The following is a 72089-nucleotide window of genomic DNA, read 5'->3' on the forward strand; positions in this document are numbered from 1 at the left end:
TTCATTCACATTTCATTTGTATTCTAACTATGTTGTTGCTTTATTACCTAGTTGTTTCTTGTTGCCATTCGTGCTCCATTATTTTCACTGTTGATTGTAATTTGTGATCCTTCTGCTATTGGTCATTCATTGATGTTCTTTCCATTGTTAGCTTTATGTTATATCCTGCAAAGGTTTACATGTCTGGTAGGTGTCTTGACCTGGCCTCGTCACTACTCAACCGAGGTTATGCTTGATTGTCATGACCTAAAATTTAACCTGTCATGATGGCGCCTATCATGATACTAGGAAAGCCGACATCTCATACATACCACCCCTTTCAAATTCAAAACATACTAAAAAAGATTTAAATTAGTGAAAATCTCATAAAAATCGGATGAAAATGTCATAACTCAATACTGAAGTTTCCCAAAACCAGGGTGTCACTGAATACATGAGCATCTGTACAAAAAGACAAAGTATGATACACTATCTAAGAAAGCAGAAACTAAATAAGTAAAACTGAGGGATAGGGGAGGAGAGTCAAGGTATGCGGACGCTAGGGCAGCTACCTCGATAATCTCCGAATGGCTGGAAACTGTGAGATCAACAACCACTTTGCCCGAAAACACCTGGATCTACACACGAAGTGCGGGGTGTAGCCTGAGTACAACAAAAACATCTAACCTTTGGACTTAATGTAGTGACGAGCTTCAACATTACAACCCACATACAGAATTAACAATACGAACATTTACGGAAATTATGACAGTAATATCTCAGAAATTCATAATCTGAAGGTAATGGTACAAGAATTTAGACATGCTTCAAGGTTTAGCAATTAAACTCAGAACAGATAAAATATGTCAAGTTTGAATGATATGAGGGATATGACATCTCTATATCTACATGCCACCAATCATATCGTATGTGATGCAACACAATGAAAGCCTCGCGTACTCACACTCTTGGAGTACTCAACCTGACTGGCTCAATTCTTACTCATAACACTCAATCACTCAGCACTGTACAGGACCGATCCAGCCCAGGGCAAATCCAGCCCTAATGCAAATAAATCTAGGGTAGATCCAGCCTAATGCAAATACATCCAGGGCAGATCCTACCTAATGCAAATGAATCAATAGCAATTGCGCTCACTATGGGTGTGAGGACTCCGGAGGGGCAGATCCAGCCCAAGCGCTATAATAAGAAAAATCTTGGCCTGAATCAATAAAGTATGTTGTGGCGTGCAGTTCGGATCCCATAAATGTATCTCACAAATAGGCCCTCTGCCTCACTCAATCATCAATCTCTCCAGTCTCTCGGGCTCACAACACTCATGCTAAGCAGCCCAAATCAATGATAAAAGATGTGACAATATACGGTAACAGAGACTAAGATATGATATGCAATGATGAGTGTGACTGAGTACATAACATCAATTAAGCAAATAACTCAACTACAAAGATCGACCACTGTGTGTCCCAATAGTACCGGCACAAAGCCTAAACATGATTTCTAGCATAGATCACATCTCAAGTGCTCTAACACATACATTACACTAATAATATTCAGATAAGATAGCTACACAATTCCATGGAATCGACTAAATCACAATTTCTACGGTGCACACTCACACGCCGGTCACCTAGCATGTGCATCACCTCGACACCAATCACATACACGAAATTCAGGGTTTCATACCCTCAGAACTAAGTTTAGAAGTGTTACTTACCTCAAACCATGCAAATCTCTATTCCAATAAGATCTTGCCTCGCGAATCGGCCTCCGAATGCCTCGAATCTAGCCACAAATAATTCGATACAATCAACACGAGCTAAAGGAATCAGTTCCATATGAAAATACTAAGCTCTTAATCAAAAGTCAAAAAGTCAACTCAAAAGTTGACCCCCGAGCCCATGTCTCGGAATCAAATAAATATTACAAAATCCGGAAGCTCATTCAACTACGAGTCCAACCATACCAAATGTACCAAATCCCGATACCAAATCGTCACTCAAATCCCCAAATTAAACTCTCCAAATACCTAGCCTTAAACTCCCAAAATTCCACCTAATTATTGAATAAAAGTGATCACAAGTGACTTACCTAAAGAAACCCTTTGAAATACCTCTCAAAACGCTCCTTAGCCCGAGCTTGAAATGTCCAAAAATGATTAAAACCTCGTAACCCTTCGAATTTAAACACTGCCCAGAGATCCCGCTTCTGCCGTCCAAAAATCAGCTTCTGCGATCAAAAATCTGCTTCTGCGGATAACGCTCAACTCCCGACCTCGCGCACCTGCGATGAATCTTCCACATCTGCGGGTGTGCTTCTACGAGGTATCTACCATTTTTGCGGACCTAGCCTTGCCTCCTAAAATCCGCATCTGCGAGCTCGCAGATGTGGAAAAGCCTTCGCACCTGCAACCACTAGCCAACCTCTTCCAGCCCGTACCTGCCATCCCCTGCTCGTATCTGCGAGCTCGCACCTGCAATCAAAACTCTCCAAGTGTGATCACACCAGAACTGGTGCACTTCAACAATCCTTCAATTCCAAACTTTGATCCTTTAATCATCCGAACTCCACCCGAGGCCCCGGGATCTCAACCAAACATACCAACAAGTCCTAAAATACGATACGAACTTAGTCGAGGCCTCAAATCACATCAAACAACATAAAAAACATGAATCGCACCTCAATTCAACCCTAAAAGAAACTAGAAAATTCTAACTTCTACAATCGATGCCGAAACCTATCAAATCAGATCCGATTGACCTCAAATTTGTACACAAGACATAAATGATACAACAAACCTGCTCCAACTCTCGGAATCAAAATCCAAGCCCAATAACCACAAAGTCAACTCTCGTTCAAACTTCATAATTTCCAAAACTTCTAATTTTCCAACTTTCGCCATTCCAAGCCTAAATCAACTACGGACCTCCAAATCACTATCTGGAAACACTCCTAAGTCCAAAATCACCCAACGGACCTATCAGAACTATCAAAACTCCATTCCGGAGCCATTTACACATAAGTCAACACCCACTCAACCTTTTCAAATTAAGCTTTATACCTTGAGACTAAGTGTCTCAACTCATTCCGAAACATCTCCGGAATCGAACCTAATACCCAGCAAGTCACATAGCAAAAATTAAGCATGGAATGAGTAGTAAATGGGGGAACGGGGTTACAACACTCAAAATGACTGGCCGGGTCGTCACATCCTCCCCCTCTTAAACAAACGTTCATCCTCGAACGGCTCTAGAAACATACATGGAGTCGAAAATAGGTGTGGATATATGCTCCGCATCTCCCGCTCGATTTTCTAAGTAGCCTCCTCAACTGGCTAACCTCTCCTCTACACCTTCACTGAAGCTATGTTCTTTGATCTCGACTTCCGAACTTGCCGATCCAAAATGGCCACCGGCTCAACATCATAAGTCAAATCACCATCTAACTGAACCGTGTTGAAGTCCAAAACATGAGATGGATCACCAACATACTTCCGGAGCATAGAAACATGAAGTACTGGATGAACACTTGATAGACTAGGTGGCAAGGCAAGCTTGTAAGCCACCTCTCCAATCCTCTGAAGCACCTCAAACGGCCCAATATACCGAGGGATAAACTTTTCCTTCTTCCTGAACCTCATAACACCCTTCATGGGTGAGACCTTGAGAAGTACCTTCTCTTCAACCATGTAAGCAACATCATGAACCTTCCGATCGGTGTAGCTCTTCTGTCTAGATTGCGCCATGCGAAGTCGATACTGAATCAATTTAACCTTGTCCAAAAAATCCTGAACTAAATCAGTACCCAACAGCCTAGCCTTAACCGACTCAAACCATCCCACCGGAGACCGACACCGTATCCCATACAAAGCCTCATACGGAACTATCTGAATGCTCGATTGGTAGTTGTTGTTATAGGAAAACGCTGTAAGTGGTAGAAACTGATCCCATGAACCCCCGAAATCTATGACACGAGCACATATCATATCCTCTAATATCTGAATAGTGCGATTGGACTGTCCGTTTGTCTGAGGGTGGAATGCCGTACTCAACTCAACCTGGGTGCCCAACTCTCGCTGCACTGCTCTCCAAAACTATGATGTAAACTGCGTGCCCCAATCTGAAATGATGGACACCGGCACACGGTAAAGGCAAACAATCTCGCGGATGTAGATCTCAGCCAACCGCTCCAAAGAATAAGTAGTCCAAACTGCAATTAAATGTGCAGACTTGGTCAACCAATCCAAAATCACCCAAATAGCATCAAACTTCCTCAAAGTCCGTGGGAGCCTAACTACAAAATCCATGGTGATACGCTCCCATTTCCACTCCGGAATCTCAAGCCTCTGAAGTAATCCGCCCGGTCTCTGATGCTCTTACTTCATATGCTGACAATTTAGGCACTGGGCTACAAACCCCACTATATCCTTCTTCATCCTCCTCCACCAATAGTGCTGCCTCAAGTCCTGATATATCTTTGCGGCACCCGGATGAATGGAATACCGCGAATTGTGGGCTTCCTCAAGAATCAACTCACATAACCCATCAACATTAGGCACACAAATCTGACCTTGCATCCTCAACACCCCATCATTCCTAATAGTAACATCCTCGGCATCACCATGTTGAACCGCATCCTTAAGGACAAGCAAATGCGGATCATCATACTAGCGCTCTCTGATACGATCATATAAGGAAGACCGAGAAACCACACAAGCTAGAACCTGGCTGGGCTCCGAAATATCTAATCTCATGAACTGGTTGGCGAAGGCCTGAACATCAATTGCAAGCAGTCTCTCACCAATAGGAATAAATGCAAGGCTACCTATACTCACCGCCTTTCTACTAAAGGCATCGGCCACCACATTGGCCTTCCCCGAATGATTTAAAATGGTAATATCATAGTCCTTTAGCAACTACAACCATCTCTACTGCCTCAAATTTAGATACTTATATTTGAACAAGTGCTGGAGACTTCGATGATCCGTAAATAGCTCACAAGACACACCATAAAGATAATGCCTCCAAATAAGCTGTAATACAATCCTCAAATATTGAGCATGCTCCTCTTGGCTACGTGAGTACACCAAGATATATTCAATGAATACTATGATAAACGAGTCGAGATATGGTTGAAATATACTGTTCATCAAATGCATGAATGCTGCTGAGGCGTTGGTCACCCCAAAAGACATCATATTGAACTCATAGAGACTCTAACGGGTCCTGAATGCCGTCTTTAGAATATACGAGTCCCAAATCTTTAACTGGTGATACCCAGACCTAAAATCAATCTCAGAGAACACCCTAGCGCTCTGAAGCTGGTGAAATAGATCATCAATACGCGACAAAGGATACTTGTTCTTGATTGTAACTTTATTCAACTGCCTATAGTCGATGAACATCCGCATAGTATCATCCTTCTTCTTCACAAACTAAACCGGTGCACCCCAAGGCGACAAACTAGGCCTAATAAACCCCTTATCAGGAAGTTCCTAAAGCTGCTCTATCAATTCCTTCAACTCAACTAGTGCCATACGATATAGAGGAATAGAAATGGGTTGGGTGCCTGGCACCAAGTCAATATCCTTGTCGGGTGGCATGCCCGGCAAGTCTGCAGGAAACACATCCAAAAATTCTCACACCACCGGAATAAAATCAATAGTAGGGGTATCAACACCAACATCCCTCACAAAGGCCAAATATGACAGACACCCCTTTCCAACCATCCGTTGGGTCTTCAAATATGAAATCACCCTGCTGGGAACATAATCTAGAGAACCTCTCCACTCGATCTTTGGCAACCTCGGCATCGCCAACGTCACAGTCTTAGCGTGACAATCCAAAATAGCATGACATGGAGATAACCAATTCATACCCAAGATTACATTGAAATCAACCATACTAATCAATAAAAGATCAATTCTAGTCTCTAATCCCGTAATAGTCACTACACACTATCGATATACACGGTCCACAACAATAGTATTACCCACTGGCATAGATACATGAACACATGAAGTTGAGGACTCACGGGGCATATCCAGATAACGAGTAAAATATGATGATACATACAAATAAGTGCAACTAGTGTCAAATAATATTGAAGCATCCCGGTGGCATACTATGACAATACTTGTGATCACTATGTATGAAGCAACGACATCTGGCCTGGCAGGAATAACATAGAATCGAGCCTGACCGCCACCTTATCGGTCTCCCCCTCTAGGGCGTCCCCTAGCTGCCTGATCCCCACCCCGAGCTGGCTGGGCGGGTGGTGATGTAACTGGTGCTGAAGGCGCAGCTTGAATCCTCTGATGAACTGGACCTCCCGTAAGGCAGGTACAATACTTCTTCACATGACCCAACTCTCCACACTCAAAACAAACCCTCTCGAAAAAGATGGCAAGTACTGAGGCGGACCCTAAGAACTGGAATAACTACCAAAAGAACCTGGGGCAGGTGAACCCTGAACTGAAGGTGCTCGAGCTGAACTCTGAGCTGGGAGTGCACTAAGAGATGACTGACCTGGTCTAGCACTGTATGATCCATGGTTAGCAGATGCGCCATGATGATCTGGACGAGCCATCTGAGAGGGCCTATAAGGAGGACCTCTACTGTGGTGGAACTGACCCAGAAGGAACACCACTGAAACCACCCAAACGACGAGGCCTCTTGTCCTCCCTCTCCTCATGCTCCTGACTATAGACCATCTCTAGCCGCTGAGCAATATCAACCACCTCGTCAAACCTAGCATCAAATACACTCTCCCGAGGCATAACAAAATGCAACTGATAGTGGAGACCATCAATAAACCTCCTAATCCTTTCCCTCTTAGTGGAACCAACCAAACTGTGTGATGAGCCAACTCTGAAAACCTCATCCCAATTAGAAACCGCTATATCTCTTTCCTTGGTACTTCATGACTTTTCTCTATTAAATAATGAAGGATAATATAAGATTTTAAGTTAGTTGACGGAGAGGACCGTTATAATTACAACTTTGTTGCCGCATACATACAATTATATGTATGTAAAATAAATTCAGTTGTTATGTCCCATATTTATTGTTTGAAAAGAAAAAAAAAACAGTGAATTCACTTGCATCTGTTACAAACCTTGCATTCGTCCAAGTTAACTAATCCCTCCATTTCAAAAAAAAAATATATATTTAGGGGTTCTGTTTGAAAAAACACTTGGGGTAAAATATACATTGTTAGAGAGAGTGATTTGAAAAATTCATATCCAAGAAAGTTATTTGACTCAATGGTAGAGTATTATTGATCAGTAGTTGTGACAAGTTGCTCTTCTCCATGACTATAAGTCTATAACAGCTACAAAAAAAAACCTAATAACTCCAAAATGTTTTTCCAGACAAAAGGCAAATGGGCATTTATCCAAGATTTTGGTGGCTTTGTGTAATGACCCGATCAGTCTTTTTGTGTATTTGAACATCGTTTCCCCTTTTAAAGATTTTTGTATATGTATTTATGATTTTATGACTTGCGGGGATAGTTAGTTTTGACTCGAAAAAGTTTTAGAATGACTTGGACCCTTTGGTTTAGAAGCTTAAGTTGGAAATGTTAACCTACATTTGACTTTTGTGAAAACAATCCCGGAACGGTATTTTGATGTCTCTGATAGGTTCGAATCATAATTTTGGACTTGAGTGTATGCCCGAAAATGAATTCGGAAGTCCCTAGGTTGATTTGACTTATTTTGCCAAAAGTTGGCAATTTGAGGTTTAGGAATTTCATTAAGTTTGACCGTAGGTTGACTTTGTGACTATCGGGTTTTGATTTTGATTTTAATTTTGGAATAGGTCCATTTTGCTATTTGGAACTTGTCTGCACAATTTGGTGTCATTCGTAGTTGGTTTGATAGGATTCAAATGCTTGGTTGTGATTTTAGAGGTTTTTGAGTTTTCTTTTGAATTTCATACGTTTTGGTATCTGATTCGCAGTTCCGGATATTATTTTGATGTTTTGATCGTGTAAAAGTTCGTATGATATTTTTAGACCTGTGTGGATGTTTGGTGTCTAGTCCCGAGGGCTCAGATGAGTTTCAGACGTGTTTCAAAATGGTTTGAGTTGGTTTCAGGTTGCTGGTGTGTTAGTGCTCCAGTTATCGCAATTGTGAGCGCCAGCATCACAATTGCGATCACAGCAGAGGGGTCTCAGGTACCGCATTTGTGATACCTTGATCGCATTTGCGACGTTTAGGCTAAGATAGGTAGGTTCGCAATTGCAATCAATTGGTCACATTTGCAAGAGTGACAGATTTCGCAAATGCGGTGTCAATTTCATATTTGTGACATTCCTCTAGGTTGTCAGTTGCAATTGCGACTTCTACACCTGAACAATATGGCTGGAAAGATGGGATTAAGTCTCATTTTTATATTTTTGAATCCTAGACTCGGTAGGAGGCGATTTGGAGAGGGGATTTTCACATACAACCATTGGGTATGTGGTTTTGATCAATTTTCAATTATATTACATGATTATATATGAGATTTAACATCAAATTCATGAGAATCTAAGAAAAATTTGAGGATTTTTGCCTATGTTTTGAAAGCAAAAGTTGCGACTTGAGAGTCGAATTTGACTCGAATTTGAAAACAAATCACATATATGGACTCATGGGGTTATGGATAGTCGAGATCTACCCTTAGACTCGGGTTTTGACCGGACTAATTCGAGATTGACTTTTGTTGACTTTTAGAAAATTGTGTAAAGATCATAGCTTTATTAATCGTAATTATTTTTTCTTGCATTGTTTGATGATATTAAGTCGTTGGTTAGATTTGAGCCGTCCGGAGGCGAATTTTAAGGAAAAAGCTATCTTTGAGTGCTGATTTGGCCTAGTTGAGGTAAATATGCCCAACTTTGTGTAAGGGGAACTACCCCTTAGGATTTGGATTGATTGTACTATTTGAATTATGTGGAAGACGTGTGCATGAGGTGACGAGTGTGTACACGGGCTTATATGCGAAATTTGATCGGTTTAGATTGTTAGGTTACTTATATGCATTTAATTGAAGTTGTTATTATTCATTTTATCTTTCATTTTCAAGTTTATTATTACATGCTTTATTTGAAGTTGTTATTACATGTTCTAGTTCCATTGTCGAGGTTACTCTTATATGCATTTATTATTAGTAGTTGTTACATGTTATTCTTTCCATTGTTGAGTTATTCTCATGCATTTAGTCATAGTTGCTATTTCATGCTAACTCTTTTATTGTTAAGCTTATGTTACACACCTGAATTTGAAATTGCCATTTCATGGAAATACCTTCATTGTTAAGTCATTAAAATTGTAGTTATGAGTGCTATTAACACATTTTGGTTGAAGTTGTTGTTTACTGTGATATCTTTCCTTGTTGAGTTATCTTTCACTTCTTTGTTATTGAGATTCTTATATATATTATGGTTGAGCCGTAGGTTATGTGTTGTGGTGACATTGGTATTATTGATTTTGGCAATGTTGTGGCATATGGGCACGCGTGGTGCGAGGTTATTATTGTATGGTGATATTGATGCGTATGCGGCTAGATAAGGTGGGATTTATACACGTGTTTCTAGTAAGGGAGTTACTTGAAGCCACACGGTGAGATAAGGGGGCTAAAGCGTATGTAGCTATTTCAGAAAAAAATATTTTTAAAATAAATGCAAGGCTCACCCTTCAATATAAGGAAAATTGTGATTGTGTATTGTGAGAAGTGAATATGAGGTGTGGTACCTCGGTCGTGATTCTTTTTGCATATTCTATGTTGAAAAGGCTTGTTGATTTGAACGGTTATTGTTATTCCTTCATTCGTTTTACTTGCATTTTGACTGTACTTGATATCTTGTTGTTCTTATCATATGTTTATTCTTTGTTGTCCTTTATTGCCTAATTTTTTGTTGTTAGGCTTATATCATCGTACTGTTTATTTGTCATTTATTTCTTTTTTTTTTCATTATTAGATTATATTAATATTATGTTCGGGTTTCTTTTGACCTGGCCTCGTTACTACTCTACTGAGGTTAGGCTTGATACTTATTGAGTACTATTATGGTATACTTATGCTACACTTCTGCACATTTTTGTGCAGATCCAACTACTTCTGCTCGTGCTGGACGTCAGTGAGTTGACCCATATATTTTGGAGATTTCAAGGTATACCTGTTTAACGCTCGCAGGCCTCAGAGTCACCTTCTACTTTTGTCTCTACTACTAATTATCTTCATATAAAAACAGTATTGTATTTAGATATTCTTAGTGTACTTCTTTATAGCTTGTGACTCTGTACCACCGGTTTTGGAAATTTTATGACTGATGTTCCATTTTGATTTTTATGACAATTATCAATTTAATTTAATATCTTAGTTGTTATTTCTGCTAAATTCTCAATATTTGTTAGGCTTACCTAGTCTTAGAGACTACGTGTCATCATGACTATCTAAGGTAGGATTCTGGAGTCGTGATAAATTGGTATCAGAGCTCTAGGCTCATAGATGCTACGAGTCATAAGCAAGTTTAGTAGAGTCTTGTGGATCGGTACAGAGACGTCTGTACTTTTCTTCGAGACACTACAGAACTATTAGAAAAATTCCACTTCTTTGATTCGTTATCGTGCGGATGTGTTGATTTTGAAATCCGAGCCTTTGTCTTTATATTCTATCATAGATGGTGAGGACACACACTGATAGATCAGATAATCAGACACCTGCACCCCCTACTAGAGCCGCGAGAGGCCAAGGCCGAGGTAGAGGCTGAGAGGGGCACATGCTGCATCTAGAGCACCTGCCCGAGTAGCGATTGAGGAGCCACCAGTAGCTCCAGTTAAGGGACAGGTAACTGAGGTGCCTGTCGTTACCTCTGGACTCTAAGAGACCCTAGCACACTTCCTGAGCATGTTCAGTACTTTAGCTCAGGCGGGATTGATCCTGGTTGCACCAGCTACATCTCAGGCTGGGGGAGGAGCTAAGTCTCCCACGACCAGTACTCCAGAGCAGTGGATCTATGTTGATCAGGTTCCGAGAGTTATGCCAGCACAACCCGTTATTCCGGTTCAGCTTGAAGTTAGGCCAGAGGCATCTGCGTAAGAGCAGAGGAGACTTAAGAGGTTCAATAAGTATGAACCTCATACTTACAGTTTTGCAGTTACTGAGGATGTACAGGGTTTTCTAGACAAGTGACATTGTATTATCCGCATCATGGGTATTGTGGAGGTGAGCGGAGTTGCATTTACTACATTTCAGCTGTCAGGAGCAGCATATAGGTAGTGGTAGGCTTACGAGGAGGGTAGGCCAGCTGATGCAGCCTCACTCACTTGGGCTTAGTTTTCGGATATATTTTAGAGGGAGTTTATTCCCTAGACCTTTCGGGATGCATGGCTCACAGAGTTTGAGCAATTGCGTTGTGGGACTATGTCAGTGTCAATATATGCCATCAAGTTCAGTGAGTTGTCCCGTCATGCACCAACTTTGGTTTCTACAGTTAGAGAGAAAGTTCACAGATTCATCGAGGGCCTCAGTTATGGTCTTATATTCAGCATGGCTCGGGAGTTGGAGACGGATACTCCATTTCAGTAGGTTGTAGAGATCGTTCGGAGGATGGAGCGCATACGGGGCCAGGAGAGGGAGGATAGGGAGGCCAAGAGGCCTCGAGATTCTAAAGGATTTAGTGATGCCCGTGTTGCCATTTTATCTCGTCATGGTAGAGGTTATGTGAGTCGACCAGTTCATTCAGCACTTCCAGCTACTCATAGTGCTCCAGGTATACCAAGGTCTCAGATCGCCCATTATGCACAGCCACTTTCCAGTTCACCTCTTGCAGAGGGTGACTTACGGTTAGTCTAGCCGACCGAATCACATTCAGTTTCAGCAGACATGCCTGCCGAGAGGTTGTTTCGAGTATGGTGATGCCAGGCATATGGTGAGGGACTATCCCAGACTTAGGAGGGGTGCACCTCCATAGGCTACACAAGCTTTACGGATTTCACAGGGTCCACAGGGTTCCCAGGCCATGGTTGGTGCTCTAGTTAACACTCCACCTAGACCGCCAAGGTCAGACGGGTAGAGGTCGCCCTATAGGGGGAGGCCTGGCTCGTTGCTATGCTTTTACATATAGGATCAAGGTTGTTGCATCGGATGTTGTCATCACAAGTATTGTTCCGGTCTGTCATAGGGATACATCAATTTTATCTGATCCGGGTTTCACTTATTCATATGTGTCATCTTACTTTACTCCATATTTGGATATATCTCGTGATTCTTTGAGTGCTCATGTATATGCGTCTATGCATGTGGGAGATTCTATTATTGTAGATCGTGTTTATCAGTCATGTTTAGTCACTATCGGGGGTTATGAGACCAAATTTGACCTTCTGCTACTCAGTATGGAGGGTTTTGACATGATATTGTCCATGGATTGGTTATTACCCTATCATGCTATTCTGGATTGTCACGCCAAAACTGTGACATTGGCTATGCCAGGGTTGCCACGGATGGAGTAGAGAGGTACATTGGATTATATTCCTAGCAGGGTAGTGCCCTTTCTAAAGGCACAGGGGTGCGAGGCATATCTAGCCTTTGTGATGGATGTCAGTGCTGATACTCCTACCATTGAGTCAGTTCCGGCAGTGAGATATTTTTCAGATATGTTCCCAGCAAACCTACCGGGCATGCCGCACGATAGGGATATCGATTTTGGTAGACTTGGTGTCGGACACCTAGCCCATTTCTATTACACCATATCATATGGCACCAGTAGAGTTGAAGGAATTAAAGGAACAACTTCAAGAGTTGCTTGATAAGGGTTTCATCCGACAGAGTGTCTCGCCTTGGGGTGCTCCAGTTTTATTTGTGAAGAAGAAAGACGGCTCTGTGAGGATGTGTATTGATTACAGGCAGCTGAACAAGGTTACAGTCAAGAACAAGTACCTAATACCACGTATTGATGATTTGTTCGACCAACTTAAGGGTGCTCGGGTATTCTCAAATATTGACTTGAGGTTAGGTTATTATTAGCTGAACATTCGGGATTTACATATTTCGAAGACTGCCTTCACGACTCGCTATGGTCACTATGAGTTTTTGGTGATGTCATTTGGGCTAACTAATGTCCCATCAGCATTTATCCACTTGATGAACAGTGTGTTCCAGCCATATCTTGATTCTTTCATCATCGTGTTCATTGACGACATATTGGTGCATTCTCGCAGCCAGGAGGATCATGAGCAACACTTGAGGATCGTGCTCCATACCTTGAGTGAGAAGAAATTATATGCAAAATTCTCCAAGTGTGAGTTTTGGCTTGATTTGGTGGCATTTTTGGGCCATGTGATGTCTAGTGATGGGATTAAGGTGGATCCGAAGAAAGTGGATGTAGTTCATAGTTGGCCCAAATCGTCTTCTGCTACTGACATTTGGAGTTTTCAAGGCTTGGCGGGCTATTATTATCGTTTCTTTGAGTGTTTTTCATCCACCGTAACTCCTTTGACCAAATTGACTCAGAAGGGTGCTCTATCCAGGTGGTCCGATGAGTGTGAGGAGAGCTTTCATAAGCTCACGACTGCCTTGACCACAACTCCAGCTCTGGTTTTGCCTTCAGCATTGGGTTTATATGTAGTTTATTGTGATGCTTCACAGATCAGCATTGGATGTGTATTGATGCAGGATGGTAGAGTGATTGTTTATGCATCATGTCAGTTGAAGACCCATGAGAAGAACTACCTCATTCATGATTTAGAGTTGGCATCCATTGTTGACGCATTGAAGATTTGGAGGCACTATCTCTATGGCATGTCTTATGAGGTATTCATAGACCATATGAGTAAACAACACTTGTTTAAGCAAAAGGATCTAAACTTGAGGCAACGGAGGTGGTTAAAGATATCAAAGGACTATGATATCACTATTCTTTATCATCTCGGGAAGGCCAATGTGGTGGTCGATGCCTTGAGTAGGAATGCTGAGAGAATGGGTAGCCTTGCTTATATTCCAATTGGAGAGAGACCGTTAGCATTGGATGTTCAGGCTTTGGCCAATCGGTTCATGAGTTTGGATGTTTCGGAGCCTAGCCGGTTTCTTGCTTGTGTGATTTCTCGGTCTTCTTTGTATGAGCGCATCAAGGCACGTCAGTATGATGACCCTCATTTGCTTGTCCTTAAGGACACGGTGCATCACAGTGATGCCAAGGAGGTTTCTAGTGGAGATGATGGGGTGTTGAGGATGTAGGGTCGGATTTGTGTGCCCAATGTGGATGGGTTGCGTAAGTTGATTCTTGAGGAGGCCTACAGTTCGTGGTACTCCATTCATCCGGGTGTCGCTAAGATGTACCAGAATTTGAGGCAGCACTATTGGTGGAGAAGAATGAAGAAAGATATTGTGGAGTATGTGGCTCGGTATTTGAATTGTTAGCAGGTGAAGTACGAGCATCAGAGATCAGGCGGTTTGCTTCAGAGACTTGATATTCCCGAGTGGAAGTGGTAGCGTATCACCATGGATTTTATAGTTGGACTAAAACGTACCTTGCGAAAATTTGATGCAGTGTGGGTCATTGAGGATAGATTAACCAAGTCTGGACACTTCATTCCGATTGTGACTACCTACTCTTCAGAGCTGCTGGCTCAGATCTATATTCGTGAGACTTTTCATCTTCATGGTGTGGCGGTGTCTATTATCTCCGATCGAGGCACGTAGTTCACATTGCATTTTCAAAGAGTTGTGCAACATAGGTTAGGTACATAGGTTGAGCTGAGCATGACATTTCATCCCCAGACGGACGGGCATTCCAATCACACCATTCGGATCTTGGAGGATATGCTACGCGCATGTGTTATGGATTTTGGGGATTCATGGGATCAGTTTCTACCACTCACAGAGTTTGCCTACAACAATAGCTACCAATTGAGTATTCAGATGGATCTTTATGAGGCCTTATATGAGAGGCAGTGTCATTCTCCAGTTGGTTGGTTTGAGCCGGGGGAGCCTAGGTTGTTGGGCACTAATTTGGTTCTGGATGCCTTGGAGAAATTAAAGTTGATTCAGAATCGTCTTCGTACAACACAATCTAGGCAGAAGAGTTATGTTGATCGGAAAGCTCGTGATGTAATATTCATGGTGGGAGAGAGGGTTCTACTCAGAGTTTTACCCATGCAGGGTGTAATGAGGTTCAGGAAGAAGGCCAAGTTGAGCCCTAGGTATATTGGTCCTTTTAAGATCCTTGAGAGAGTTAATAAGGTGGCCTACAAACTTGCATTACCACCCAGCTTATCAAGATCTCATTCGGTGTTCCATGTTTCCATGCTCCGAAAGTATTATAGCGATCCGTCACATGTATCAAATTTCAGCTTAGTCCAATTGTACAAGGATTTAACTTATGTTGAGGAGCCGGTGGCTATCTTGGACAGGCAAGTCCGGAAGTTGAGGTCAAAGAATATTGCTTCAGCGAAGGTTCAATGGTGGGGTCAACCGATCGAGGAGGCGACCTGGGAGACCGAGCACGACATGCGGAGTTGTTATCCTCACCTTTTTGGCACTTCAAGTATATTTTTATGCACGTTAGAGGATGAACATTTGTTTTAAGTGAGGGAGAATGTAACGACCCGATTGGTCGTTTTGTGTATTTGAGCCTCGTTTTCCCTTTTAAAGCTTCATGGTTGTGTATTTGCAGTTTTATGACTTGCGGAGACGGTTGTTTTCATTTCGAAAAAGTTTTGGAATGATTTGGACCCTTTGGTTCTTGGTTTAGAAGCTTAAGTTGGTTGCCTAAAGTTGGCAATTTGAGGTTTATGAATTTTCTTAAGCTTGACCGTAGGTTGACTTTGTGGCTATCATGTTCAAATTTTAGTTTTGGGACTTGAAATAGGTCTGTTTAGCTATTTGAAACTTGTCTGCACAATTTGGTGTCATTCGGAGATGGTTTGATAGGATTCATATGCTTGGTTGTGATTCTAGAGGTTTCTTGAGTTTTCTTTTGAATTTCATGTGCTTTGGTGTCTGATTCGTGGTTCCGGATATTATTTTGATATTTTGATCGCGCGAGCGAGTTCATATGATATTTTTAGACTTGTGTGGATATTTGGCGTGGAGCCCCGAGAGCTCTGGTGAGTTTCAGACATGTTTTAGAATGGTTTGAGCTGGTTTCGGGTTTGCTGGTATGCTAGTGCTCCAGTTATCACAATTGCGAGCTATAGCATCGCAATTGCAATCATAGTAGAGGGGTATCAGGTATTGCATTTACAATACCTTGATCGCATTTGTGACGTTTAGGCTAGGCTGGGTAGGTTCACAATTGCGACCAATTGGTCGCATTTGCGAGAGGGGTAGACTTCGCTAATGCAAAGTCAGTGTCGCATTTACGACATTCCTCTAGGCTATCAGGCATCGCATTTGCGAGTCCAGAGGGTTCGCAATTGCGACCTTGCAATTGCGAACCTAAGGTCACAATTGCGACTTTTTCACTTGAATAAAAGGGTTGGGAAGGCGGGATTAAGTCTCATTTTCATATTTTTGAACCCTGGATTCGGTAGGAGGCAATTTGAAATGGGGATTTTCACATACAACCATTGGGTAAGTGAATTTGATTAATCTTCAATTATATTACATAATTATATATGAGATTTAATATCAAATTCATGAGAATCTAAGAGAAATTTTGGGAATTTTTGTATATGTTTTAAAAAATAAAAATTTAAGATTTGAGAGTCGAATTGGACTCGGATTTGAAATAAATCACATATATGGACTCGTGGGGTTATGGGTAGTCAAGATCTACCTTGGACTCGGGTTTTGACCGGGCGAGCTCGGGGTTGACTTTTATTGATTTTTTGGGAATGTGTAAAGATCATAGCTTTATTAATCGTAATTGATTTTTCTTGCATTGTTTGACGATATTAAGTCGTTTTTGTTAGATATGAGCCGTGTGGAGGCGAATTTGAAAGGAAAAGCTATCTTTGAGTGTTGATTTGGCCTATTTAAGGTAAGTATCTTGTCTAACTTTGTATGGGGGAACTACCCATTGTTTGACGATATTAAGTCGTTTTTGTTAGATATGAGCCGTGTGGAGGCGAATTTGAAAGGAAAAGCTATCTTTGAGTGTTGATTTGGCCTATTTAAGGTAAGTATCTTGTCTAACTTTGTATGGGGGAACTACCCATTTGGATTTGGGTTGATTGTACTATTTGAATTATGTGAAAGACGTGTACATGGGGTGACGAGTGTGCATACAGTCTTATATATAAAATTTGACCGATTTAGACTTTTAGGTTACTTATAAGCATATAATTGAAGTTGTTATTGTTCATTCTATCTTTCGTTGTCAAGTTTATTCTTACATGCTTTAATTGAAGTTGTTATTACATGTTCTAGTTTCCATTGTCGAGGTTACTCTTATATGCATTTATTAGTAGTTGTTGTTACATGCTATTCTTTCCATTGTTGAGTTATTCTCATGCATTTAGTCGTAATTGCTATTTTATGCTAACTCTTTCATTGTTAAGCTTATGTTACGCACTTGAATTTGAAGTTGCCATTTCATGGAAATACCTTCATTATTGAGTCATTGAAGTTGTAGTTGTGAGAGCTATTAACATATTGTGGTTGAAGTTGTTGACTATTGGGATATCATTCCTTGTTGAGTTATCTCCTATTCACTTTGTTGGTATTGGGATTCTTGTACGTATTATGGTTTAGCCGTTTGCAAGGTGTTGTGGTGATATTGGTATTATTGATTTTGGCAATGTTATGGCATATGGGCACGCGTGGTGTGAGTTGATTATTGTGTGGTGATATTGATGTGCATGCGGTGGTATATGGATGGGTATTGATGTGCATGTGGCGAGATAAAGTGGGATTTATACGCGTGTTGCTAGTAAGGGAATTATTCGAAGCCACGCGGTGAGATAAGGGGGCTAAAGCGCGTGTAGCTATTTTGGAAAAAATATTTTTAAAATAAATGCAAGGCTCACGCGGCGATATAAGGAAAATTGTGATTGTGAATTGTGAAAAGTGAATATGAGATATGATACCTCGATTGTAATTCTTGTTGCACATTCTATGTTGAAAAGGGTTGTTGATTTGAACGGTTATTGTTATTCTTTCATTCGTTTTACTTGCATTTTGACTGTACCTGATCACTTGTTGTTCTTATCATATGTTTATTTTTTGTTGTCCTTTATTGCCTTAATTTTCATTGTTAGCCTTATATAATCGTACTGTTTTGTTGTCGTTTATTTCTTTGCTTTTTCTTATTAGATTATATTAATATTATGATCGAGTTTCTATGTCTAGTAGATATCATAACCTGGCCTCGTCACGACTCTACTGAGTTTAGGCTTGATACTTACTGGGTACCGTTGTGGTGTACTCATTCTATGCTTCTGCATATTTTTGTGCAGATCCAGGTACTTCTACTCGTGCCGGACACTAGTTGGTTGACCCAGATATTTTGGAGATTTCAAGGTATAACTGCTTGACGCTCGCAGGCCTCGGAATCACCTTCTGATTTTGTCTTATAACGACCCGATCGGTCGTTTTGAGAATTAATATCTCGTTCGGCGGCATAAGGTCTCGAGCAGCTTCGTATTTTGTGTTATGACTTGCGTGTATGGTCGAGTTCAGTTTTTGGAGGATTCAAGATCAATTTGGAAGAAGGATTCTTGTTTTAGAAGCTTAGGCGGTAAGAGTTGACCAGAGTTTTGACTTTTGTGTAGGGACTCCGAAATAGGATTTTGGTGATTTCAATAATTTCGTATGGTGATTTTGGACTTACGCTTGGGTTCGGATTTGTATTTGGATGTCCGTAGGGTAATTTGAAGCATTTTGGCAAACATTCGAAAGTTGAAGTTTTAGAAGGTTGAAAGGTTTGATCGAGAGTTGACTTTGGTGATATCGGGCTCGGATTGTGGTTTCGAGAGTTGGATTAGCTCTGTTATGTCATTTGGGACTTGCATGCAAAATTTGGCGTTATTCCGGGTTGATTTGATATGTTTCGGCATGAATTTTGGGAGTTAGGAGACTTGAAAATTCATAAGTTCGATTAGTGGTGCGATTTGTAGTTTCGACGTTGTTTGATGTAATTTGAGGCCTCGAGTAGGTCCGTGTTATGTTATGGGACTAATTAGTATATTCGGACGTGGTCCCGAGTGGCCCAGATGAGTTTCGAATGGGGTTCTTACCGTTGGAGCATTGTTTGGAGCTGCTGGAATTTTTAGTTAACTGCTGTCTTCACACCTGCGCGTGAGGAACTGCAAGTGCATGCACACAGAAGCATGAAATGGTCATAGAAGCGAAATAGGCAAGTCTGGGCAGTTGCCACAAGTGCGAAGAATATGCCGCACCTGCGTGATAGCAGAAGCAGACGGGAAAGGCGCAAAAGCGAAGAGGTAGCATAGAAGTGCAACACTAGCCGCACCTACGTTAGCGCTGAATCGGGGCATTTTCCGCAAGTGCATTGAGCAGCCTCTAGTGATTCTCCACAAAAGCGGATGTTTTGTCGCAAATGCGATGCCGCAGAAGCGGCAAAAGCATCGCAGGTGCGATCGTGCCTGGGCAGAATCATATAAGTCGAGGGTTTGTCCATTTTCTCCACATTTTGAGTGTTAGACCTCGGATTTGAGCGATTCTTCATAGGATTTTCAAGCAAATCTTTGGGATTCGAGCCGTCTGGAGGTTGTTTCACTCGAGAAGGTCATTTTAGAGTAATGGTCTAGCTTCTTTGAGGTATGTATCTTGCCTAACTTTGTGGGGGAGGGGGGGGGACTACCCCTTAGGATGTGAATCTTTGGTGCTAATTGTGCCATGTGAAGTCCGTGTACGTGAAGTGACGAGTACGTGCTCGGACTTATTTGTGAAAATTTGACCATTTAGGGCTCTTAGGTTCTTGTGTTCATTAGATATGAAGTTATTTTATTACGATAAATTCCCCATTTACTAGTTTCACCTCTACGTGTCTTTATTTGGAATTAATTGCTTCATGTCCTACCCTTATTGCAGATTGAAATTCTTATGTGCCTTAACTGAAGTTATTGTTTCTTTTATTGCTATGCTATCTTTTCCGTAATTGCCTATCATTAGTTGAAGTTATTATTATCTTTCCCATAATCTGATTATCCTTAATTAAGTTTGTTGAATCTCTTCCGTAATTTCTTAACCCTAATTGAAGTTTTGTTATCCCTTATCATTGTTGACCTACCCTTAATTGTAGTCATTGATTCACGTTATCCCCTTTATTGTTGAATTGTACTTATGTAGAGTCATTGCTACACAATATCTCTTCCTTGTTGAGCTATTGCTATGTTGTACCATTATTTCCTGTTGTGTCTTTCCTTGTGAGCTCATTCTTTTCGTTTCTTGTGTTCTGGTGTTCCTAAGTTGATTTACTTGACATATTCTTGTGTTATTGTCGTTGTTGCTGGTGTATTTAGTGTTATGTTTGCACGAGGTTTCTGTCGTGCTGTTATTATTGTGGCACGAGGTTTCTACCGTGCGGCTGTTATTGTGGCACGAGGTTTATGCCGTGCGATTGTTATTATGGCACGAGATTTCTGATGTGCATTTTTTATTGTGGCACGAGGTTTCTGTCGTGCGGCCGTTATTATTGCATGAGGTTTCTACCGTGCGGTTGTCATTATTTATACGAGGTTTCTGCCATGCCGTTGTGATTCATTTTACGATTTGAGACTACGATACGGTACTTCGGGAGGGCTCTGTTGTCATTTCCCCTTTTCTGTGCACTTGTCTTTGATTGTTGTATTCCTTAGCATACTGCTAATTGCATTCCTCCGTGTTGCTCTATTTTCTCAGTTCTATGTAGATAATCTTATTGTGCTTGTCGTTACGTCCACTTCATTGATGTCTTATTTACACTGTATATTTCGTGGTGATCATTTCTTATGTGCCATTCCTTATCTCTATTCTTAGTTGTGGGCTTGAATTGTGGTAGAACACTTGCACAAGCATAAACGTAGATGAATCACCCATATCGGTTTAAGGAGATGAGTCGTGATGTTATTGACCATTACATGTACTCTTGTCTACTTGCCTTCTGTGTGAGAGTTGTCCTCTTGGCACGTGAGTCGTCCGTGCGGTCATGGATTGAAATGTAGGCACAAGGTGCCAAGTGATTAGGGTTCAAGAATTGGGACCCGTGAGTTGTGATTATGAGGTTCGGTACCTCGTGAAAATGCTTGAACAAATCTGATGTGAAAGCGGTTGTTCTTATTAAGTTGTTGTTGGTTTTCTTTTATTTGGTTTCACTGACTTAGACTGTGTTCAGTTTATTCTACAACATTATTACCTGACTGCTTCCTATTAAATATTGTTGCTATTAATGTACCATTGAAAGTATTAATCTGTATTCCTTATCATGCTTAGCTTTATACTAATATTGTTTCCTCTATTAGTTCACCTTCACACTTGTTCAGGTTACTTAGTCCAGTAGGTGTCTTGACTGCCCCTCGTCACTACTTCACCGAGGTTAGTCTTGATACTTACTGGGTACCGCTGTGGTATACTCATATTACGCTTCTGCATATATTTTTTTGCAGATCCAGGTGCCACGGTTGTTGTTGATTATTAGCTGGCTGGTCGAGCTGTGGAGACTCAAGGTAAACCTGTCGTCGCGTTCGCAGTCCTCGAAATCACCTTCTGATTTCTTTTTTTTTTTTTGTACTATTTGAATTCCATTCCGAACAGTTATACTTAAGGATTCTCTTAGCGAACCCAGTAGAGTTTATGACTTGTACTACCGATTTTTGGAATTGTAACTTGTATAAGATTTGATCTCGTATTTTTCATTTGATGGTCGAATTCTTCTGTTTACTTAGTAACTGTTAGGCTTACCTAGTCTTAGAGACTAAGTGTCGTCACGACAACCTACGGAGGGAAATTGGGGTCGTGACATGTCTCTACTACTATGTATCTTCATATTAAAACAGTATTGTATTTAGAGATTCTTAGTATGTTTCTGTAGAGCTTGTGACTCTGTACCACCGGTTTTGAAAATTTTATGACTGATGTTCCGTTTTGGTTTATTATGACAGTTATCAGTTTAGTTTAATATCTTAGTCGTTATATTTGCTAAATTCTCAATGTGTATGTTTACCTGATATTAGAGATGAAGTGTCATCACGACTATCTGAAGCGGGATTATGGGGTATGACACTTTGCCTTGCGAATTGCAATCCTTGACAGATACGTCTTCTGGTAATCTTGTTTTAACTGAGGAAAAAGTGCTGGTTAGTTATTTTATTCAGAAAAGTGATTAAGTATCGGGATTGAGGAATTAAATAGGAGTATTTAGAAGGAAAGTTGCATGATTGCCACTTTGGTTCGCCAACTTTTGGGGCACAATAATAGGTTTTAACTTTGGACTTTATTAGTTTTAACCTGATGCAAGGAACTGCAAAAGTGGATCCACTACAAAATTCATGGTTAAAAGAAGAATGAGGTAGAGTCAAATATAAGCATAGAAATACGTTGTTGTTTCTTACTATGAGGTTATTGGCAGTTAGTAAATCAGATGTCACCAATTCTTGCAAATTTACAGTTTCAAATTTTATTGGATAAAAGTATAAAACTGACACATAATGCATACTTGTGTAATCTGCTAAACTTATGAGACGTTATTGTGCTTGAGTCACATCTTTTATCTTCTCTTTTGAGGTCTAAAAAGGTTTAAAGAAAGAAGCAAAGAAAAGGAAAAGGACAAAGTAAATAAGAAAGTGAGATGAGAAGGGAAAAAAGCATAAGAGAGGAGAAAACTCGAGAGAAAGTCTATAATAGCACCTCTCTATTTAGAGGATTAGAAAATTGACAAGTGAAAATAATTGAAGACAGACATTTGGTGTTTGTCCACAGCCTGGAATGTTTCCTAGTGCAATACTGATATTATATACTCTGTCCACTCACCCATAAATGTGGTTTGAGTGGTAAGTATTTTTTCCTCCTTAATAAAAGGTACGAGTTTTGAGTTGTGGATATGAAAACACCTTTATTAGAGAACGCTTTACTTTCCAATATGAGATTTTTCGGTGCAAATTCAATTTAATCGGATCCTGACCGATACCGGGTTGAAAAACCAAAAAAATTAACAAATTCATTAAAGAAGGTATGAGATGCAGCAACATCCTGCAAAAGACCAAACCCTGTCCCGGCGCTAAGTTGCACAAAAAGAATGATTTTTTCTGTTATTCTGTCTTATTCAATTTTGAAACAATTACAGTGAAATACTTTCCCAACTAATTTTAGCCTATATTCTTTTTTTAAACCTAATTTAGTTTATTTTATATATAATTTAATTTTTTTTCACCTATTAATAGTGTATTAAGAAGATTTCTGTTCGAAACTAATTTGAAGGTGATATTCATATTTATCATCACAGATTTAAACATTGTTGGATGAATAAAAGTGAAAAGCTAAAAACTCCATTAGTGGGGTTTTTAAAAAGCTTGAAAACTCATGACCCATAAATGAGTTCCGTGATTGACAAATTGATGATTGAATTGTTCAGCGTCATTTGGAAGTTGTGGTTAAAATTTGAAACTATTTCGTTACAATTCGAGCTATTTGATGATGTTTTTCTAGAGTTAAATCTATAGGAGATGAAACCTTATTTTTGTATACAACTTATTATAAATGTATAATATTATATATTGGGTGTATAACAAAAAAACCAATGGGCTACGTCGCTGTAAACTTATAAATATAGCTACTAGTAAGTACAATGTAGTGGGTTGGGCTGTACTTTCATATAAAATTCTCTTCAATTTTGCAGCCTCTTATACAAAGAAGATGGTGTTTGGTTTTGCCTCTATTATAATGCAAAATGGATTGATACAGTCCAGTTTCAATTATTACTAGGTGTTCAAACGGAAAGAGGAATTTTTATTAGTTGTAAAGTCGATTATCATGCAATAAGCCAATTAATCGTCACGTGAAAAACATCATTCAACCAATTACCAATTTTTTTCATATATCTGTCCAAAGATTTGGTATAGTCCTACTTTGATGAGATTCCATTAACCCAACAATTGCATCAATTTTAAAGCTGTTTCATTCAATTCAAAAGAGAAGAGAAGTAGAAACTTGAAGCTTAACATCAAAATGACAAATGCAGTCATGAACAATTCGTCGCCAATCAATGTTATCTTGTGTTTAAGTTGCAGTCTTATGTTTGTACCTTCACTATGTATCATCAATTATAATGTTCGATAATGATGATTACAAAATTAATATTATTTCACAACTAAATTGCAGTCTAATGATTGTAACTCTTCGGATTCTATCCTTCCCCCATTTCCACGGTTACAACTTACATAAAGAAGAGATCATCAATAATGTTATCTGAGCTCGCCCTATTCGGTTAGTGAGTCTGCCTCATCTTTCCTCTTTTGAGCAAAATCCAGTTTTGATATTTTCTACTTTGGTTCTTTTGTGAACAGCTTCTTCAGTTGTCAATCCATAGACTCCATTTTCGTAAAGTTCATTCTTTTTTGCCCTCAACATGCACTTTCTAACTCTGCACTCATTTTTTCAAAGGTCCTTTTTGACAATTCAGTTACCTCACTTTATTTCAAATCTTAGCTATACAAATTTACTACTCATTCAACTCTACTCTAACTTAAAAATTCGTGATAGTCTTCTTTAAAATCATATTTATACTCTTCAGTCATCAATTAAACAGGGGCCTTCCTCGAGGGAGGAATTCATACTCGGTGAAAGAAAGCAAACTATTAAATCTACTATTTCGACATATTGTTTGCACTAGTTTTAACATAACGTCTTCCTTCATGCTTCCTTCAAATAAGTACCCCTCGATCGTCCCTTTATTCAATATCCGTCAACAACATCATGATTAAGCCTTAATCTCAACTCGGTAGTGTAATCTATAAAGATGTTTTGCTTCCATTATTTTTTTTACCACCTAAATCTACATTCTACATGGGTTGTTCATTAATTTGTGTCGAGGTTAATCATTGAAAAGAAAATTATGCGTTTGGTGTGAGAAAAGTAAAACGTGTCGGTGGTCATCTTTTTGAACATGAAGGCTCCTCACTTGCACTTTAATTCCACACACCCCTCCTACTCCACTCTTAGTACTATATATGTTTAACACCTTTCTTAATGCCTTCAAAAAGATTAGAACATTTCTGTTGCTTCATTGACAAGTGAACCTCCCTTTCCATTTCCACTCTCTCCACTAAACCAAAACTCTCTCTTTCTCTCTCTCTTTCTAGAGCAATATTTTTTCTACTTCTGTTTTGATCATTCATACAAAGAAGGGGTGGGGCAAAATGGGAGTAAAGTTTGTTCTTTTCAAGATTCTTGTGCTCATCATCATAGTGATAATGGCTATGGGAAATGAGGGTATTTTGGTAACTGCAACAACTGTTGGGACATGGGCAGGTTCAAAGTATGAGATTGCATGTACAATGTGTGCAGCTTGTGACAACCCCTGTGCCACCCCATCTCCGCCACCTCCTCCGCCGCCATCATCCTCTAACAATTGTCCTCCGCCACCCTCTCCTCCTAGCTCCGGTGGTGGAAATTACTATTATTCACCACCACCACCACCCTCCTCCTCCTCTAGTGGTGGTGGCGGCGGCAATTCCTTTTACTCACCACCTCCACCTGGTGGTGTAATTGGTGGTTACTACCCTCCACCCTACCAAAATTACCCTTCTGGCCCTGTTCCTCCACCTCCTAATCCTATTGTTCCCTATTTCCCCTTCTACTTCTATAATCCTCCACCACCTTCACAATCTGCTGCTTTTAAGCTCACTCATTATTATTCTTCTTTTATCACCACTATGTTCATTCTCTTCTACATTTTCCTTTGAGAATTTTCCAAGGAAAAATGTAAAAATAAAGTGTCGGAATCGCAGATCTACAAACTTGCAGAGGTGAGAGCAAGATGGATTAATCCTTTTCCTGAAGATTATTCAATTCTCTTCAGAGAAAGAAAGGAGAAAAATGGAAGGGTGAATTGAATAGCTGAAGTGAAGTTCTCTTCTTGCTCTCATCCTGTGGAGAATCTGTAAATTCTTGACCATTGCTTCGCAATTTTTAGCTTCTTTTTTTGTTAACTTAATTCATATTAATGTTTCTAATTCGTATAGAATGTAAGAAAATTACTTTAGTCAATTTTGCAAGAATTACAAAGTCAACTTCTAACTAATAGTCTAATTGCTGTTGTGCTTCTAGGCATTGCAACTCAGTTGCTTTTTCCACATGATCATCTTACACATGTTAATCTTTTGCATTATTTAGCTCATACACTATATAGAATTGATTTTTGTTTTTATTTTTGAGTGGTACAACTGTACAATAACAACATGTTCAAAAGAACTGGTATTTAATAAGAACTTGAAATGCCTTAGACAAATTGGCAACGCATGTTCATATAATCATTTGATTTTCACATAATTAACACCAAAGAGAAGAAAAAAAGGGTTTCCGTTGCCATAAAGGTAATGAACCACCAAACTGGCAACGGTTTTAATTGACAGTTGAAATAAAGAAAAGGATCAAAATATTAAAAGTAAGTGGGTGGACGATGCTTGGTTGAAGATGAGAAATAGAGCATTTGAAATTGAAGTTGCAATAAATTAATTTGAAAGTTAAAGTTCTGATTGAACATGATTTTTTTTTCTTGCTTCAAAAGATAATATTATTGCTACTAATTATACTTCATGTTTCATTCTCTGTCTTGTACATAATATTCAAAACTAAACAGGATAGGATTAAAAAAAGGACGAAGCATTCTCTACTGGTTCGAGCTTTTTTTGGCTAGAAAATCCGCTACAGATTCCTTTTTTCTGTAGATGTGAAGGAGACTTGAACTAGTCAATCTGCTGGAAGAGTTAAAATTTCAGTTAACAATTTAAGTATTTCTCTTAAATATGGGTTGATGGTCAAATCACTAATTTACTAAAATATAATTTATTATCAAAGGGTACATAAATGTATTATTAATAAATACTTCTTTCATTTCATTGCGTTGTAGTTTGCAGCTTTTCCATATAGGAAAATATGAAACTTTTAATGATAGGGCATAAATCTTTCCACATGGCCACGATGGATTTGCAAAGAAAAGGAAGATTCTTGAAAAGTACGACATGTTTTTACACGTTGCTATATGCTATTTGTCCATACCAAGATCCCCTTTAAAAATAAATTAAGTATATGTAAACGAATACTGTTATATACTTGTGGAAGATTGTCAGAGCAAGAAGAGATTGATTTATTTCATTTCAGAGGGAGCATGCTCCAGTTATGAGGTTCAAATTGTCTAGTTTCTTGTTGAGTTTAGAAACTAATCTTTTCAATTTTTTGAAGAACCACACAACTGGAGTGCTTTTAGACACCCTCTTTAAGAAAATATTATTTAAGAAATTCGAAAATAGTTAATTCAAATAAGTATAGTATCATATACTGATATAATGCGATAAACACTATACATATTTTTTGTCAGTTTTAAGCGGGCAGTTATTAGTGTGCTAAGAGAAAAGAAATACGTCTTATATTATTAGTGTAAAGTGATGAAACAAACAAGGAAATAAGTAAATAAATAATAAAGCATAGTTGATAAGAAGTTTCATCTTCTTATCTTGAATGAGGCAAGATGAGCTGCCAACCTTCAAACAGTAAGCACAAGTGTGGGCTAAAATGTCATCAGAAGTTGGTATTTCCTTCGTTATCATATCGAACTACTTGCGCGATGGGAAGGTTGGGTACCTTTTGTTTCACTTTGCACATTTACAACGGGATTTTAATGCTTCCAAACAATATACATAAGTTGTTTCTCATCCAATATAAACAAGAAAATTTAACTTATACATATTAATTACCATGTAAAGTTTTTGTTATATTGTCATTATATTTCGACTAGATAATTACTTTATTTTCAAGTTATAATATCAGGCATTCTATGAGTAATGATCTGTTATCTAATTGTAAATAACTTACCCTCATGAAAATACTTATACGTTAAAAATACATAAAAATTAAACTCTAAAATAAATTAAGGCATTAGTAACAAGCATAGGCGATGGCTGAATTCGTCCCTAGCAAATATGAGGCAATAAAAGATGTCATGAAACTTGCAATATTTTTACTACAATATATAGAATCACTGCCACTGGGACAGGAAAATCGCTTAAACTTGAAGATTGAACGTGAGTTCCTATATTGATTTCTTTTATTAATTCAGTTAAAATTTGTTATTCAACCAATAATCTTTAACTAGTCCACCGAATTAAAATAGTAGGTGAAATAGTTATAAATGTGCTCGACTATGTGGGAAAGAAAAGAAGGGTGGGGGTGAATAATTGAGCAACAAGGACGAAATAAATAAAGGGAAGTTGGCTGATGAGCTGTATGGCATTTTTATTTGGGGTCCCAAACACACTACTTTGGACTATTAAATTGGACAAAACAGCTTCGCAAGTATGCCCTATGGGTTCCACATTTCCAAAAAGCCAATCCTAACAAAATTTCGGTGGTCAATTTTCTCTTTTTTAATCCTTTAATTTTTCACTACATCCGTTTACTTTTACTTATCAACTTTCGCACTTCAAATCATTTTTCAAATCCATTAAGATTTATACACCAATTAATATGCGTATCATGATAAATTATGCACTTTATTTATTATTTCTTAAGGGATGTGCAAAGTTAATGGTGAACAAGTAAAAGTACACTGTGAGAGTAATTAATTAGATTTCACCATTAGTAACGTTCTAATTTCACCAAATCTTCTCTCTTTATCTACTATTATTCACGAATTCATTCTAATACCAACCAAAAAAAAAATTACTACTCCGTCAATTCCAAGTAATCTAGAATTCAAAAAAGAAAAGAAAGTTAATGATCATATCATCGTACTATATTATAAGCATGAAGATCAAAAGTTGAATGTGAAAGAATAAAATAACCCTACACTATTATTCGACTTTTATGCCCTTAAAAGTTATTTTAATAATACCTTAAATATTAATAATAAAAGTTAGTTTTGTAACATTAAATATGACTTGGGAATTATCAAAGAATTTAGTAAGGTCCATGTATCTAAATTCTTCACTTTACAAAGTTAAGCTCTTTAACTTCAGCGCATAATAAGTTTTTTGAGCTAACATTTACGGTTCTTAAATAATCAAATTATTTTTTTTGAGCTAACATTTTATATTCTCCTTTTATTTTTCTTAGCTTAAATATTTAGATTGTTATTAGAAATAATTTCTAAGAGCAATCTTTTTCTTATAAATACAACCATGATTCAAAGCGTTTTACCATCCATGTACAAGACGATATAATTTTTTACTAATTACATGGGATAGACACGCAACGCGCGTGCCCAAGGACTAGTATGAATAAAAGAGTGAAGTTATCCTGATATCAAACGGTTTGTTTTGTATCCGTGGTCATACAACAAGCCGCGACACCATAAAATGAAAAAGAAAAAATTAAATTGTTCATAAATATATAAAAAAAAGTATTCCCTTCGTTTTAATTTATGTGACAAAGCTTAAATAAATATAGAATTTAAATTTAAAAAAATGTTTTTGAACATGCTAAAAAAATATCTCCACATTATTAGATATCTATTTTAATAAAAAAAAAAAAACTTACCTTTATTGCAGGAAATAAAATCCAAAGAAGGAAGTCAAGAAAGCAGAATGAAGGAATCAAGGAACAAAAGATGGAAGGCTGAGAATGGAGAAGAAAGCGAGATTCAGCTGAAAATCCAGAAGAAAGGATTCAGGAATCGAGATTCTCCGAAAGATCAAGAAGCAAGGATTAAAGAATCAATCATGTTCATGATTACGACCATCAAGGAGAATAAATATTCGATCTTGTCTATTTATGAAAGTTAAGGGAAAAGATATCAATCAGTCTGTGTGGAAGAATTGCTAATAATATTCAATCACGACCTTCAAGGAAGCAACAGTCATCACGCCACCTTGCAAGGCCAAAGTATAGAAAGTGCCTCCCTTTTTCTTGGAAGGAGTCAATTCAAGATTCATTCTAAGGATCAATTCCCTTGGGTTGCCGATCTCCTAAGGATCTGTAATATCAAAGAAGACTTGCTCTCAATTCGTATAAATCCAGCTGATTACGCCTAACTATGCCTTATAAAAAGGACTAAGCGGTCGTTGCATATATAATTCGGTTTACAAGTTCGGAATCGAATCCCACAGGGAATTAACCTACTAATCACAACTGCTAGTTTCGCAAGAATTCAAGTAATCAACTTCCAGAAATATTGAATAATGAGTTGAGTATTTACTAACTAAAAGCAAGGTAATTAGAAAGCAGTAATTTAATTACTAACAAAGCAAATGTTGTAGACAAGATTGGAAAGGTCTAGGGTTACGATTTCCTCTCTCGTTGGAATCCTACCCGTTACGTTTCCTATAAACCTGCTTAGATATTCTCTACCGATCGTGAGCAATGTAGGTATCGTAATTCTCTTTCTAGTAAATACAATAATTTACTAGACATATTCTTCCAAACTACGCTAGCTGGCACTAGTTTACCGCTCACTAAGATCGCACCAAGGTTTCGTTATTCCTAATCTCACCTTTAAACCCTTCATATTGATCCCTCATATAAGGTATGAGTGATGTTGTTCAACAACTACCTAAATATGTACCATTTTTCAAGTAATACACACTAAATAGCCATGGTCAATTGAGGGCCCTTCAATCAACCACAATATTCACGTAGTTGAACAAGTAGAGAAAATCCAAGGCAAACTTATATTAAACGCAACAAAAATTCATCCTCCAAGAGATTCCATCAAACCCTAGAATAAAGAGTTTTGCTGCTCGTAATTATTTTCACAACTACAATATAAGAATTCATCACCAATAATAGAAAAAGGAAGAAGAAAGATAAAAACTCATTTCCGATTTTCTGCCTTGCTCTTTGCTTGTTCTTACCTTCAAAGATATTGTGTAACCCTTAAAAAGTTATTCTTTGATGTATTTATATCACTTAGGGTTGATGAGAGGCGGAACTTTTCAATCCAACTTCGGATGGGAGAAGTCGGAATCCGTGTCTTCCTCCGCGCGTCGCGCGCTCATGGATGCAGATTCAACTTTTGAAATTCTTCCATTTCGCGAAGCAATCCGTGCCTTTGCTTCACTTCGTTGTTTTGTGCCTTCACTTTTCTTCTTTTTTTGCATCCGTTTTCATGCCACGCACGAGAATATACGAGCTCCCAATCCTTCCACTTTTATCCTTTTTGCAATAATTTGATATCTTTTGATCCATTATCATCCAAGCTCACTCATACAAATAAGAAATACATAATGATTATAATTTACTTCAAAGATCATGTAATCTCCCGTAACTCACATGACAAATGAGATGAAAATACACTCAAAATCATACACTTTTGGCCATTTTTCACCTCCTCACACTTAGACTTTTTCTCGTCCTCGAGCGAATAAAATTAAGCACACTGGCAAGAAATAAATTTTTAAACCTACTCAAGCCTCACGCCAAAGATATTGGTTTATACCAACTCTTAGAACCTAGCATAAGCACTACTCATACTTTCCTCAAGCTTTACGTCATGCCAAGACTAATTAAAATAATTGTGTGACTCTCTCTAATATCCTAGCCTCAAAATTTAACTCTGATACATCCCAAACTAAGACTCACTTCTTGTGCCAACTCAAAAACCAAATTCATACCAACAAATCAAAAAGAGACAGTAGTCCACACACTCAAACATAAGTTTAAGTATATTTTAAGGACTCTCCAATCGAAAGAATTCGCTCACTCTCGCAAAAATAACTCATATGCCACCCAAGTTCGTACCATAGGCTTACCCGTAGTGTAAGACTTGACTAATTTAAGTTCGCAGAGACTTAGATCAAGTAGAACTTCATAGCTTGTAATGTAGGCCAAGGGACCGATAGGATATATTTGGAAAAAATAGTGATTATCCCTCCTAAGCATTTTAATACACACACTTCACTTTCAAGCACCTTCTTATCACGACCAAGTCAACGTCATGCCACGAACCCATACACGATTATTGCCCTTCTTCTTTAAGCATATCGTCACGTAGATGCTCACTTGCTTGGATCAATACATGGGAGGTGTACTTCAAAATCTATTTTTTAATACACCCCCCTTAATTTGGTGTTTCTGGATAGTAACTCATTTAAACACAACACGCCTTCTCGGCCTTCATATGATTCCACTCAAAAGCTACCTGGACTCTCTCTTTACTCTTATAGTAACTTAAGTGCTTTCAGAAGTAAAGGGTGAATAAGATTTGATTAAGAACAAAAGAAATTTTATCTTGTAATGTGGGTGCCAAGGAAAAGGTCTACAGGCTCAAAAGGGTTGACTATGAATAGTATTAGCACTGGTGGATAAAAGTGGCTCAATGGTCAATCAAAGAAATACCTATATCATCTCCTAGCCCTACAATACTTAATCATTTCGTTTCGACTCACACACGGAGCAAGTTCTAGACTATCCAGGGATGGCACGGAGTACAACTCAAATTTCTCACCTCGCACAATATACATGACCTACTTAAGATGGCTCAAACTCGACTTTCAAGTTAAAGTTGCTAAGCACAGTCATCATAAAACTAAACCATATAGGAAGCACATAAAAAGAGTCAAAAGATGAGCCTAAGAGTCAGAGTAAAGTCACATATATTTTCAAGGCACATACATACAAGAATTATGAGGAAAGTACAAAGCACAAATGCTCCAGGTCTAAGCCCTGATATAAAATATGTCATGAAGTACAATACTCAATCTCTTCCCATTCCAATATCAGTTCAAAACAAACAAATGAAAAGAAAAAAAAATTGTAATTTTTTCTAGATTTTAAACCCTCAAGAAATATGTCTAGGCAATCCATCATTGGGCAAAGTCTACAAATGCTTTTACAAAGTTTGAAAAAGAAAGAACTACCTAAGACTACCCGGTTTAAGAAAATGGCATCCTCGAAAAAGAACCGTGGTTTAAAAAAAATCAAGAATTACGCCAATAAAAAGCTAACTACAATTATACAATTACAATGGCCTTAAGTGTGATCATGACAAAATGTATCACTAGTAATTAAACACATGCCACAAAAATCAAATTTTGACACCCCCACCCCACACTTAAGAGAGTGCACTGTCCCCAGTTGCACAATATCACATAAACATACAATAAATGATCAATAGTATAGTGGGTGTCAAAACCTCCATCATTATATCTCAGGCTGCAGGGAGGACCGATAGAAAACCTCGGTCCGCAATGCTGATGGATCCTCCAATGCGATACTAGATGTGTTGACGATGGCTATTATCTCACCCTCCCTAGTCGGAGCAGCATCCCCAACAGCCACCTCTCGAACCTCCGTTGGCTCCTTAGTAGTAGTACCATCAAAAACACTCAAATCAGACAACTCTGCATCTCCCGGCTCCTCAAAGTTTGTCTGGACTCCAATATGCCTCTATATCACCCTTCTCTGCTACATTCTTGTTAGTTGGTGGTTTCTTTGGGGTGGCTTACCAGTACTACCGGCTCCCTGGCTTCTATTTGGTATTTTAAAGACTGCCATATCACCTGCAAAAGATACAAAACACATATTAGTATAATGTGTAACATTGAGTCATAGCGGTATACATCGCACCCCACATTTAGCCCTAAAGTGTAAGTGTGCAATCAGGGTATAAATATCCACTACAACTTAATTACATTGAATTAAGGTTACTTAGCATCATTGAAAATCAAATGGGTAAGACGATACATACGTCGTGCACGAGTCGTGCCTAAGTTGGTTGCGGTTTGACATTCGTTCTTAAACGAATGCAATTTGTGAAGACCCCCAAATGGCTATCCCATAATCAAGAGATGTTCATATTACCAAAACAATGAGTCTTGTTACTCAGACTTCACAAAGCCTATCAAAATTCTCATTCGAGCAATTTTTGAACACCTTATATGCATAATATTTACCATCATATTTCAATGCAATTATATGTGTTTTGCCCTCCAAATTTGAGTGAGGTGGTGGAAATTATAGTTTCCCACCTCACTATGCACAACAACCAACAAAATCTAGACCAAACTATGCTCCAAAATATAAAATTCAATTACTCTACCAAAATAAACCATAACAAGAAAGAAAGAGAAAAACAAAACTAACCTAAGGGAGGATAGAAGAGGGGCTGTTATGTGGGGGTGGGGGCAATGAAACAGAAAAAAAAAATGAAGAAGGAGGGGGGGGGAGGAAACGAACATAAGAGAATAACAGGGGGAGGGGAGTCTTACCAGGAGGGAAATGATGGAAGAAGGGTTCGTACGAGGGGTTGGGATGTTTGGTCGTGACAGAGAGAGGGGGAAATAAGAACTGGGAACAAGGGGGAAAGGGTTTTAAGTTATTAGGAAAAATGAAAAACAAAAGCTGGAAAAAAAATAATTAGAAAAGAGAGAGAAAAAAGTTAAGACAATTTAGCGAAGTCATCCGCGCCACGGGCGAACTTCACTGTCCGCGAAACAAAGTCAGCATGACTGGCGCGTCTATTTGCATGCAGCACGCGTCTATGTGCAAATTTTCGCGAAGTGAGTCACGCAATGGGTGAATTTACTATTTGTTTTTCTATTTGGCTTGCCTGGGACCACGTCTGCCTTCGCATGAGGCGCGAATTTAGACGAGGCAGTGCTGGCCATTTTTTCTGCTTTTCGAATTTAGCCACTTTTGGCCTTTTCTCATGATTTCTTCACCCCGAGTCATTCCACTTCACATAATCGCATTCCTACAGCATTCATAAACATGTCAATGCTTCCACAATTCCAAATCAAACAAGGAAAATAAAGAAAAATATAAAAAAGTTGTGTTGCCTCCCAAGAAGCGCCTAATTTAATGTCGCGGCACGACTTGGGCTATCCCTTATCAAGGATCTTTCAAGTATGAGGTCGAGATAATTTTTCCTTCCTCAACCATGCCTTGATAATGTTTTAGTCTTTGCCCGTTAACTTTGAACTTGCGGGAGACATCTTCTGATGCAATTTATACGGCTCCGGTGGGATGCATCTCTACCTCACGAAATGGTCTTGACCATCTTGATTTCAACTTGCTCGGAAACAACTTCAATCTTGAATTGTATAGCAATACCACATCTTTAAGTTTAAAATTTCTCTCAAGAGTATTTTTATCATGCATCATCTTTATTCTCTCCTTATATAGCCCGGTACTCTCAAAAGCATGGTAACAGAACTCATCAAGCTCGTGCAACTCTGTGACTCTACTTGTACCCCCTATTTCCATACCGAGATTCAGCTGCCTCAGTGGCCACCAAGCTCTATGCTCAAACTCCACGGATAAGTGACACATTTTCCAAAACACCAGTTTATATGGTGACATGCCAATTGGAGTTTCTAAAGCTGTACGATAGGCCGAGAGTGCATCATCTAACTTTCTTGCCTAATCTGTTCTCGTAGCATTCACTGTCTTTGTCAACACACTCTTTATTTCTCTGTTCGACAACTCCACTTGCCCGCTTATTTGTGGATGATATGGGGTGGCAACCTTGTGACGAACCCCATATTTTTCTAACAACTTTGCGAAGGCTCGGTTGCAGGAGTGAGTGCCTCTATCACTGATTATTGCCCTTGGAGTGCCAAACCGGGTGGATATATTCTTTCTAAAAAAATCAATAACTCCCTTTGCATCATTTGTAGGGAGTGCCACTGCTTCCACCCATTTTTACACATAGTCCACAGCTATAAGTATGTACTTGTTGCCATATGAGCTCACAAAAGCCCCATGAAATTGATTCCCCATACATCAAACACTTCTACCTCCTGAATTGGGTTCATGGGCATCTCATGTCGGTGAGCAATATTTTCGGTCTGTTGGCATTCATCACAACCCTTCACCCAGAGGTGTGCATCTTTGAACAATGTCGTCTAGTAGAAGCCTGACTCCGACACTTTCGCGGTTGTCCTTACTCCCTCGAAATGGCACCATATGGGGATGCATGACAAGCCTGCAAAATAAAATATTGATCTGTCTCCGGGATATATCTCCGGATCATGTTATCAACACAAATCCTGAACAAATAAGACTCATCACAGTAATACGCGCGACAGTTACGAAAGAACATTTTTTTTAACAGAGGAAAGGTCATAGGGGACACAATAGCACTCACCAGGTAGTTTGCAATGTCTGCATACCATGGCGCCACCTCAAGGCTCGTGGCCAAAATTTGTTCATTCGGGAAAGTTTCCACATTCTCTTCTACCTCAACCTTCTTCTCTGCTCCTTCCATCCTAGACAAGTGATCAGCCACTTGGTTCTTGTTCCCTTTCGATCACAGATTTCCAAGTCAAATTCTTGCAGTAGTAGCACCCATCGAATCAGGCACGACTTTGACTCCTTTTTCTCAATTAGGTACCTGAGAGCAGCATGGTCAGTATAAACAATTACATTCGAGCCTATCAAGTATGACCTGAATTTCTTAAATGCAAAAATCACTGCTAGCATCTTCTTCTCGGTCACTATGTAATTTAGTTGGGCACCACTCAAGGTTCTACTTGAATAGTAGATTGGATGCATGACTTTATCTTTACGCTGCCCAAAAACTGCTCCCACAGCATAGTCGCTTGCATCACACATCAGCTCAAAAGGTTGCTCCCAATCAGGTGCCACTATAATCGGTGCAATCACCAGCCTCTTCTTCAATTCCTCAAAAGCTACCCTACGGTCATCAGAAAATACAAATGGGTGATCTTTTTAAGCAATTTACACAAAGGGTTAGCAATTTTAGAAAAATCTTTTATAAATCGCCTGTAGAAGCCGGCATGACCAAGGAAACTTCTTATCTCCTTGACAGAAGTGGGTGGAGGCAACTTCTCAATTACATCAACCTTAGCATGGTCCACCTCAATGCCCTTACTTGACACTAGGTAGCCCAAGACTATACCTTCATGTACCATGAAATGGCACTTTTCCCAGTTTAGCACCAGATTAGTCTCCATACACCTCTTCAATACTTTTTTCAAGTTCATAAGGCAATCATCGAATGAGTTCCCCACCACTGAGAAGTCATCCATAAAAACCTCCATTATTTCCTCTACCATATCTATGAAGATGGCTATTATGCACCTTTGGAATCTGGCGGGTGCGTTGCATAGGCCAAACGGCAATCTCCGAAAGGCATAGATGTCATACGGACATGTGAACGACGTTTTCTCTCTATCCTCCGGGGCAATAGAGATCTGGTTATACCCCGAGTATCCATACAGGAAGCAAAAGTGGTACCTCCCTGCCAATCTATCTAACATCTTATCAATGAATGGCATCAGAAAGTGGTCTTTTTGGGTGGCCTTATTCAATCATCTGTAATCGATGCAGATACGCCATCCTGTGACTGTTCTTGTTGAGATCAACTCGTTGTTCTCATTATGCACTACATTCATTCCACCCTTATTTGGCACACACTGAACTGGGCTGACCTAGTTGCCATCAGATATGGGGAAGATGATTCCCGCATCTAACCACTTGATCACTTCTTTCTTCACCACTTCTTTCATGTTGGGGTTTAGCATTTTTTGATGTTCTCTGGAAGGTTTGTGCCCATTTTCCAGTAGAATTTTATGCATACAAAACGTTGGGCTGATACCCTTTATGTCTGTAATAGTCCACCCAATTACAGTCTTGCACTCCTTCAGAACCTGCAAAAGTTGTTCTACCTGTACATCTAACAAACCAGATGAGATAATAACAGGTAATGTCGAGCTAGGTCCCAAGAAAGCATACCTGAGGTGCGACGGTAACGGTTTTAGCTCCAACTGTGGTGGCTCTTCAATTGATGGCTTAGCTGGAGGGGTCTTTATTTCTTCTAAGTGTAAAGGCTCGAATTCGAGCTCTCTTTTCCAGTACCCTTGGCCTTCAAGGGACAAAACTCACTCCGCTAAGTCCTCACCATATACCGCTTCTAAGTTCATCAGGCAGGCTGCTAAGGGGTCTTTTGCATTCAGTTCCTCATCTTCCTCTTCTAGAATCATATCCACAACTTCAATCAGAGAGAAATTAGCAAACTCACTGGGTTGCCGCATAGACTTCTGCACATTTAATGTTATTTCTTCATCGTTCAGTCTCATCTTTAGCTCCCTAGTTTCAGAATCGATCAAAGCTCTCATTGTGGGCCAAGAATGGCCTTCCTAAAATTATGGGGATCTCTTCATCAACCTGGCAGTCTAGAATAACAAAATCTGTCGGAAACACAAACTTTCCAACCTGTACAAGTACATCATCAAGTATACCTAATGGACTCTTCACCGTTCGGTCGGCTAGCTATAGTAACATGGATGTGGGTCTTGCCCTTCCAATGTCTATCCTTTTATAGATAGACAAGGGCATCAGGTTTATGCTCGCCCCCAAATAACACAATGCTTTGGCAAAAGCATAGCTGCCTGTGGTGCACAGAATTGTGAAAATCCCAGGGTCGGATAGCTTCTCAGCTATAGGTCTTGTCACGATAGCACTGCAAGTCTGAGTCAGTGTCATAGTCACCAAGTCTTGAAAGTCGAACTTGCGACACATCAAGTCCTTCATCATTTTTGCATAACCAGGCATCTCCCTTAAGGCATCAATTAGTGGAATGTTCATCTGAATCTTCTTCAACATCTCCATGAATTTCTTATACTGCTCATCCTTTTGATATTTGCCCAGCCTCTACGGGAAGGGTACTGGTGGTCGTTTCTTTCCTTTGACTTGAGTTAGATCATACTCAAGCACTTTTTCTAATGCCTTCTCTTGCACTTTCTCAGCCTCCTTTGCAACCTCTTTCTCTTTGCTTAGTGCGTCCTGAGCTGGATGCACTCTTACTTTTGTTAGCTCAGTTGACTCATCTACCTCAATTGGTACTGGTACAAGTATCTCAGTTGGTCGGCTCTCGCGAGCGATTTCTTGCTCTAGATCAAGATCTCTACCATTTCTCAGACGCACAGCCATAAGCTGCTTCGGACCCTGCTCTTTCGGGTTAACATGTATGTCCGCAGGTAATGTCCCTTGAGGATAATTGTTAAGGACCATGGATATTTGCCATAGTTGAATCTCAATGCCCTTGATAGCTGAGTCGTGCGATACTACCTTTTCTTGTATCTGGTGGACCATTTCTTCCATTTTCCCCCTGGACCCAATGAATTGTTGTAGAATTCCTTTAATTTCAAACAACCCATCATCTTGTCACACTATTTGTTGCTATTGAGGTTATTGATAAGCTTGTTGCCGATTCTACTGATTTTACCCTTGTTGCCTTTGATAAGGCACAATCTTTTTGGTTAGGATACTCAATTGCATCATCATAGTAGCCATATTCTCATCCATGGAGTTGTTTGGGTCTAGAGCTACTGAGTGAACTACATGAGTGATTTTAAAGTCTATTGTCATCCATCCTGAGTTTTGAGCCATTTTATCAAGTAAGACCTTATATTCTCTAATTGATTTGCTCAAAATCGCTTCACCTGCTGAAGTATCAGCATTGGCCTTCAAGCTGTTTGCCAATCCCATGTAGAACCTTTGCCCCAACATCGGATTAGGAATGCCATAGTGTGAACACTTGACCAACATCCCCTTGAACCTCTCACACATTTCTTGCAGTGTTTTAGTTAGTTTTTGTCTGAAGCTCAATATCTCATCAACTTGCTTGGCAGTAGAATTTGTTCAAAAATTGCTTGACTAATTCCTCCCAAGTAGTGATGGAGTTAATGGGGAGCGAATTAAGCCAAGTCTGAGCCTCTCCTGTCACTCATAATGGAAACAACAATAGTCGTATTACTTCAGATGTCACATCCGGTTGCCTTTGCGTGACACAAATCGACATAAAGGTTTTCAGATGCTGCTATGGATCTTCAATGTAAGACCCCAAGAACAATCCCTTGTTCTGCAACAAATGTAGTATGTTGTTTGTAATTTGAAATAATTTTGCTTGTATCAGAGGGACTGCAATTGCGGTTACCAAGTTTTCAGCGGTGGTTTACGCCCAATCATACAAGGCTGCTTTTGGCACAAGAGGTTTCACACCCAGATTGTTCGGGTCATTCACATTGTTTCTGTTGTTTGGGTTGTCTATTCTGTCACCCATGTCTAGTTCAATTCGTTCTATTGAGTTCTGTTGTCATTTGTCTTTCTTGTTTGCTCAATTTAGTGCCTTGAAAGCTTTCTCAGGGTCCGGTAATGCTTCATACAATTCACCAGTTCTTGAAGAGTTTCTAAACGTGCACCTGTAACACACAAGACTACAAATGTTAGAATTTTAGTATAATGAATATAAATGAAGAAAATTGACTAGACTAAGAATCCTAGAAATTCTTGTAGCTGTAATTAATAACACCGTTAATTCCTCGGCAACGACGCCAAAATTTAATCACGCCCAACTATGACTTATAAAAAGGACTAAACGGTCGTTGCAAATATAATCCGGTTTACAATTTCGGAGTCGAACCCCATAGGAAATTAACCTACTAATCATAACTGCTATTTTCACAAGAATTCAAGTAATCAACTTCCAGAAATATTGAATAATGAGCTGAGTGTTTACTAACTAAAAAGCTATAATTCAATTATTAACAAAGCAAATGTTGTAGACAATATTGGAAAGGTCTAGGGTTAAGATTTTCCCTCTTGTCGGAATCCTCCCCGCCATGTCTCCTATAAATCTGCTTAGATATTCTCTACCAATCATGAGCACTTTAGGTATCGTAATTCACTTCCGAGCAAATACAATAATTTGCTAGACGCATTCTTCCGAACTACGCTAGTTGGCACTAGTTTACCGCTCACTAAGATCGCACCAAAGTTGCGTTATTCCTAATCCCACCTTTAAACCCTCCGTATTGATCCCTTATATACGTCAGAAGTGATGTTGTTTAACAACTACCTAAATATGTACCATTTTCCAAGTAATACACACTAAATAGGCATGGTCAATTGAGGGTTCTTCAATCAACCACAATAATCACGTAGTTGTACAAGTAGAGAAAATCCTATGGCAAACTTATAACGCAACAGAACTTCATCCTCCAAGAGATTCCATCAAACCCTAGAATAAAGAGTTTAGCTACTCATAATTATTTTCACAACTACATTATAAGAATTCATCACCAATAATAGAAAAAGGATAAAGAAAGATAGAAACTCATTTTTGAAGCTTCTGCCTTGTTGCTTTCTTTTTCTTGCCTTCAAAGATATTGTGTAACCCTTAAAGATTTATTCTCTGATGTATTTATTTCACTTAGGGTTGATGAGGGGCGGAACGTTTCAATCCAACTTTGGATGGGAGAAGCTGGAATCCGCGTCTGCCTTCGCGCGTCACGCACCCATGGATGCGGTTCAACTTTTGAAATTCTTCCATTTCGCGAAGCGATCCTTTCCTTTGCTTCACTTTGCTGTTTTGTGCCTTCAGTTTTCTCCTTTTTTTGCGTTCGTTTTCATGCCATGCACGAGAATAGACGAGCTCATAATCCTTCCATTTTTCTTGTTTTTGCAATAATTTGATATCTTTTGATCCATTATCATCCAAGCTCACTCCTACAAATAACAAATATATAATGAGTATAATTCACTTCAAATATCATGTAATCCCCCGCAACTCACACGATAAATGAGATGAAAATTCACTCAAAATCATGCACTTTTGGGCATTTATCAGCAGCAAAAGGCTCAATAGAAGAAATATACTTTGATCGAAACCATTACCAATCTTTTTGTTCTACTCCAAACAAGCATTGTAGTCTATTCTAGATTAACTATATAACTAGTGGAGAGAAGAAAGATTGAAGATAATTACTGGTGAGGCATTGTATCAAAATGAAGAGAAGAACTTATACTGTAAAGAAGCTGTTGGTGTTTATTCAACAACACTAACGTACTTGTACCAAAGATTTTAAAATACTCAAAAGAGAACTCCCTTGCAATCCAAGGGGACTGGAGTAGGATTCACATTGAGTCTGAACCAGTTTAAAATATCTTGTGTCATTTACTTTCTGCAATTTATTTTCTTTATTTACATTACATCTATCTCACATCAAGGACTCATTCGATTAACAGGAAAATCAGTCAACTACCTTGTTATAGAAAAGAAAGAATAACAATTAACCCCCCCCCCACCCCATGTACTTTCAGTAGGTCTCACACTTTTATCTTTTGCTTAACAGCTAGTGAAAAAAGATCATGTCAAACTAAGTAACTGTTGAGGCACTATTTCAAGAAGGGACATCTTAGGTAAGGCCGTCATATTTTAATGGACAGACTTTTCCCATTGGAAAGTTCGCATAGAAATATATGCAAAATCCTACGATGTCAAGGTGTGGCGTGTAATCAAGAAGGGAATCTATCTACTTCCAACAACAAAGTCTGACAAGAAAGCTGAAGGACAATCATCCACTGATCCAGAAGATATAAATGACTATTCTAATGAGCAAATGGCAGTAATCCAAGTTAATGCCAAGATACAAAATCTGTCATATAATGCCATCAATGGAGAAGAATATGAGAAAATTTCAAGTTACGATATAGCTAAGGAAATGTGGGATAAACAAGAAGTTACCTATGAAGGAACTAGAAAAGTGAAAGAAACAAGGATAAATGTCACTATCCAAATTTCCCACCTTAGGATGTCGTGATGGATCCTAGTTTTTAAGACTTGGTAAACCTAACACATGGTGATTATTAATGGAATTTAACTAACTTATCTGCAATACATTAAATAATATCTGTAACAACATAGTTGAACCAACATCAGTTACATAACCCTAAAATGGGTAGTACAAGTCATAAGCTTTTCTAAGAGTAACTAGAAATAATCAGTACTTCACTGTCCCGAAATAATAGTAGACAATGGAAATAAATACAACAGAAGGTGACTTCGGGGCCTTCGAACGTCGAGCAGGTATTTTTTGAAGTCTTCTGCCACACATACATAAGTCTCAAAAACCAACTCGATCATAAGTACCTAGATCTGCACAAAAGTGTGCAGAAGCGTAGCATGAGTACACCACTACGGTACCCACTAAGTATCAAGCCTAAACTCGGTAGAGTAGTGACGAGGCAAGGTCAATATACCTACCAGACATGTAAACCTGTGCAAGATATAACATAAAGCTAACAATGGAAAGAACATCAATGAATGGCCAATAGCAGAAGGATGACAAATTACAATCAACAGTGAAAATAATGGAGCACGAATGGCAACAAGAAACAACCAGGTAATAAAGCAACAACATAGTTAGAACACAAATAAAATATGAATGAATTCAAGTAAGGGGAACTGATGACAACTCAATCAATCAAATCGTTTCTGATGCACGAATTACAACAAGAATTACCCGAGGTACCACTTCTCGTAATCTCAAATCGTAAGTCACAACTTCCAAATCTTACATGTATGTGCCCATATTTTCCAAACCACTTTAGCACGGCAAATTCCTCGTGCTACCATGTACATTATATCCGCGTCAAATGCTAACAAAAATGTTCAAGAGATATATTTATATACAATAAGGCATAATAACAGTTTTGAATAAGTAGGAAATCAGTGAGAAAATGAGTTTTTATTTAGAAACCAACTACAATGAAATAGGGTACAATTTATACAAGATATGGTATCAAATGAGTTTAGTTTAGAAGTCATTTGGGTAAGGAAAATATCATTTTCCAATAAAATAAAGAATCGGTTAAGTCATTGAATTAAATCTAGAACTTGTTAAAATAAAACGTAATAATGATTTTTAAGCAAAGTAAAAACGTCAGATAGGATAAGGAGTTTAATTCGAGAAATCAATTAAAGTAAAATATGACAGGTAATAACAATAATAAAGTATCGAATGAAATGACGAGTTTTAACTTAAGAGTCACATAAGGTAAGCATGCTCCTAATTCTTTCATTTAAAACCATTATGTTATCAACAGCTCAACAGGGTATGAGATAATGACTCCGCGCGGTAATCATCTTGAAAATCAATTCACCAAGCAACCAGGGGAGCACAGATTGACACATTCAAGTAATACAATAGTTCACGTAGGATGCATGACTCAGACAAGATACAACAACAACCACAACTACAACACACACAATCTGTTGCGGCGCGCAACCCGATCCCACCGTATCATCATTTATAAATATCATAATCCTCCCTTATTCCACCATATTATCATTAATCAATATCAAGTATCACATATACAATCCGTTGCGACGCGCAACTCGATCCCACCGTACCACCATTTATCAATATCATAATCCTCCCTTATTCCACCATATCATCATTATCAATAGAAATTAATACGTACCTAAATCATTGCGGTACGCAAATCGATCCCACCGTATCATCATTTATCAATATCATAATCATCTCTTATTCCACCATATCATCATCATCAATACCGTTGCTGCGTGCAACCCGCTCCCCAAGCAATATGAATTAAGCAAACTAACTACGACATATCACAAAATCAATGCAATAACGAAGCTACACAAAGAAATCACAACGGATGAAGAAGTTACACGATAACTCACAAAATCAAATAACAAGAAATGACAATTCATAAACAAAGACACAATTTCTGAGAATCTTTTAACAATGAAGGCATATGACAGACAAGGCCTGTATTCAACAAGTAATTGTAATTAACAATTTAAAACATATAAGGGTGCACTTGACAAATGAAAGATAGAACATGAACTAATAATTTCAAGTACAGCACGTAAGGGCAAGCCTAGTAACAAAAGATATAACATGAAACGATAGTTTCAATTAAATGCATGAAAGAAGCCTAATAGTCTAAAATGGTCAAATACCACATATAAGCCCTTGTACACACTCGTCACCTCGTGTACACGTCTTTCACATAATTAAAATAGTATCATCAATCCAAAACCTAAGGGGTAGTTTCCCCTACACAAAGTTAGGCAAGATACTTACCTCAATTTGGCCAAATCAATACTCAAATTAGATTTTCCTTTACAAATTCATCTCTACTTGGCTCAATCTAGCCAAAAACGACCTAAATACATCAAACAATGCAAGAGAAAACAATTTCAATTAACAAAGCTATGATCTTTATACAATTTTCAAAAAGTCGATAAAAGTCAACCCCGGGCCCGCCCAGTCAAAACCCGGGTCCAAGGGTAGGTTTTGACTACCCATAACCCCACAGGTCCATATATGTGTTTTGTTTCTAAATCCAAGTCCAATTCGACTCTCAAATCTAAAATTTTTATTTTTCAAGACATTGACAAAAATCCCCAAATTTCCTCTTAGATTCTCATAAATTTGATGTTAAATCTAATATATATTCATGAAATATAGTTGACAATAGATTAGAATCACTTACTCAATAGTTTGGTATGAACATCTCTCCATAAAATCGCCTCCCACCGAGCCTAGAGTTCAAAATATGATAAAATAAAGCTAAGTCTCGGAATACTCAGCAATAAACAAGCTGCAGATGTCACATTTGCGACCTGGAGTTCGCAAATTCAACCCTCGCAATTGCGGAGAAAGGATCGCAAAAGCGACCCTAGCCAGGCCTGCTAAAGTCGCATTTGCGACACATAACTTCGCAAATGCGAAGACTGTTCCACCCAGCAACTCGTCGCAAAAGCGACCATCATCTCGCAAAAGCGAGCCACATGCATTCGCAAATGCGAAAAAAATCTTCGCAAATGCGAGGTCCCATCCCCAGAAGCCCAGGTTTACAAAAGCAAGGATTAGCTCGCAAATGCAGTTGTCGCATTTGCGATAGAAACATCGCAATTGCGATGCAACCAACACTAACACTTCAAATTCTACATAACCTATCTGAAACCAATCTGAAACTCACGCGAGCCCCCGAAGCTCCAAACCAAACACCCACACAAATATAAAAACATAACAAGAACTAGATCGCGTGATCAAAACATCAAAATAACCTCTAGAATCATGAATCGGACGCTAAAACGCATGAAAATACAATGAACTTCAAGAACTTCTAGAATTGCAATCAAGCGTCTGAACCACATCAAACCAACTCCAAATGGCGCCAAGTTTTGCAGGCAAGTTCCAAATGAAGAAACAGACCTATTCCAAATCCCGAAACCAAAATCCGAACCTGATAGCCTTAAAGTCAAACCATGGTCAAACTTTGGAAAATACCAAACCTTTAAATTGCCAACTTCCGTCAAATGGTGCCGAAACCTTCTAGAAACATCCAAATGCAAATATGGGCATACACCTAAGTCCAAAATCACCGTCGGGACCTATCGGAACTATCAAAACTCCGATCCGAGGTCAAATACTCAAAAGTCAAACTTGGTCAATTCTTTTAACTTCAAGCTTCTCAAATGAGAGTCGCCCCTTTAAATCATTTATGAACCACTCAAAAACTAGAGTTGACGATGCACGCAAGTCATAATACACTATATGAAGTTACTCATGACCTCAAATTGCCGAACTTGATGTAGTTGCTCAAAACGACCGATCGGGTCGTTACATCCTCCCCCACTTAAACATACGTTCGTCCTCGAATGTGCCAGGAGTCGTTCCTAAGCTATCAAATCACCACATTAGCTCACCATACATACACCCGGGGGTGATTCCACGTCACCCCAATCCATGTAGGCCTCACAACGCAACTTAATTGAATATCTCATTTCATCCTTTGTCCATAAACCTTAGGACAGAACCCAATCCTCAACATCTGAAACTCATCATAAGACTCGAATCTCGCATCAATACACTTTATAAGCCTGAACAAGCTAAATCGAGCCATAAACCTAACCCAAGGTACAATCACATGATATTCCACACAACTCCGATTCCCGCAACAATAACTTCCGACCACCATAGTTGTCCAATAATAATCTTGGTACCGATAATACACTTCATATCGAATAAAACCTCATCCCGAACCTACGCAACGCTGCCTATGATAAAAGAAACATGCAAGAACTCATAACCACCAATGAAATCAACAAGCCAAGAAGCTCTGTCATCCACCAAGTGTCATTGCCCAATTCTGAGCGGAAATATAGCATCATCCTTCCAAACACCCCTCATGGAGATACGATATTGAAAATCTCAGGTCTAAAAACCTCATCTCAATTCATACAAGCAGCCCACTGACAAGTCACACCAAAACACATGGATTCTCACGTAACGCGGTCCATACACCAAACAAGAAATAACTCAGAAGGAAATTTTCTAAAGACAGAATAAAAGCAAGGTAAGGAGACTATCTAGCAAGTACAACAGATATAACAACAAAGGTACAATTTCATCAACTTATCCCACAGAGGGGAAATAAAACACGAAATAATCACAATGAAGGGTATCCCACATAACATCTTTTGCGGCGTGCAACCCGATCCCAAATATATCAATCTACATAGGGATACCCATCGAGCCAAAGTGCTCGGGTTCACTGATCACATGAATGCCAACATCAAGCATGATAGAGTGCACAAATATAACTGTGGGAAGATGAATATAAATAATACAACATGGAGTAAAGCAAGCACAACTAAGGTGCAATGAGCAAATCAACATCACGAGGGCCATCTTGCCCATATCGCCATAAGGCCTGAACGGGATTACAACATGCGTGTGAATAATCATATAACTTCATAACCCATCATAGCATAAGAGAGGAGCACATAACATGGACCGGGGGCACAAATAATATCCATTCTTCTTGGTAACATACCCACGATATCAATTTCACAAAAGTACCCAAACCTGATCTAGTATAGAATACACATTTTCATTGGGCTTCCAAATAGCCCCCACACTAATTCTGATCATTCCCAAACAGATAATCAACCTTCCAAAAGTACATAGCAACCTATCCATAATATATGCCCTCAGTTATCGCATTCTAAACATTTCTTCACAATCCGCAATCAAGGAATAATTCGCCTACGAGGACATCCTGCCCTGAAACCTCATAAATACCAGAATTTCTATACCCGATCTCAACTACGCTACTCAAATGGTTGATACATCACTCACACTCCATCATCTTACCAAAGCACCCACACAGGTCTTCCATGCCGCGTAGACCCGAACCTTAGAAGCTCGGCGATAACCATGACACTAGTAAAGCATCCGCAAGCCAAAACACAAGGTGCCTCCTAAATTGTACGCTCTTCACATACGATATCCAATAATGCCAGCATGCTCTTAACTTCTGATATCCATCCAGGAGAAAACCATAATGCACAACATATTCCTTATGCCCGTACTAGACAACCGGCTCAACCTGTGGTAGACACCATCGAGAATTCTCCAAAACCCGCCCACATATAACTAATCCATCAGGGCCGAATCTCCCCAACTCAACCGAGTCACGTAACCTGTCAGACCTAAGCATACCGCCACAGACACCGGTAGAGAATTACCACCCAAAAAGGACCAATTACCTCCATTGATATGCTAACCCAACACCACCGAGCTGACCCATTTTTTCGGATCTTCCTCGACCTTTCTTCAAGGTAACACTTCTCCCTTTCGGTACACAACAATCCCAAAACCAAAGCTCAATGCAGAAGATCCTAGCACGAACCACGTAGCCCAGAAGCTCATAAACCACTATATTCCCCTTGAAGCACCCTAAAATGCCGCAATAGAGATGCCCACGCTGAAGAGACCTTTTGTGAATCTAAAGTTGCTTCTCTGACCTCTCTAATACAGAAATGCAGAATTATTAATGACACAGAAATACTACAAGTCCCAGCATTATCCCACGTAAACCTCAGATCTTAATCATATACAAATTTTGGGAAACCTTTCAATACTACATATATACATCTCAGGAAAATATTTATATAACACATAACCCTGCAATCTGATCATTGATAGTGGACTCCCCCCACTTGGTGTGAAGCTGTAGGACAAAACGTTCGATGATACACAATACTGACCTTCATAGCTCGTACAACACCAATCATAAGATACATCAAATCATCTACTATGTGCATGTCCATCCTCGTGACAGTCAAACTTACTTCCTCCAGTGCTTTGAATGATAATATGTACCTTCCACTGAGTAGAAATCCCATACGAACCACATAGTCTCTAATACCACCAACTATCCTCAAATCAACATCCACCTCGTGACCCTACCATGATCGCGATGATTAGGAAACCAATTAAACCTTCCCAAGCTCATACTTATCAACCAGATGCCGGAACCAGCTTCACCCCCACCTGAATAACTGAATAATCTCTCAATACATCTGCATCCTCAGTTTGGAGGACACGTTGAGACAATGTTTCAGCATCCCTGGATATCTCATAGCCCATCTATAGCATCATGAACTATCAGTGCATAGATGATATCGAGTGTGCAATATCATACACGAGTTGATGCAAAGGAATATAAGATATATGCTTCAAGCTGAATCAATACCGCACGATAAGGAATGAAAGAAGTGGAATTTTCTAATAGTTTTGTGGCCTTTTAAAGTTAAGTACAGATATCTCTGTACTGATCTACAAGACTCTACTAAACCTGCTTATGACTCATAGCACCAATGAACCTAGAGCTCTGATACCAATTTGTCACGACCCCAATTTCCCACCTTAGGATGTCGTGATGGCACCTAGTCTTTAAGACTAGATAAGCCTAACAGATGTTGATTATTAATGGAATTTAATACATTAAATAATATCTGTAACAAAATAGTCGAACCAATATTAGTTACATAACCCTAAAATCGGTAGTAAAATTATAAGCTTTTCTAAGAGTAACTAGAAATAACAAGTACATCACTGTCCCCGAATAATAGTAGATAGTGGAAATAAAATACAATAGAAGGTGACTTCGAGGCCTGCGAACGTCCAGAAAGTATACCTTGAAGTCTCCAACCGGGCAGACATAAGTGTCAAAAACCAACTCGATCTGAAGTACCTGGATCTGCACAAAAATGCGCAGAAGCATAGCATGAGTACTCCACAACGGTACCCAATAAGTATCGATGTAATGACCCGGTCGGTCATTTAAAGTGTTGTAGATTTGTTCTCCTATTTACTGCTCATTTTATGCTTAATTATTTCTATGTGATGTGCCGGGGTTGTTGGTTCGATTCCAAGGATGTTTCAGAATGAGTCGAGACAGTTAGTCTCAAAGTATGAAGTTTAAGTCAAAAAGGTTGACCGGGTGTTGACTTATATATAAATTGCTCCGGAATGGAGTTTTGATAGTTTTGATAGCTTCGTTGGGTGATTTTGGACTTATGAGTGTGTCCGGATAGTGATTTGAAGGTCCGTAATTGATTTACGCTTGAAATGGCGAAAGTTTGAAATTTAGAAGTTTTAAATTGAGAAGTTTGACCGAGAGTTGACTTTGTGGTTACTGGACTCGGATTTTGGTTTCGGGTGTTGGAGTAGGTCCGTTGTGTCATTTATGACTTATGTGCAACTTTGAGGTCAATCGAACTTGATTTGATAGGTTTCGGCATCGATTGTAGAAGTTGGAATTTGATAGTTGAGATTCGTGTTTTTGATGTTGTTTGATGTGATTTGAGGCCTCGACTAAGTTTTGTTGAGGTCCCGGGGGCCTCGGGTGGAGTTCGTATGGTTAACGGATCAAAGGTTGGAATTGAAGGACTGCTGAACTGCACCAAGTCTGGTGCGATCGCACTTGTGGAGTTTTGATCGTAGGTGCGAGCTCGTAGAAGCGATCAGGGGATCGCATGTGCGAGCTTGAAGAGGTTGGCTAATGGTCGGATGTGAAAAGGATTTTCCGCATCTACGAGCCCGCAGATGCGGCAGGATCTCCGTATATGTTCATTATTGGAGGCGAGGCTAGGTCCACAGAAGCGATCGATACCTCGCAGAAGCGCACCCGCAGATGCGAAAGATTGGCTGCAGGTGCGCGAGGTCGGGAGTTGAGAATTTTCCGAAGAAGCAGATAATTGACCGCCAAAGCGGATTTTTGGACCGCAAAAGCGGGATCTCTGGGTAGTGTTTAAATTCGAACGGTTCTGAGGTTTTAATCATTTTTGGACATTTCAAGCTCTAGCTAATGAGATTTTTGAGAGGGATTTCGAAGGGTTTCTTGAGGTAAGTCACTTGTGATCATTTTTATTCAATAATATTATTTCCCCATTGAATTTCCCATCTAGTTTGTGTGTTTTTAAGGTGGAATTTTAGGAGTTTGAGGATAGAGATTTGGAGAGTTTAATTTGGGAATTTGAGTGACGGTTTGGTGTCGGAATTTGGTATGGTTGGAATCGTGGTTGAATGGGCTTCCGGATTTTGTAACTTTTATTGTATTCTGAGACGTGGGCCTGGGGGTCGACTTTTGAGTTGAATTTTTGACTTTTGATTAAGAACTTTGTATTTTCATATGGAATTGATTCCTTTAGCTCGTGTTGATTGTATCGAATTATTTGTGGCTAGATTCGAGGTATTCGGAGGCCGATTCGTGAGGCAAGGGCTTATTGGAGTAGAGATTTGCACGGTTTGAGGCAAGTAATACTTCTAAACTTGGTTTTGAGGGTATGAAACCCCGAATTTCGTGTATGTGATTGGTGTTGAGGTGACACACATGCTAGGTGACGGGCGTGTAGGCGTGCACCGTAAAAATTATGATTTAGTCGATTCCATGGAACTGTATAGCTATTTTATCTGAATATTATTACTGTACTCTATGTGTTAGAGAACTTGAGCTATGATTTATGCTAGAAATCATGTTTAGGCTATGTGCTGGTACTATTGGGACCCACAGTGGTCGATCTTTGCTGTTGAGTTATTTGCTTAATTGCTGTTATGTAATCAGTCGCATTCACCATTGCATATCATATCTCAGTCTCCTTTACCGTATATTGTCACATCTTGTATCATTGATTTGGGCTACTTAGCATGAGTGTTGTGAGCCCGAGAGACTGGAGAGATTGATGACTGAGTGAGGCCGGGAGCCTGTTTGTGAGTAACATTTATGAGATCGGGCTGCACGCCACAGCAGAATTTATTGATTCATGCCAAGATTTGGTTTATTATAGCAATTGGGTTGGATCTTCCCCTCCGGAGTCTGCACACCCACAGTGAGCGCAGTTGCTATTGATTCATTTGAATTGGGCTGGATATGCCCTGGATCTATTTGCATTGGGCTGGATCTGCCTTGGAGTTATTTGTATTAGGGCTGGATTTGCACTGGGCTAGATCGACCTTATATAGTGCTGAGTGATTGAGTGTGATGAGTGAGAATTGAGACAGTCAGGTTGAGTACTCCGAAAGTACGAGTAATATTTTGTCTTTTTTCTTTCTACTTTAATCCCTCAAGAAACTTGTCAATGATATCTATCGTCGGAAAAAATCAAAAATGTTTTCATTTTTTTCTATCCAACTACTACACTCACAAAAAGAAACCTAATATACATACATACATACAACATATCCCCCACCCCACACTTTAAGTTGTGGCATGTCCCAATGACACACAATTAAAAAGCATAAGGTAGAAGAAACTTCCCTGAATATCTACTCGGGTTCTGAGTCGAAGTCGGGCTTCATTCCTCGCCTTTGAACTAATGCACACATCCATGCGGACAACATATTCTTGACTTTCTTTCGGCACACCCCACACTTATCTTTCTCGCTCACCGCAACCTTCTCTTTCGAGCCCTTCACTTTCCATTCAATACTTACAGCTGGTTTTCCTTTTTGCACCCCCTTTTCTCTATCCATCTTGAAAGTCGCAGTCTCCTCACCCACTCTAAGCCTGAGTTTTCTCTCGTGTATATCTAATATAACTCTTCCCATTGATAAGAATGGTCTTCCTAGGATGAGGGGGACCTCCTTGTTTTTCTCCATATTCACCACTATAAAATCCACAGGAAATACGAACTTGTCCACCCGAACTAACGCTTCTTCCACTATCCCCTCGGGTATTAACGTCGTTTGGTATGCCAGCTGCGACGATATTGGTGCAGACCTTATCTCTCCAATCTCCTTCTCCAGTTTCCTATAAATAGATAGAGGCATTAGATTAATTGAGGCACCAAAATCACATAAAGGCTTATCAAAATTAATAGTTCCTAAAAAGCAAGGTATAGTAAAACTCCCTGGATCTCCACACTTTTGTGGGAGTTTGTTTTTCAATATCGCACTACAATGCTCTGTAAGCTTGACCACTAAGGTATCTTCTATCTTCCTCTTCTTTGTAAGGATCTCTTTCAAGAATTTAGAATAAGAAGGTATTTGTGAGAGCAATTCTGTGAATGGTAAGTTTACATGAACCTGTTTCAGCACATTTTAGAAATCTCCCAAACTGCTTGTCCAGCTTTTCTCTATATAGCTTTTGAGGGAAAGGTAGCGCAGACATATGCTTGCTCTCCTCATGTTCCTCCCTTCTTGGTTTTTCTTCCTTCTTCTTTTTCTCAGCTTTCATCGGGGCTTTCTTCTTCTTGTCATCATTACTTTTCAGCTGCTCCCTACTTTCTTTTTCAAGTATCACATGTTTTTGGATCGGGGTGGGATCTTTCAACACTTGCCCACTTCTCAAGGTTACAACATTCACTGTTTCTTTAGGATTTTTCTCAGTGTCAGCAGGGAGAGTGCCTGGAACCCTCTCAGAAAATACTGTTTGCGAGTTGCTCAACCTGTCTCTCCAGGTTTCAAAAAGATGTGCCCAATTCTTTGGTAGCTGGTCCATGGGCGTCCAGTCTCTCATTTGTCTTAATAATGAAGCCTTTCATTAGATCCTCTAGAACAGGCTCAAAGGGCTGTTGGGGCTGATATTGCTGCCTTTGCTGATTTTGGAACGCTGGAGCTCCTTGTCCGTGTGGCCTAAAGTTATTTTGTTGCCAAGCATTCGCAGTACCCCCAGGTGAACTACATGAAAATTGGGGTGCCTCTGACCCATTGCATTAAAATTATAATTTCCCACGGCATTCACTTCCTCAATTGAGGCTTGACACTCATGAGTAGGGTGTCCTCTTCCACATATATCACAAGTTGTGTGAGGCTCATTTTGTATCGAGGCTAAGGTCAGATTTCGTATTTCTTTAGCCATAGCATCAAATTGTACCTACACAGATGTATTAACATCAACTTGGTGAACACTAGTTGATCTTCTTCTTTCATCACTCTCAGAGGGCCACTAATTTGCATCTTCAGACAACTCATCTAGAATTGTAACTATCTCCTCTGGAGTCTTCTTCATCAATGGTCCTCCAGCTGCATTGCTCAATGTTCTACGTGAGGCCGGTGTCAATCCATCCCAGAAGTCCTGGAGTTGCATCCAGAGTTCAATTCTACTATGTTGACACTTTCTAACTATCTCCTTAAACCTCTCCCATGCTTCAAAAATAGTTTCAGTCTCTTTCTGGTAGAAGTTATGGATTTTTTGGTCATCTCCTCCCATGTTCTAATCGATCCCGTGGGTAAGCTTCGAAGCCACTATTTTGCATCATCTTTGAGTGTGAAGGGGAATGCCGTCAAGTACACTGCATCTTGTAACACACCATTGTATTGAAAGGTGTTCATAATCTCCTTGAATTCCATTAGATGTGTATTTGGATCTTCGTTCATCTACCCTCTGAAGACACAGAAATTCTGAAGTGTTTGAAGCAACCCTCGCTTCAACTCGAAATTGTTAGCTGTAATTGGAGGTGGTCTAACACTTGATAACCCTTGATTGTAGACCGGTCTAGCAAAATTGCCTAGTGGTCTCCCAGGCATGGGAGCTATATTTCCGAACTGGTCTGTAGCCAAGGGTTGATTTTGAGCAATTCTCCGACCCCTCTCTTCTTCATAGATAATTTGTGCATGTCTAATAGCTGCTTCCTCAGCATCCCGTGTACCTTTTTCTCGTTGTTGGGCTGCCTTGCAGCCACATCTACATTATCATCATCGTTTCCAGCCATAAGTTCTTTGGTTGAGGATTTCCCAACCTTTTCTAACATCTCTGTGGGATTTCTTTTCTTCCTCAACTGTCGCAGTTATTTTCCTATCTCGGATAGCACTTCTTTAGCAGAAGCCCGAGTCATTCACCACTCTTAACCTATAACCTACGCACAGTCAACGAACACCAATTATTAGTTCAAACATTCAGCAACCACACCAAAATTTAACGAGCGCAAAACACACACTTAAAATCTGCTCGCTAATCAAATATAGTATAGTATAATATCGTATCCACATGGATTAGATTTAAATAGTATTCTCGTAGTTTCTAGCTTGGTTGCTATCCAAGATGATCAATACTTTATATTTATAAGATGTCTAACTAAAATTAACTAAGAAGCTAAATCTATTGACTAATGACAATCGAAATAAGGAATAAGCAAAGAAGGTTATCAATGGGAGAAGGTAGGGTTTTGATAGGATAGGTACAAGATAATTATTCGGGATCTTACTCTAGATAATTCACTTCTAATATTCAAGTGAGTCTCTCGAATTCACTCAATTATTAGTTCAAACATTCAGCAACAACCCCTCTCTCGATTAAGTCTTAACCTCACAAGATGAACCAAATTAAGCACGTGAAGATATGCAAGATTGCATAATGGATTGATCTTTAGGAAAACCTCTTTCGATTATTCTCCTAACTTGGTTTGATCAATGAATCAACTAGCCTCTTTCGATTACTTAGAAGAATCTATGAACTCAACCAATAATATAATGTAAAGATATCACAAGTTATGCCTCTCTCGATTACATGAACAAGTGCATATAGATGCAACAATTAAATCAGCCAAAAATGCTTCAATACATAAAACTAGAGTTATAATCCAAAATAAACATCAATACACCCAATCCATCAAACCCTAAAGAGAACTACTCCATGGATATGGAGCAATTCATCACAAATAAAATTAAAGTATAGGAAAACATAAATTCAATCCAAACTCGGGTCTTGAGTGAGGAAGGAATGATGAAATTCTTGTGCTTGTGTTCTTTCCACTCCTCCATAGCCTCCTTAGGTCCAAAGTATGTCAAAAATCCAGAAAATTATATTTTTTCATGTATTTATACCTAGTAGGGTCGGGCCTAGACGAAACCACCTTCTCCTAGCCGAAATAGGACATTGGCTCTGTAAATATTATATAGGCGCGCCGCATGGGGCGACGTGTCATGCGGGGCATTAGTGGGGAAATTCAGATAGTCAAATTCTGTTAGGTAGCAGGAAAGACGCAGCCGCGGCGCCCCCACGCACCGCGGCAGTGGGGTTTTCTTAGAGTACGACTCAAACTTCAATTTTTGACGTCCAGACTTGGTCCTCAACCCCTGAACACGGTCCCGACTTAATCCCTTGGGCTTTTACTCAGACTTTAAAGCTTCAGATAGCTCGAATTCATTCCATAACATCTTCATAGCTCGAAATCACTCCTATAAGGCATAAAGCACACAGTAAGTGCAAAACACTACCAATTAAGGCTCAAACACAAATAAAGTGCAGTGAATTAGAGTGCAATAAGCTACTAAAATACGAGATTATAGCTTACGATCAAACACTTTATTCTCTTCTACTGCTCTTTGTTTACTTCTTGCCTTCCCAAACTCCTAGACTGGTGGAGTCAGATCTTGGAGTTAGCTCCTTTCCATGGGCAATCTACTCAAGAGTTTAGCCCTATAATTCGGTCTATGTCTGGGTTGCTACCATACTCAAAGGCGAGGGGTTCCAAAAGTGGATGTGATCGGCCTCAGAGGAGAGTCGAGGCAACTTGGGATTCTAGGAAAAGTGATTTTCTTGAATATAGGCCTTCGTATAGGATAAGATTTCCATTACTCCCGCTAAAGATAGAAAATAAAGGAGTTCTCTTTTTTCTAGCCTTCTTTTTATTTTAAAGGTATATAGTGCGTTATAGCTTTCAGGGGGAATTCAAGTCAAAATCTAGTAACAGCTAGCTTCCAGGTACGAAATAAAGTATGACTATTGACGAGCGCAAAATACAACACAAAATTATTGCTTGCTAGCCAAACATAGTATAGTATAATTATCGTCTCCACAGGGATTGGATTTAAATAATGTTCAAATAACTTATTGTTTAACGCTATTCAGGATGATCAACGCTTGATTTGAGTAATTTTGAACTAAAATTAACTATTAAAATTAAAGGAATTAACAATTAATTATAGAGAATAAGGGTTTTGACATAATTGGTGCAAGATTGCTATCCTGAATATGACACTGTTATATTTCACTATTGAGGTCCTATCGATTCTTACAAATTCAATAGGTGATTAGATTATACTTCCGATTCAGACTCCTCTATCGATTAAATCTAAATCTTTCAAATAAACTAATGTGAAGTGCAGTGAAACTTGCCAGAATCTATTGGTAGGAATGATCTGAGAGATATTTCTTGTGAATATTTCTCAAACTTAAATTAAATGGTAACTCAAAAAGCTCTCTCGATTACTTTAAAGAATCACCAAAATAAACTAAGGCATACACTGTAATAATATTTAATAAGATATTCCTCTTTCAATTAAACACGATAAAGAATAAAATCACAACTAATATTCAAGCTCCTCCAATAAATTCAAGCAATTAAATAGTAGTCAAATTCATAAACAACAACCAAATCACCAAATCATGTCAAAACCTAAAGTAAACTACTCCATAGATATGGAGGAGGTCATCATAAATAGAGTTAAAGAATAAGAAAACATCAATCTAACGTTACAATCCAAAATCTTATATTAAATTGATGGAAGGATGATGAATTATTGTATCTTGAAGCCTCCAATGCTCTCCAAAAGCTCTCAGGGTCAAAATTCCTATCAAAAACGTGTTTCTAATGTATTTATACCAAGTCGGAACGTGCATGGACCAAACTATACTCTTTGAGCCGAAGTGGGAAAACCTGGAAACTTTTTCACTTCCTGCATCGCCCAGTGCTACGCATGGTGCATCGCACTAGTGTATTTTGCTTGATTTTAAATTCTCTGAACTTAGCTTGTCTGACAAACTTTTATACAAATGCGTGCCCTGCCATGCGCCCTACATCGCATTAGTGTATTTTTCTGTCAGGCCCAAAAACTCCAAGTCTCTGAATTTCTCAAACTTCTGATGAACTTTTATACTAATACGATGCTCAATGCCATGCCTTATGCGATGCACTAGTACATTTTGCTCTAGCCCTTGCACTTTCTTCCAGCTTTCGTATGCAACACCGATCCACAAGCCCCAGATGAGATCACAGTTTAATTCCTTGGGCTTTTACTCAGACTTCAAAGCTCCAAATTATTCAATTTAGCTCCAATTTATCTTTTTAACTCGGAATCATTTCCTACAAGGCATAAAACACGTAATAACTGTAAATCACCATCATTAAGCTCAAACACAAGTAAAGTGCAGTAATTAGAGTATAAAATATGGCTAAAATACGGGTTTCTAACCTACCATCAACTATAATAAATCATAGAGCAGTGGGGAGCATGCCTATCCCATTAAATATCATTTGAGCTTCCCCTTTGCTAAGATCCTGGACGTGGTACTGACGCATGAACATGGTTACTGGTTTGACCACTTTGTTAGTACGTCAAGTAAGGAAAGGTCTATTCGTTCGGCAAGAAATATATTTTTGGCCTATCTATATATTGAAACAGGGGCTGGGCTCTTGTTGATTGTAACGACCCGGCCGGTCGTTTTGAAAGTAATAGCCCTGATCCCCAATTTACTACTTCTCCCACATCTTTTTCTGCTTATGTGACTTGTCGGGAGGTCTTGTTTTTGGTTTCGGAGTATTTTGGGACACTTAGTCCCTAAAACGGGAGCTTAAGTCTTAGGATTTTGACCGTAATCGAAGCTTTGTGAAGACGACTCCGGAATGGAGTTTCTTCTGTTCCGTTAGCTCCGTTGGGTGATTTTGGGCTTAGGAGCGTGTCCGGATTATGCTTTGGAGGTCTATAGCTCATTTAGGCTTGAAATGGCAAAAATCGAATTTTTGGAGTTTTGGACCGGTAGTGGAAATTTTGATATCAGGTTGGAATCCGATTCTGGAAGTTGGAGTAGGCCCGTAATGTTGAATATGACTTGTGTCCAAAATTTGGGGTTAATCGGACGTGGTTTGATAGGTTTCGGCATCGGTTGTCGAATTTGGTAAATTCTAAGTACTTTAACTTTGAATAGGAGGATGATTCATGATTTTAGCGTTGTTTGAGGTCTTTTAAGGGCTCGACTAAGTTTGTATGGTGTTTTAGGATTATTTGGTATGTTTGGTCGAGGTCTCAGAGGCCTCGGGTGTGTTTCAGATGCTTAACGGGTTGAAATTTGGACTTATGCAATTGCTGAAGATTTCTGGTTGCTGGTGTTTTCGCATCTGTGGTTGGGTAACCGCAGGTGCGGACTCGCATGTGCGGAAGATCAGGCGCAGAAGAAGTTTAGAAGGAGGAGCTCAGGGATCGCAGGTGCGAGGTAATATTCTGCATCTGCGATGCCCGCAGATGCGAAGTGAGACCGCAGAAGCGGACCAGTTTCCACAGGTGCGGCCACTTTCTCGCTGAAGCGGTCCCAGGTCCCTTAAGTCATTTCTATACCTGCGATGGAATTTCTGCAGGTGCGGTGCCGCATGTGCGATGAATAGGCGGCATGAGCAAATTTGCTGGGCAGAAAAGGGAAAAAGATTCAAGGGTTTGATTCATTTCTCCATTTTTGGACTTGGGAGCTCGAAAATTGGCAATTCTTTGAGGGATTTTCAGAGAGATGTTTGGGGTAACAATTCCTAACTTGATTTTTATCATATTTCATTAATCTATTGTTGCTTTCTTCATTTAATTAAGGAATTTGAGTGAGAAAGTTGGGAGAATAGGGGGAAAGTTCCCCAACTGAATTTCTGAGTTTTGAGTGGGGATTTAGACATCGGATTTGGATAATTTTGGTACGAGTGATCTTGTGAGTGAATGGGAGTTCATATTTGGTAACTTTTACCCGATTCCGAGACTTGGGCCCAGGGTGACTTGTTTGGGCATTTTTCTAATTTCTTGCCTTAGCTTTGATTTCGTTAGCTAGATTAGTTTCTTGTAGATATATTTATGTTATGTAATTGGTTTTGGCTAGATTTGAGCCATTCGGAGTCGGATATCCGTGGAAATAGCATTGTGATGGATTGATTTGAGCTTGGTTCGAGGTAAGTGGCTTGCCTAACCTTGTGTGGGGGAACTCCCCTTAGGATTTAGTACTGTTTGATATGTGAGCGTCGTGTACGTGAGGTGACGAATACGTACACGAGCTATTGTTGCAAAACTCTATTTTCATTAAGTAAAATACCTGTCTTCCTTTAACTGAGCTACACAAGCATATGAATTTATCCTGTTTAGTCTAGAACAACATGTCTACATGTCTTAATTGTTTATGTGAAACTCTGTGCAGCATGCTTAGCGAAAATCCTGCTTCCTCCTTGACTGGCACTTAGTCTAAATCGTAAGATTTCGTGATGTAGTTGTATTTCTATTGTTTGCGCTGCATATTTACTTTGGGACTACAGAATGGTATTCTGGTAGATCCCCATATTCTGCATATTTACTTTGGGATTACAAAACAGTATTCCGGTAGATTCCCCCATTCTGCATATTTACTTTGGACTACAGAATGGTATTCCTGTAGATCTCACTATTCTGCATATTTAATTTGGGACTATGGAATGGTATTACGGTAGATCTCCCTGTCTTGCATATTTACTTTGGGTCTATGGAACGGTATTCCGGTGGATCCCCCAATGTACATTTACGTTCGGGACTATGGGACGGTATCCTGGGAGATCCCCTGTTGTTATCACTATGTTCTGAGCTGTTGTCTTTCATTAATTCTATTCTTGCTAGATTTTCGTATTTATTTTTACTACGATATTTCATTCTGTCTTATTTCATTATATTTATACCAGTAGGGCCCTGACCCGATCTTGTCACTACTCGATCGAGGTTAGGATTGACACTTACTGGGTACCGTTGTGGTGTACTCACGCCCTTTTCTGCACCTATTTTTTGTGTGCAGATCCAGGTTCATCTTTCTAGCCTCATCACTAGTTGCAGTCGATGCTGCTTATTGGATACTTCAAGGTACATCTGCCCGCGCCCGTAGATCCTCGGAGTCCCCCTTTATCCCCTCTATGTTCAATTTTCCATCCTTCTATATAAATAATGTATACAAGAGTTAAGACTTCTTAGTAGCTTGTGACTTGCGGGTTTCCGGGTTTTGGGAATGTTTTTCGTACTTTTTCAGAGGTGATAATTGTATATGCCGAGTGGCATTCACTTGCTTATTAGATATTTGTTACTGTTAGTAGTTAATGTTCATGCTTTTGTTTCATTTCCGCAAAGTGTTAGGCTTACCTAGTCGTAAAGACTAGGTTCCGTCACGACGTTTCATGGAGGGAGAAATTGGGTCATGACAAGTTGGTATCAGAGCTCTTGGTTCATAGGAGTTGTGAGTCACAAGCCGATTTATTAGAGTCTCGCGGATCGGTACGGAGATGTCTGTACTTATCTTCGGGAGGCTATGGAAGTCTTAGGAAAATTTCACTACTTTGATTCCTTGTCATGCGAAAATTGTTGACTTCAAAAATTCTGAACTTCTTTATTCTATTCTCTCACGGATGATGAGGACATAAAATGTAGTTATCGATGACGCTACTCCCGGAGCAGGTGTGGTTAGAGGCAGAGACAAAGGTAGTGGCCAAGGACGTCCACGTGGTGCAGTCAAGGCACCCGCACGAGCTGCTATAGAGGAGCCCCCAGTAGCTCCAGTTGGAGGGCAGGCACCTGAGGTACTTGTTTCTGCACCAGGCCTCCAAGAGACTCTAGCCCAGTTTCTGAGCATGTTCAGCACCTTAGCTTAGGCTGGATTGATTCCACTTGCTCCTGCCACATCTCAGGCCGGGGGAGGAGCACAGACTCCCGTCGTCGGTACTCCAGAGCAGCGAGTTCATGTTGGTCAGGTTCTAGGTGACATGGCGACCCAGCCTGTGGTCCTATTTCAGTAGGTGGTAGGGATCGCTCGCCGAGTAGAGGACAAGTGGGTCCAGGAGAGAGAGGACATGTGAGGTCAGGAGAGAGAGTACAGGGAGGCTAGGAGACCTCGTAGACCGGGGAGATCCACTGGTCCTTATTTTGGAGGTATGGTATGGCATGGTAGAGGTTTTGTGGGTCAGCCAGTTTAGTTTGCGTTTCAGGCTTCGCACAGTGTTTCAGGTGTTCATGGGTCTCAGGGTACCCGTACCGTATAGTTCCCACAACCACGTCAGCAACGAGGTTGTTTTGAGTGTGGAGACACTCGCCATGTTGTGAGGATTTTCCCCAGACGTAGGAGGGGTGCACCTCTACAGACTTCTCAGCCACAACATGCTCCACCGGGTCCTCAGGCCATGATTTCAGCACCAGCTGCTACCCCACCTGCTCAACCATCTTGAGTGGAGCTCGGAGAGGTAGAGGTCACCCTAGATAGGGAGGCTAGGCCAGATATTATCCCCTTCCTGCTCATACAGAGTCAGTCGCTTCTGATTCTGTCATTACAGGTATTGTTCCAGTCTGTCTTAGAGATGCGTCGGTATTATTTGACCCAGGCTCTACATATTATTATGTGTCCTCTTATGTTTCCCCATATTTGGGCGTATCTCAGGATTCTTTGAGTTCCCCTGTTTATGTGTCTACTCCTGTGGGAGATTCTCTTATTGTGGACCGCGTGTATTGGTCATGTTTGATTGCTCTTAGTGGTTTTGAGACCAAAGCCGATTTATTATTTCTCAGCATGGTGGACTTTGATATTATTTTGGGCATGGACTGGTTGTCGCCCCATTATGCTATTCTTGATTGTCACTCTAAGACGGTCACGCTGGCTATGCCAGGTTTACCGCGATTAGAGTGGAGAGGTACCTTAGAGTATACTCCCAGCAGAGTTATTTCTTTTCTTAAAGCTCAACAAATGGTTGAGAAGGGGTGTGACGCGTATCTAGCATATGTGAGAGATGTCAGTATTGATACCCCTACAATTGAGTCAGTTCCAGTAGTGAGGGACTTTCCAGATGTGTTCCCAGCTGATCTTCCGGGCATGCCGCCCGACAGAGATATTGATTTTGGCATTGATTTGTTGCCGGACACTCAGCCTATCTCTATTCCTCCATACCATATGTCTCCTCCTGAGTTGAAGGAGCAGCTGCAAGAGTTGCTTGATAAGGGCTTCATTCGATCCAGTGTGTCACCTAGGGGTGCTCATGTCTTGTTTGTGAAGAAAACGGGTGGTTTTATGCGTATGTGTATTGATTATCGCCAGTTGAACAAAGTCATAGTGAAGAACATGTATCCTTTGCCTCATATTGATGACATATTTGATCAGTTACAGGGTGCCAAAGTGTTTTCCAAGATTAACTTGCGATCATGTTATCATCAGTTAAAGATTTGGGAGCCAGATATCCCGAAGACTGCTTTAAGGATTCGGTATGGCCATTACGAGTTCCTTGTGATATCATTTGGGTTGACCAATTCCCCATAAGCCTTTTTGCACTTGATGCACAGTATGTTCCGGCCCTATATTGATTCTTTTGTCATCGTATTCATTGATGGCATTCTAGTGTATTCCCGGACTCGGGAGGATCATGAGCAGCACCTGAGGACAGTGCTTTAGACTTTGAGAGAAAAGAAGTTGTATGCAAAGTTCTCAAAATGTGAGTTCTGGTTAGATTCCGTGGAATTTTTATGTCATATTGTGTCGAGTGAGGGGATCAAGGTAGATCCGAAGAAGGTGGAAGCAGTGCAGAGTTGGCCCAGACCGTCCTCAGCTACAGAGATCCAGAGTTTTCTTGGTTTGGCGGGGTATTACCGTCGATTTGTAGAGGGTTTCTCGTCTATTGCAGCACCTATGACCAGGCTGACCTAGAAGGGTGCTCCATTCAGGTGGATAGAGGAATGTGAGGAGAGCTTTTAGAAGCTCAAAACAGCTTTGACTATAGCCCCAGTATTGGTATTGCCTATAGGTTCGGGGTCTTATACTATATATTGTGATGTATCGCGGATTGGTCTCGGTGCGGTGTTGATGCAAGACGGTAGGGTGATTGCCTATGCATCCAGACAGCTGAAGGTGCATGAAAAGAACTATCCTGTCCATGACCTTAAGTTAGCAGCTATTGTTCATGCCTTGAAGATTTGGCGGCATTATTTGTACGGTGTTCGTTGTGAGATTTACACTGATCATCGGAGTTTGCAGTATCTGTTTAAGCAAAAAGATCTTAACTTGCGTCAACGGAGGTGGTTGGAGCTACTTAAGGATTATGATATCACCATTTTGTACCACCCTAGGAAGGCCAATGTGGTAGCCGATGCCTTGAGTCGCCGGACAAAGAGTTTGGGGAGTTTAGCATATCTACTAGCAGTAGAGAGGCCACTGGCGTTGGATGCTCAGGCCTTAGCCGGCCAGTTTGTGAGATTGGATATTTCTGAGCCGAGTCGAGTATTGGGTTGTGTGGTCTCTCGGTCTTCTCTTTATGATCGTATCAGGGAGCGTCAGTATGATGACCCCTATCTGCTTGTCCTTAAGGACACGGTCCAGCACGGTGATGCTAAGGAGGTCACTATTGGGAAGATGGTGCATTGAGGATGCAGGGCAGGTTATGTGTGACCAATATGGACGGTTTGTGTGAGTTGATTCTCCAGGAGGCTCACAGCTCGCGGTACTCCATTCATCCGGGTGTCACGAAGTTGTATCAGGACCTGAGGCAACATTATTGGTAGAGGAGGATGAAGAAGGACATAGTAGAGTATGTGGCTAGATGTCTAAACTCCCAGCAGGTGAAGTATGAGCATCGGTGACCGAGTGGGTTACTTCAGAAGATAGAGGTTCCGGAGTGGAAATGGGAGCGGATCACTATGGACTTCATTGTTAGACTCCCACGGACTCAGCGGAAGTTTGATGCGGTTTGGGTGATTGTGGATAGGCATTTCATTCCTGTGATGACTATCTATTCTTTCGAGCAGCTGGCTCGAATTTACATTCGTGAGATTGTTAAACTTCATAGCGTATCGGTATCTATCATCTCTGACCGGGGAACGCAGTTTACATCGCGGTTCTGGAGAGCTGTACAGTAGGAGTTGGGTACTCGGGTGGAGTTGAGCATAGCTTTTCACCCTCAGACGGACGGGTAGTCCGAGCGCACTATTCAAATTCTTGGGATATGCTCCGTGCGTGTGTGATGGAGTTTGGAGGTTCTTGGGATCAGTTCTTGCCAATTGCGTTGTTTGCCTACAATAACAGTTATCAGTCCAGCATTCAAATGGCACCGTATAAGGCTTTGTATGGTAGGCGGTGTCGGTCCCTAGAGGGTTGGTTTGAGCCGGGCAAGGCCAGATTATTAGGCACGGACTTGGTTCAGGATTCCTTGGAAAAGGTGAAGGTGATTCAGGATAGACTTCACACAGCCCAATCCACACAGAAGAGCTATGCATACCGGAAGGTTCGCGATGTTGCATTCTTGGTTGGAGAGAGGGTCCTACTTCGGGTTTCGCCTATGAAGGGCGTTATGAGGTTCGGAAAGAGGGGCAAGCTAAGCCCAAGGTTTATTGGCTCCTTTGAGGTGTTGAGGCGAGTTAGGGAGGTTGCTTATAAGCTTGCCTTACCTCCTAGCCTAGCGGGAGTTCATCCGGTATTTCATGTTTCGATGCTCCGGAGGTATCACGGCGATCCATCTCATGTGTTGGATTCCAGCTCAGTTCAGTTAGACAAGGATCTATCCTACGTTGAGGAGCTAGTGGCTATTTTGGACAGGCAGGTACGGAAGCTGAGGTCAAAGCACATTGCTTCCGTGAAGGTTCAGTGGAGGGGACAGCCGGTCGAGGAGGCGACTTGGGAGACCGAGCAGGATATGCGCAGCTGTTATCCTTATCTTTTCACCCTTTAGGTATGTCTCTATACTCGTTCGAGGACAAACGATTGTTTTAAGAGGGGGAAGATGTAATGACCCGGTCGATTATTTTGAAAGTAATAGCCCCGATCCCCTATTACTGTTTCCCCGCATCTTTTTTCTGCTTATGTGACTTGCCGGGAGGTCTTGTTTTTGGTTTTGGAGTGTTTTGGTACACTTAGTCCCTAAAACGAGAGCTTAAGTCTTAGGATTTTGACCGTAGTCGAAGCTGTTTGAAGATGACTCCGGAATGGAGTTTCGTCGGTTCTGTTAGCTCCGTTGGGTGATTTTGGGCTTAGTAGTGTGTTCAGATTGTGTTTTGGAGGTCTGTAACTCATTTTGGCTTGAAATGGCGAAAATTGAATTTTTGAAATTTCGGACCGGTAGTGGCAATTTTGATATCGGTGTCGGAATCCGATTCCGAAAGGTGGAGTAGGTCTGTAATGTTGAATATGACTTGTGTGCAAAATTTGGGGACAATCGGACGTGGTTTTATACGTTTCAGCATCAGTTGTCGAATTTGGAAAATTCTAAGTTCTTTAAGTTTGAATCGGAGGATGATTCGTGATTTTAGCATTGTTTGAGGTCGTTTGAGGACTCGACTAAGTTCGTATGGTATTTTACGATTGGTTGGTATGTTTGGTCGAGGTCCCGGGGGCCCCTCGGTGTGTTTCGGATGCTCAACGGGTTGAAATTTGGACTTATGCAATTACTGAAGATTTTTGGTTGCTGGTGTTTTCGCATCTGCGGTTGGGGAACCGCAGGTGCGGACTCACACGTGCGAAAGATCAGGCGCAGGTGCAGCCACTTTCTCGTAGAAGCGGTCCCAGGTCCCTTAAGTCATTTCCGCAGGTGCGGTGCCACAGGTGCGATGAATAGGTCGCAGGAGCGAATTTTCTGGGCAGAAAAGGGAAAACAATTCGAGGGTTTGATTCATTTTTCCATTTTTGGACTTGGGAGCTTGGATATTGGCGATTCTTTGAGGGATTTTCAGAGAAAGCTTCGGGGTAACGATTCCTAACTTGATTTTGATCATATTTCATTAATCTATTGTTGTTTTCTTCATTTAATTAAGGAATTTGAGTGAGAATGTTGGGAGAAGGGGGGAAAAGTTCCCCAACCGAATTTTTTAGTTTTGAGTGGGGTTTAGACATCATATTTTGATAATTTTGGTATGAGTGATCTCGTGAGTGAATGGGTATTCATATTTGATAACATTTACCCGATTCCAAGACTTGGGCACGGGGAGACTTTTTTGGGCGTTTTTCTAATTTCTTGCCTTAGCTTTGATTTCGTTAGCTATATTAGTTTCTTGTAGCTATACTTATGTTATGTAATTGGTTTTGGATAGATTTGAGCCATTCAGAGTCGGATATCCGTGGAAAGAGCATTGTGACAGATTGATCTGAGCTTGGTTCGAGGTAAGTGGCTTGCCTAACCTTATGTGGGGGAACTCCCCTTAGGATTTGGTACTGTTTGATATGTGAGCGTGGTGTACGTGAGGTGATAAATACGTACAAGGGTTATTGTTGCAAAACTCCATTTTCATTAAGTAAAATACCTGTCTTCCTTTAACTGAGCTACACTAGCATATGAATTTATCATGTTTAGTCTAGAACAACATGTCTACGTGTATTAATTGTTTATGTGAAACTCTATGCAGCATGCTTAGTGAATTTCCCCCTTTCTGCTTGACTGGTACTTAGTGTAAATCGTAAGATTTCATTATGTAGTTGTATTTCTATTGTTTGCGCTGCATATTTACTTTGGGACTACGGAATAGTATTCCGGTAGATCCCCCTATTCTACATATTTACTTTGGGACTACGGAACGGAATTTCGGTAGATCCCCCCGTTCTGTATATTTACTTTGGGACTACGGAACGGTATTTCGGTACATCTCCCTGTTCTGCATATTTACTTTGGGACTATACAACGGTATTCCGGTAGATCCCCATGTCTTGCATATTTACTTTGAGACTACGGAACGGTATTCCGGTAGATCCTCCATGCCCATTTACGTTTGGTACTATGAGACGGTATCCTGGGAGATCCCCTGTTGTTATCACTATGTTATGAGATGTTGTCTTTCATTGATTCTATTCCTGCTTAGATTTCCGTATTTATTTTTACTGCGGTATTTCATTCTGTCTTATTTCATTATATTTATACTAGTAGGGCCCTGACCTGATCTCGTCACTACTCGACCGAGGTTAGGCTTGGCACTTACTGGGTATCGTTGTAGTGTACTCATGCCCTTTCCTACACATGTTTTTAGTGTGCAGATCCAGGTTCATCTTACCAGCCTCATCACTAGTTGCAGTCGATGATGCTTATTGGAGACTTCAAGGTACATCTGCTCGCGCCCACAGATCCTCGGAGTCCCCCTCTACCCCCCTATGTTCATTTTTCCTTCCTTCTGTAGAAATGATGTATAGAAGTGTTAAGACTTCAGTTGCTTATTAGATATTTATTACAGTTAGTAGTTAATGTTCATGCTTTTATTTCATTTCCGCAAAGTGTTAGGCTTACCTAGTCGTACAGACTAGGTGCCGTCACAACGGTTCACGAAGGGAGAAATTGGGTCGTGACATTGACAGACATAAGAAGTGAGATTAATTGGAAGAGCATCTCTACTCATACTTCGTCTTATGGAAAGACATAAGAAGGACCCTATAAAACATGCAAGATTCTTAGTAAGCCTTTGTTGGCATATTAGGTGCAATTGAACACTGTCCAGGGAAAGCATCTATCTATAGTAATAGTTATCCATCGCCTTGACTTGAGTCTCCACCATATATATTTCCTGCTTGTTTCCTGCTTGTAACAGTTGGTTAGGCTAGGCCGGTTAGAACGTCTCCACAGTTTTCGATTTTGATTGAACTAGGGAGGATTAGTATTGCTGGGGAAGACAGTTCTTCCTTATCTGGCTTGTTAACCATAGTCTCTTAAAGGTTTCATTCTTTTACCAGCTCTCCCTGCCAATAACTTGCTAATCCTAGGCTTGCAATCACCTTGGTCACATCTAAGTCCCATTATATTGTTCTATTTGGGATGGAAAGAAAAAGATCTACCTTTTATAGGAAGAATCGTTCGAAAGCACGGTATGAACCTTACTTTTCTTTATGTCATCCACCACCCTGTCCTATTACTTTCCCCAAATTTCTACTTTGAAGAAGAAAGAGAAGAAAATTCTAAAAGTGATAGGTATATGTTATTTCTCAGCACTCTCTTAGACTGTCTATGCCTTTATACCTGGATATAAAAGCTAGAAAGAAAGTAACTTCTTTGATATGGTTCGATAAATAGGAATTCCAATAATACAGTAAACATTGGAAGAATATAGGAATATGGGTCCATATAGAAGAAAGGGCATGATAGGCTAACTTGATTCCAAGCCAAGTAACAGTGAATGATCAGTTTTATCGGGCGGGAAATTGCATTCGCTAATAGAGCTTCCTACAATCACAACCTAGGAAAGTGCAAATGGCAAGCTGAATGGTCTGGTTCCACTTAGTAGCCCAATCTATGTACCCACTTTAAAATGCAAGTACTTTAGCTACTAAGCTTCGAAACAACCCATAGGCTTACTTCGAAGTAGGAGCTTGAACTCAAGTATTAGAATGAGTCTTATTAGGTTTTCCCTGGGGGAAGGCTCCCCCCAACCCCCGTGAGTCCCGTCCTGCCCTGCCTTGAACTAGAACTCGGAAACCAGGACACATAACTATAAGAGAGTAGCTGCCAAAACAAGCTCCCTAAGGTCGCACCTAAGATCCGAAGGAATCGCTTGAGAACTAACTGCATACCTGAAGTTAGCTTGTGTGCGCATAGCGTTATCTTATCTTTGAATACTTCCTTTAGGCGGCTAGAAAGATGTTATTTGTGTGGTCTGTTCTAGTGACAGCATTTCAATTCTATTGTATTTATGTAGGAGCCGTTGTTTTTGCTTTGTTTGCCGGATTGGTACACTTTCTTTTCCAAAAACCCTTCTCTCATAGGTCATTACATTTCATACCATTTACGACCGTTAAAGGGCCTTATAGAATAAAGTATAAAGAAAATCAAGATTGTTCTTGCGGAGAAAATCCTACTTACTTGCTCTTCCTGCTTTTAATTTAAGAGCAAGTCGGTCTAGATTATTACTCTTTTACCTTTCAAAGAAGTCGAAATAGAAATGGTTAGCAAAGATCCTATGTACCTTATTCAAATTACGGATCTCCTTCATTAGCTTTGAGTTCATTATTATTCTTTTGGTTCTCCTTTAAAAGGGATCGTGTGGGAAATGCCCCAGCCCCTACATACATTAAGCGACGGCGACTGAAACGAAGAAAATCATTTCTCATAAGAGAATAAAAAATTATAAAATCTAAAGTGACTAGAAAAGTGGCGGTGGAGAAGGAATGAGTGGAAACTATGTTGATTGCGTGCAATTTCTAAATTAGGAAAGATTAGATAGAATCCTTCCAATCTAAATTAATGTTTCCAGCAGTGAAAGGCAGCCCTTTTCGGCACATTTCTTAGGTCCATGTAGTCCAAATCTTCGCTTAGGAAAGATGTCCAAGTTTACTTTTTGCGAAAGGGAAAATGGCTTTCTGTTAGAGGTTGTTCGAGATAAATTTTCAGTTAGGAGCATTCCTTTCCAGCTAGGAGACATTGTTGTTATATTTTTCAGTTATGAATCATTGTTGTGTGGTCACTTTTGAGCGGTTCCTTCTTTTCTTTTTTTGATGATTTAAAGGTGGCAACTCTTTTCACCAAGGAATTGGGGCTTAAAATTATGAGCTATAACATATACGAAAGAAGGATGAATGCCTTAATGGACGGCTACTCAAAGAAAAGGGAGTCGCTTACTTCTTTGGTGTGTTTGGAACCGGGTTGTTTAAAGGTACCCTTTTTTGAAGAAATAGAACTTAGGCCCAGGTATTGGTGTATTTTGACATGATTCTGAATATGCTATCTAAACTAGGAAAGCCAGTAAGGAAAGGTGGGATAAAAAAAGCTCTACTTCGGATATCTAGGTGCATCAACCTATTTCTTTCACAGGAGAGGGCACAATACGCTCTTAAGGAGCTTGGGCTGCTCAACTGATAGGAATAGGGTCTTGTTTCCACAACTGACAGAGAATCTGAAGTAGGATCGAAAACAGAATAAGATTGATGAGTGGGGTAAAACCGTTCTCAGAAGGAGCATGTTTACTTAAGAAAATCGAAAGCTCTTAGTAGCCGGAGGGAAAAAAAAAAGGAAAAGTGATTTTCGTAGTAGCGACTAGAAAAATGGGGGTTGCCTAAACCATAAAAATAGGGTTAAGGGAGAGAAATAAAAGTGTCGTACAACTAAGCAAAGTAGCCCGAATACTACACCCTAGATGGTTAAAGTCCACTAGGCGAAAGTATCATTAGCTTAGGCTCTAACTGCGTACGTGTTGAAGAATGAGCTGGCGACTCATAAGCAGTGACTTGGTTAAGGGAACCCATCGGAGCCGTAGAAAAAGCGAGTCTTCATAGGGCAATAGTCACTGCTTATGGACCCGAACCTAGGTGATCTATCCATGACCAGGATGAAGCTTGGGTAAAACTAAGTAAAGGCCCAACCGACTGATGTTGAAGAATCAGCAGGTGAGTTGTGGTTAGAGGTGAAATTCCACTCGCACCCAGAGCTAGCTGGTTCTTCTCTAAATGCATAGAGGTGAAACAGTTGACTAGACATCTATGGGTAAAGTACGATTTTGGTGCGGGTCGCAAGAGCGGTACCAAATTGAAAAAACTCTAAATACTAGATATGACCTTAAAAATAGGGAGGCAAGGTCTAGTGAGACGGCGGGGGATAAACTTCATTGAAATCATGAGGGAAAGAGTCCGGATCACCAGCTGAGGCCCCTAATTGACCGCTCAGTGGTAAAGGAGGTAGGAGTGCAGAGGCAACCAAGAGGTTTTCTTAGAAGCAGCCACATTTGATAGAGTGCGTAATAACTTACTGATCAAGCACTCTTGCATTGAAGGTGAAGGGGGCTAAGCGATCCTTCTGAAGCCGTGGGATGTCAAAATACGCCGACATGGATATTTTAGTTCATTGTCCACTCTTTCCAATTTTTTATAAAAAATAACAATTAGGAATATGGAATATATATCAAAAGAATGTCTAACTGTTAGAATCATTTTTCTCATTATTATTTGATACATTTCGGTCACACATTAATGAATTAGGTGAAAGTGCAGAAAGAGAGGGATTCGAACCTTCGGTAAATAAAAGCCTGCATAGAA

At 39.9% G+C, this 72089-nt stretch overlaps 2 protein-coding genes across 2 annotated transcripts; one reads left to right on the forward strand and one right to left on the reverse strand.

The window, feature by feature from the left end:
* The first annotated feature begins 25082 nt into the window (after positions 1-25082).
* Positions 25083-26159, forward strand: LOC107814714 (uncharacterized). Its single transcript, XM_016640164.2, has one exon. It carries the CDS (start codon positions 25280-25282, stop codon positions 25823-25825), a length of 546 nt encoding a protein of 181 aa, XP_016495650.1. The 5' UTR covers positions 25083-25279; the 3' UTR covers positions 25826-26159.
* Positions 26160-38132: 11973 nt separating this feature from the next.
* Positions 38133-38648, reverse strand: LOC142168918 (uncharacterized). Its single transcript, XM_075230093.1, has 2 exons — positions 38337-38648; positions 38133-38252 (listed from the first exon to the last, which is right to left on the reverse strand). The coding sequence occupies exons 1-2, from the start codon at positions 38646-38648 to the stop codon at positions 38133-38135; spliced, it is 432 nt and encodes a 143-aa protein (XP_075086194.1).
* Positions 38649-72089: the final 33441 nt, after the last annotated feature.

Source organism: Nicotiana tabacum, chromosome 14 (genome assembly GCF_000715075.1).
Source record: "Nicotiana tabacum cultivar K326 chromosome 14, ASM71507v2, whole genome shotgun sequence".
Lineage (NCBI taxonomy): Eukaryota > Viridiplantae > Streptophyta > Magnoliopsida > Solanales > Solanaceae > Nicotiana > Nicotiana tabacum.

Coding starts and splice junctions, on each gene's coding strand:
- LOC107814714 (XM_016640164.2), top strand. CDS start 25,280: ATGGGAGTAAAGTTTGTTCTTTTCAAGATTCTTGTGCTCATCATCATA.
- LOC142168918 (XM_075230093.1), bottom strand. CDS start 38,648: ATGGAGATGTTGAAGAAGATTCAGATGAACATTCCACTAATTGATGCC. Junction 38,253..38,336: donor AAAGGATAGACATTGGAAGG/GCAAGACCCACA, acceptor GTACTTGTACAG/GTTGGAAAGTTTGTGTTTCC.